Below are 72,089 nucleotides of genomic sequence, written 5' to 3'. Positions count from 1 at the left end.
TATAACACCCTTTTATACCATTTTACAACTTTTACACATTAGTCCTTTTTAGGCTTTTTCATGAAAAATCACTTAGTAAAAGTTGTTAAACACACTCCAATCTTTCATATTCTACCATTAAACATCAAAATACTAGCATGTACTGCATGGTTCAATTTTTTTAGACATAAACCCTAGCTCAAAATATAGATAGAAATGAGTAGATCATGTTACCGGGACTTCAAAAATGCATAGAACATTAAAAACAGGATTAGAATGCACTTACTATGGAGCTTGGAAGCTTGAAAACCCTAGCCACGATGTTTTACATGAGACATTCGGCCCTTAGGAAGAAGATGAATGAAATTTTGCATTAATTTTGTCTTTTTGTCCATTTAATTACCAATTTACCAAAATGCCCTTAACTTAAAAATATTTTATTTCACCCATTTCATGTATATTTTTGTCCATCACTAACTACTGGTCTAATTACCATCTAAGGACCTTTAATTTAAAAACTCATAACAATTTGACACTTCTAACATGTGGAACTCAACTTTTGCAGTTTTTACAATTTAGTCCTTTTAACTAAATTGAGTACCCAAACGTCAAAATTTTCAAACGAGATTTTCACAAAATCATTCCGTGAAATCGTAGACCATAAAAATATAATAATAAAAATAAAATTTTCCTCATCGAATTTGTGGTGCCAAAACCACTATTCTGACTAGGCTAAAAATAGGGATGTTACACACCTTGTAGCTCGGACTCGTTGATCAAGTCGGGTATTAGGGTGTTACAGTATAAATTGGTATTCCTAGTTGTTAAGTGGTATCTAATGATCATGGATAATGTTGTAAACTCACGTTGTTTATGTTTTGAATGCCATGAACTAGCCAATAACATACTAAACTAAGGTTTGCTTTTATGCTTAAATAAGAACAAGGTAAGTATAGTATTTTCCATTGAACTTACTAAGCATTCTTAATGCATATTTTATTTGTTTTCTTTCCCTTGTAGATCGTCACCTTGCTAAACTTGCGGAGCTAGATCAGTGGAGGAGCACACACTATCAACAAGATGATAGATAGAAGTTCAATTTAAGTCCAAACATTGTGGCATGTATACAAGGGCTCTTTAGTGTGCAATTTGATTTTTTGGAGTAGATAGTTAAATGGTAATTGTGGTGGTAATTGATTTTGAATGTTTGGTATGGTATATAACTTATTGATGCATATTTGATGATGTTTATACTATAAGAATGATAATCTGGCTCTTAAATGGTTTGGAATATTAAGGCTTGCAATTGGACTATTTGAAATAACCAGATTGGTTGATGAACTAAAAAGGGTAAGTTGAATGTTAAACATTGTACATAGTTTAGTGTATTTGTGGCTAGTTCAAGCCAAGTTTATTGGGTTGCTTTTCTCCTAAATTTGCAAAAGAGACATGTTTGAATAGGTAAATGATATGTTTTGGAAATGGATAGTTGATATAAAATTGCATATGCCAAAGGTTGGATAGTTGATTAGGTTGATGTAGAATGGTTGATTTTAGGGCCAAGTCAAAATTGTGATTTCGGGACCACAAATCTGACGAAGAAAAATTTATTTTTTATTATATTTATATGGTCTAATTGCTATGAGATTTTAAATTGAAGGTCATTAGATGGTAATTATACCATTGGTTAAGTTGGTGGACAAAAATGAACATTAATTAGGTGAAATTTGGGTGTTTTAAGAAAATGGCATTTTCATCATTTGGTAATTAAATGAATTAATAAGTAAAATAAAGCCAAAATCTTGTCCATCTTCTTCTCCCATGCCAGAATATCACTAAGGAAGACATAACTAGGTTTTGTTCATCTTCCAAGCTCGATTGTATGTCTACCTTTGTCTCGTTTTTAATGCTTTTTGCATTTTTTTAAGTCGTTATCACTCAATCTATCTATTTTTGCCACTAATTTGAGAAATTATTAAGGTATAAGGTTTGAACCATGTTAGACATGTGTTTATTTTGATGTTTAATGGTAGATTATGCAATTTTGATGTTAAATAAACAACTTTTGCTAAGTTATTTTTTATGAAAATATCTAAAAGGGACCTATTTGTAAAAAGTTATAAAATGAGTAGTAAAAATGTGATTAAAGGACAAATGTGTGCTTCTATGAGTGTGTATAAGGTTTGGCTAGGCTGGGTTCCCAAGAAATTGAATACATTTCATTTTTCAAACCTAATGACTAAAATGTAAAATGTTAAAAAGTTAAGGGCAAAAATGTAATTTTCCCATAATATGATTTTCAGGCTAAATTGAATAATGTGAATATTAAATGAGTTAAAATTTTCTATTATAGATCAAGAAAAAATTTTGATCGGGGAAAAACAAAGTGTTTGATGATTAGGTCATTTTTTACTATTTTTGTACCGAGGTAAGTTCGTATGTAAATAATGCAATGTTATAATTATATTTTTATATGCTTTGATATTGCATGAATTGTGTGATTGCCTCTTTGGACGTATTCGATAAAGTTTCAACAAGCGAGAAAATCTCAGTTGAACCTTAGGAATAGATTAGGATACAAGTGACATGTCACTAGAAAACCATGTGATTATGCGATTTATGTGATCCCGGGTACTGGTCCTGTACGTCCTACCGGTGGCTGGGTATACCAGCATTTTTTGTCGATACCTGACAACTTGTGTAAGCAGCACCGTGTAATTACGTCTCGACTAACAGCTTGTGTGAGCGGGTCGTGGATAGCTCCAGAGGTACCCTATATGTGTTATGAGATTTTTGGTAGCATTGGCGACATATGTGGCACTTATGTGAAATATTTCCATTTATCCAATAGTATTCCAAGTGTTCAACGGGTATGTCAAAGATGAGAAGGAATGTGATTATGTTACGAGTGGATACAAGTATGTACGTAAAACTCATGAGTAACGATCTCGGTAAAAGATAAACTCTTAGTAAGAATGTGATTGATTAAGTTGTGCTTATGAGAATTCAATGACATTTATGTTAATTTACATTGTGCTATTTGTATGAATATGTGCATGGTAAATGTTGCTTATTATTTGCATATGAACTTACTAAGCTATATAGCTTACTCCCCTTTTCTTTTCCTTTGTCTTATAGTGTCACCAAGCTAACTCAGATTTAGGGATCTTCGGAGACTCCGTCACACTATCAACTTATCATTTTGGTACCTATGAATCTAAACAATTGGGTATATGGCATGTATAGGGACTTGGTTATTTTGTTATTTGTGTCATTATTAATTTGGCCAAATGTGTTGGCTTATAATGGTTTATGATTTATTTTGTATATGGCCATGAAAGTTGGCTAATATTGGTTATAAGTATATTTAGATAATGATGCCTTTCATGAATGTGGAAACTTGCATGATTCGAATTGGTAAATTATGATGTTAAAGCATGTTAGATGTTAGCATGTGGATTTGATGTTAATGCCTTAGTTGTGATTGTTTTGGTTGATGGTATATGCTTGAATTTGTATTATATGTTGTTGTGTAAGTATGTGCATGGAAGGGTGGTAAAATGACTTGGTAAATACCCTTTTTTTGTCCACACGGGTAGACACATGGGCATGTGTCTAGGCCGTGTGTGACACACAGCTTGCCCCATGGGCGTGTGTCTCCTGCACCTTAATTGTTGCAAAACAAAATGTCCAGTAATGAGCACACGGGCAGAGACACGGGCATGTGCCTCAACCGTGTGAGGGACACGACCTGAAACATGAGCGTGTGACCCGGCCGTGTAAAGCCTGCACCTATTTTATAAAAAATCATGAAAATTATATCGACTACACGGCCTAGCACACAGGCGTATTCCAAATGGTTCAACAGGAAATTTACAGTTTACTTTGAAATGAGAGAATGTATGACCATGTTGTGAGTGGTGCAGGTACCTCTATGAGACTTATGAAATATGAGCTCAATTTATGTTGTATAATTAGTAAGGGATGAAAATCAGTAAGTTATGCTTACGACCGTTTATGCATGTTGCGTAAAGTATGATATGTTATGAGTATGCTAAGGCATGGTAAATTGTTGTAGATTATTTACATGCAACTTACTAAGCTTTGTGCTTACCCTTTTTCCTTTCCATTTTCTTATAATGCTACCTAATTAGCTCGTGGATCAACGGACGTCGAAGGCATCGATCACACTATCAATTGAAGCACTTGGTATAGTTAGTTTTTCTATTTTGAGTATGGCATGTATAGGGACTTAGTCTTTTGTGTCTCGTGTCATTGTTAATTTGGCCAATTGTGTTGGCTTGGGATGAAACCCTTCATTTTGTATAAGGCCATGGATAATGGCTAATATTCATTATTGATATAAGCAAATGTTGATATTTTTATGGATGAGTAAATTGCATGAACGAACAAGTACATAGTTGGTTTTGTTTAAGTGAAATGAGTCTTGGATTTGAATGCCATGTTATGGTTGATTTGATCTTGTATTGCTGTGTCGATTGGAAATGTATAATGTTATATAGGTTGGTGTAAGTAAGGGTGACAAAAAGGCTTGGTAGATATCCTTTCTTTGGTCCACACGGCTGGACACACAGGCGTGTGTCTAAGCCGTGTGTGACACATGGTCAGCCCCTGGGCGTGTTGTCCGGCCATGTGTCCCCTGCACCTTGAATTTTCAAGTCATTATGCATGGTATTAAACACACAAACAGAGACACGACTGTGTGTCTCAGCCGTGTGAAGAACACGGCCTGGTGGCATGGGCGTGCGCTCTGGCCATGTGAAGTCTGCACCTTAAATGCGAAATTAAATTCACCACACAGCCTAGCACACGGGCATGTGCCTTGGCCATGTGGTCCTAAATGGTTGATGACGTCAGAAACAGAATGTCAAGGTTTTAGTACACGGGTTGAGACACGGGCATGTCATGGCCGTGTGAGGGACATGGGCCATAAACACGAGCGTGTGCCAGGCCGTGTGGAAACCCCTGTAGGTTTGAATTGAAAAATAAATCAAGACGGGATAGGGACATGGGCATGTGTGACCACACGGCGTGACCACATGGACGTGTGACCCTTATAACATGAAAAATTTTCTAAGTTTTGTAGAATTTTCTAAAGTCCTTGATTTAGTCCCAAACCACTTCTAGTGCATGTTTTGGGCCTCGTAGACACGTTTTAGGGAGGTATTGATTGAATGTTGAAAAGTTTTAATTTAAAAGCAAGTTTATGATATGGTTTGAATGAATGATTGTAATGTAAGTCCGGTAATGCCTCGAACCTTGTTCCGGTGTTGAATACGGGTAAGGGGTGTTACACGGGAGTGTGGCCATTAACATGGCACATTAGAGCACTTAATCAATCACAAACAAATACATATCATGGAAACTTCATAGAAACTCATGCAACTCAAAAACTGTGCTTTAACAAGATTATGCATATCAAAATTTCATGCCATGATTAGTATTACTACATTTCTACATCTCTTAGTTATGTTAATCTACTCATATGCCAACTTAGTCACAATTCAACCATCAGACATCTAAAACATCTTTATAATACATCCACATGAACAACATGATCACATCCCATGAAGCATTTAACTTATGCATGTATACACATGCTTAGGCTTACAAGCCAATAACCAATATAAGCCACATCTCATGGCCAAATTAACAATAACATAATTAACAAAAGACTTAGCCCCTATACATGCCATAAACTTATGCACTTGAATACTTATACCCCCAAATGGTAGCTTGATGGTGTGATAGCATCTCCGGCGATCTCCAACCCAAGCTTGCCAAAACAACCTATAAGAGAAGGGAAGAGAAAAGGGGTAAGCTAATAGGCTTAGTAAGCTCGTATGACTATTAACTCATAATCAATTAACCACAATTTAAACAATTACTCAAAGTATCCTACCCATTCACATCATTTGTCATGAATCTCATTAGTCATTAAATTCCATGCTCATATGATTTGAGTACATCTAATCAACTCAATCACCTTTTCATATGCATAAACAAATAGAGATATACTACTTTCAATTCAATAACTATTACCTTTACTTAGCCAAATAATTCATAGGAAATCTCATAAATTTCCACTTACTTATCATATGAATTTCACAGATATCACTTACTTGTCGAATTTTGTACAAGTACCTGAACTGATTCACATCATCACTTATATTTCTTCGTAACCTCATCTTTACTCGTTGACTCATTTAAACATCGGTGAAAACACATTGTCTCAATTCAATATTAATAAATACAATTGATTCATAAACCTTTCTCATTTCATTCATAAACTTAACAATGAATTTCCCAAGTTCTCTGATTCAATGCTCATATAACTCATGTACATACCTGTACCGATCCTTACCATTTCATACACACACATAATGCAATTGCATTTTCAATGTCTCGCACACTAAATGCCGTACTCGATACCTCGCACACTAAGTGCCATTCTGGATGTTTTGCACACTAAGTTCCATCCTCGATACTTAGCACACTAAGTGCCATTCTGGATGTTTCGCACACTAAGTGCCATCCTCGATACTTCACACACTAAGTGCCATCCTCGATACTTCGCACACTAAGTGCCACATTTAGCCGAAGCTATTTCGAACCGCACACTAAGTACCATTTTTAGTCTAAATGTCGTCAAAGATAACAGTATTCACGTATATAAAATTTATATGATATCAAAACATTAAAAGCACAAATTTAACAATGCTTATTACATACGAACTTACCTCGATCTTTAAAATGACAGAACGAATCGACTAGTCCGATACTATGTTTTCCCCCGTTCTAGATCCAAATCTCATTTTTCTCAATCTATATAATAACAAAATTTACTTGTTTAATCATTAATTCATTCATTTTAACACAATTTACACATTTTGGAAAAATTACACTTTTTCCTTATTATTTCATATTTTTACAATTTAGTCCTTATTACATAAAATTGCAAATTCATGCAATTTGATACAATCCATGCTTAACGGAATTTCATATGGACTCCTAAAATCCCATAAATTTTATTTATTTTACATTTCAACCACACATTTTCAATATTTCTCAATTTAGCCCCTAATTTGCATTTTCACCAAAAATCTCTTAACAAAACTTGTTTAACTAACACAAATATTCATTTTCCATTATCAAGCATTCAAAATCTCAAGCACTCATCAATGACACTTCACAAAATCCTTAAAAAAATCAAAAATTAGGGCATGGGCTAGTTAGTATACGAAGCAATGATATCAAAAACGTAAAAATCATTAAAAATCGAGCTCAAAACACTAACCAATTAAGCCTTGCAAGTGCCAAACCCTAAGTGCATGAAAAATTTCTTTTTATTCTTTGAATTTTCGGTAGTAGATTAAGATAATAAGATGAATATGGCTTTGTTTTATTTTTACTAACCTTTATTTCACAAATTACAAAATTAACTTTTGTAAACATTTAAAACTACTCCAACTACCCCTCCACTGTCATCTATTATCACATAAATGGTCTAATATCATTATAAGGACTTTCACTTTAATAAACCATAGCAATTACGCACCTTTAACATATAGAATGTAACTTTTGCATTTTACGCGATTTAGTCCTTTTTACCGAATTAACCACTTAAACGATAAAATTTCTTTACAAAAATTTCACACAACTCTAATATCATACTGTAGACTTTATTAAAATAATAAAATAAATATTTTGACTTCGAATTTTGGTCTTGAAACCACTGTTTCGATTAACTCTAAAAATGGGTTGTTACATTTTTAACGTGAGTGATACTTATTTAAATGTATGAAGGGTCTAATGTTGAAAAATTGCTTGTAGTTGCTCCAACAACAAATGTTGCATCCTACAACTTGGACTGGCGATCGGGTTGGGCGAAAGGTACTACACATACACCAAAGCGGTTGGAACATGACCCATTTGTCTCTCAAATACCTCACTCTTAAATCAGTGTTATTTGTGCATGAACTTGACTATGATCTCATATCTGTTAGTAAACTAAAATACAACCTAAACTGTGAAACTAAATTCCTTTCTAGATCTTGTATTTTCTAGGACTTGAGCTCGGGGAGAACGATTGACAATGTTGATTTTTGTAGGCTTCTATTCTAGATGTCAACACTCCATCAATCCATTTTGTCAGTTATCAGTATCCATTGAGTCATAGTTGTAAGTCTGTTAGTTGTTCTAATAAGGAAAGTGAAATCATGATGTAGCACTTTCATCTTGGATATCCAAATTTTCTGTATTTAAAATTTTTTTTCAATCCTTATTCATCCATAAAAATTCCAATTTATTTCATTATGAAGTTTGTCAATTAGCAAAGAATACTCGAAACACTTATTCACCACGATCATACAAACAAAGTCACCATTTTCCTCTTATTCACGGTGACATTTGGGGGCCATTTTGTATTCCTAGTATAACTAGTGCTCAATGGTTCTTATTGTTAGTTGATAATCATACTCGATTGTGTTGGACATTTTTTATGAAAGAAGGATCTAAAACCAAATACATATTTTAACACTTTCATGTCATGGATCAAACTCAGCTCAAAGCCAATATTCAAATCCTAGAAACTAATAATTCCAAAGACTTGTTCAATTCAAACCTTGGTATTTATCTCAAATCTCACGGTGTCCTTCAACAATGTTTATGTGTTGACACAACACAACAACATGGTGTTGTTGTAACACCCATAGCCTGTCTCCATCACCGAATTAAGGTTACGGAGCATTGCTGTACAAAATAGAATATTCAGCATCAAAACAGAAATAATTATGCAATTCAAGAACTATCATTGAATAACTCAATTTAATTTAATAAATAATACACTTACGGGGCTTAAATCGATCTTACGGGGCCCTAAATACAATTTGGGAACATTCTGGAATCAATTTGAAATAAAACAAAAAATTTTGGAAATAAGGGTCACACGGCCATGTGATATAGCCCAAACCGTGTGGACATTCGTAGTCTAGACACACAGCCGTGTCCTAACCCGTGTGTCTGCCCATGTGGGTATTCGAAATAGGGCCACACAGTTAGGTTGGAGGTCGTGTGCCAAATCGTGTGTACATTTGATGTTGGGTCACACGGCCATGTGCCAGACGGTGTTACATACTGACTTGAGACACACGACCGTGTCGTAGACCGTGTCTCAAACTATGTGAAACCTACATCTAAAACAATAATGACACATGACCGCGTTAGGTGACCATCTGTGGCACATGGCCGTGTGACAGCCCGTGTCCCAGGTCGTGTGCAGCATAAGTTGCCTCTAAATCAAGCCATTTCAATCCCAATTCTTGCACATCAAAACACACTATTTCCACAAACATTCAAAATGACCAAAACACCCTTAAAACATACCAATTCCATCAACCTATAGGACTAACCAATGTACCAACAAAAGGTACCACAACCACAAATCAAATATGATCCCATTCAACATTATAAATTCATTTAATAAACTTAGATCAAACATACCAACAACCATTTCTAAAACATACCATTCAACTATGACTTATCTAGTATAAGATAGAACATGCTCAAGTGCTTACATCATCATTTGCAACACAACATCAACTAATCACTTGATCATAATAAGCTTATCACAAACTTAAAACATCAAAGGAACCAAGGTTTCATATAAGCCCTATACATGCCATTTATAACCATTAGCCGTAATAACCAAAAGCTACCATAGTGTGAGAAAGCCCTAACAAGATTCTAACTGGTCGAGCTTTCCGATGATCTACAAGATAGAGAAAAACAACTATGTAAGCAACTAATGCTTAGTAACCTCATATAATCTTAAACTTTAACTTACCAAAAAGGATGTAACTTAACCATTTTACAAGATAATTCAATATCTCGTTCTTAAGTTCATTAACTACCTATACACATCACAAATCTCACAGGGTTAGTGAGTTCATATATAATACATGTAACTTTATTGTGTTGTAAAATATATACCTAAAAACACATTTGGTACATTACTCAGCCATCACATATTCACTAAAATTTAATATCTTTATTTCAAGTATTTATTTCAATTATCCCTTTTCACATATTTATATTCCAAAACTACTTTATATAACCGTTCATATATCTAGTTCTATATATAAACATTTTGTATAGCCGTTTCATAAAACCATTTATCACATGATCATTATGTATAAATTCATTCATTAGAATATGTACATATATTACTATTCTATACAACACAAACCTCATAAGGTTAGTAAATATAACAATGAAATATACAATTACCAACATATCATAGATCTTGTAATAATAAATATGTCATGTACACATTTCATTCATCATGTAATAGATAAACATCACTTTTCTATTTAAAGTGTTCATACCATCATATTTAAAGTCACATATATAAATCATATAACCTTTATACCTAATTATAAAACATACACAGCATAAAACTAACAATTCTTGCCAATATACCATCATTTCAACTTTCTGAAACATTTAAACTTGGATAATTCACATCATTAAAATACCACATGATAAATGATCATAAACAAAGTCATTGTTATAATAACATCTCATTTTAGATAATCGAAAGGATACCACTCATTCGAGTTAACTTTAGAACTTTAACGACTCACGATGCTACTCACATAAGCTTCAGGGTATTCACAATACATCCAGAATCTCAAGCCATCATTATGGTCTATATCACCGGTATATAGTACCTGCTAAATAGCCACCGGCTCAAAGCCTGCTAAATAAACACTAGCTAAAAACCTACTAAATAAACATCGGCTCAAAGCCTGCGAAATAATCATCGGCTCATAGCTTGCTTAGTAATCACCTGCTCAAAGCTTGCTAAATAATTGTCGGCTTAAAACCTGCTAAACAATCACTGGCTCAAAGCCTGCTAAATAAATATCGGCTTAAGGCCTGCTATTCAGGTACATCACGTATTCACTATATTCATTTATTATTTATTTTCTACTCTTTCACTAGATAAATAACAACATTAAATTTAATTATAATAAAACATGTAATAAGTAAAAATCATTATAAACATAGGAATAGTAGTACAAACTTACCTCGACTACAACGGTCGTAAAAGTAAGTCAATGATTAATCCAAAACCTTAGCTTTTCCTCGATTCAAATCTGGTTGATTTGTTTCTTGATCTAGATAATAACTTTCATTCAATTAAACTACTCAAATAAATTAATATAATTAATTCAACTTATAACCCTTATTAATGGAAAAGTTACAAAATTACCCCCAATGTTTCACCTTTTCTTCAATTTAGTCCCTAAACCTGAAACTTTCAATTTAACCACTTTTAATTAAAATTCATCCTAGCCGATTTTTAATAGATTCACAAAAAGCCCATATTTTATTTCACATAATTATCATTAAATTTTACTATTTTCTTAAATAAGTCCTTAAACACCAATTCATCAAAAATCACTTAACAAAATAAGTTTATTCAACAACCAAGCTAACTATTATGTCAAACAAATTAAAAAAACAATCAGACTCATTAATGGTGAGTCCCTAAACCTTTAACAGTCTTCAAATTAATCCCCGAGTTAGCTAAAATTAAGCTAATATGAACTCGAAAATATGAAAATCATTAAAAACGGGAAAAATTTTACATATCATGCATTAAATTAAAGCTTCGCCACATGTCAGGTTTTTGTTTCCATGGTGAATCGGTTGCTAAGAAATTTTGAGGAAGATGATCATTGTTTTCATCTTTTGTTTTAATTACTAATTTACCAAATTACAAAATTAACCTTTAAAATAAATTAAAATTTCACCAAAAACCAAGCCACAACTGTCCACTATATTTTAGCTTGGAAAATTTACCATTTTAAACCCTTACTTCATGTGTTAAATCAATTTAATGCAAATAAACCTATAGAGATTAACTTTTACAGCTTTTACGATTTAGTCCTTTTTACTTAATTAACTATCTAAACATTAAATTTTCAGACCAAAATTTCAATAAACCCATATAATCATTCCGTAAATATTTAATAAAAAATTTTATGGGCTCGATTTATAGAAAAGAGGTCCCGCTACCTTATTTTTCAAAACCACTTGACTTAAGGAATTAACCACTTGAACTTGACTATACGACCAATCAACAAACTTTATTAAATAAAAATTTTAATAATATTATACTTGACTCATAAATATTAATTAATAATATTTATGAACTCTCTGGTTGGATTTGTAGTCCCGAAACCACTATTTCTGACTCCACTTAAAACGGGCTGTTACAGTGGTTCTACGTAAAAACCGTCATGTACTTGAGGTTGCCCGATCTTTACTCTTTCAAGCCAATGTTCCTAATAAATTCTGGGGTAAAGCCATTCTCAGTGCAACATATTTGATCAATCGTATGCCATTCTCAAATTTCACTCACCTTTGTAAACATTTTAAGGTCAATATCCTACCTCCATCTTGTGTAACAAATTCCTTTCAAACTTTTTGGTTACATTGCTTTTGCTCATGTCCATTCTCAATAACGTGGTAAACTTGATGCTTGTGCACTTAAGTGTATCTTTCTTGGATATTCAACCAATAAAAAGGCTACAAATGTTTCTCTCTCACTACTCGAAATTTTTATAATACCATGGATATTACTTTTTTTTTGAAGAAATTCCTTTCTACTCCAATTCTATAATTCAGGGGGAGAATAACACAAATGAATCACAGAATTGAAATTGGTCATCACTCATTGAATGAAATTCTTAGAATCCTCAGCTTTCCTCCACTTTATCCTCTCCCTCTAATACTCCAATTCTGGTTTTCACTTTAGATGTAGGTTCAAACTTGATGTAAGATATGTCTCCATCAAATTCCATGTTTAATCAATCTACCATTTTATATCCTAAACATCTTCTTCTTCCTGATAATGTTGTAAAAGTTTATGGAAGAAAGAAAAAATCATGATTTGCTCATACCAAATCAGCAAGGTCAAAAAACTCTCTTAAGCCAAGCCAAACATGAAAGAATACAAGATGAGGCAAATCCTGGTCCTTATTCAGGTTTAGGTTGTAAACTGAAGTTGGATCTTAATATTTCATAGAGAAAAGGTATTCGATCACGTACTCAACATCCTCTTCAAAGTTACATCTCTTATACAAATTTGTTTCCAAATTATTAGGCATTTGTGACATCCTTAGACAAAATCGTCGTTTCCAACTTAGTTTATGAGGCTCTAAAGGTTCCAGAATAGCACAAATCAACCTTAGAAGAGGATATTGCACTTGAAAAAAATGACATTTGGGTATTAACAAAACTACCTCTTGGAAAGAAAATTGTGGGTTGTAATGGATATTCTCATTCAAACAGAAGGAAGATAGATATGTAAATAGATGCAAAGCTCGACTAGTGGCTAAAAGGTTCACTCAATCATATAGGACTGATTATTAGGAGACTTTTTCCCTTGTAACAAAGCTTAACATGGTTCGTGTCTTATTGCCTATTTCAGTTAACCTGGATTGGCCACTATTCCAACTTGATGTCAAGAACACCTTTTTAAACGAAGAGCTAATTGAGGAAGTCTATATGGATATACCTTCTGGCTTGAGACAAGGATACAAAGGGGAAGGATTGCAAGCTAAAACTAAGGATACGCATTATATGGATTTAAATAGCCCCTAAAGCATGGTTTGACAGATTCACCAAGGTCTTTAAACAGGATGGATGCTCCCAGATATAGGCAGATCATACTCTATTTGTTAAACACTTCACGGATGTGAGAATCATGATTTTGATATTGTATGTTGATGACATAGTTCTCACAGGAAATCATGAATGAGTAATAAGGAGGCTTAATATGTTATTTTCCAAGGAATTCGAGATTAAAGACTTAGGTTTTCTGAAATATTTCTTAGGAATGGAAGTGGCACAGAGCAGTTAAGAATCTCAGCCTCTAAACACAAGTATGTTCTAAATCTCTTTCGTGAGGCCGACATGATTGGGTGTAAACTTGTTAAAACTCCTATATACCCTACTAAAAAAAACTAATTCCTCGAACTAATGAATCAACAGCCGATAAGGGGCGATATCAAATCTTGGTGGGTAAGATATCTAACTCATACATGTCCAGATATAAGTTTTGCTGTCAATATTGTTAGTCAGTTTCCCAGCAACCCATCAGTAGATCACTTGGAGGCAGTGAACTGTATCCTAAGATACTTGAAGAAGGATCCTAGGAAGGGACTTATGTTTAGAAAAACAACCAATCAAACATTAGAAGTTTATACTAATGCTAATTGGGCTAGATCTCCTTATGACCGAAAATTTACATTTGGGTATTGCTTATTTATTTGGGAAAATCTAGTGACATGGCGTTATAAAAAACAAGTAGTGGTAGCATGTAGCAGTGCCCAGGTCGACTTTCGTGCATTAGCCTTGGGTATCTGTGAAGGAATTTTTTTGCTACAACTACTAAACAAATTTTAGATAGGAACTTCAGATTCTATCTATAACATGCGTGACAACTAGTCAATATTTGTAATTGCCAAAGATCCAATCCATCATTATCGAACTAAGCATGTGGAGATTAACAGACACTTCATTAATGAGAAAATTGAAAGCAAGACAATGTCACTCATCTATGTTCCATCTAGGCAACAAGCAGAAGACATCTTAACCAAAGTTCTTTTTTAGCTCGATATCACTGAACTAAGTACTATACTTGGTGTAACACCTCTAGTTCATCCCAATTGCTGGAACTGAGCTATGACATCCTATAGTATAAAATGGAACAGTTACAGACCTTTAATGGATAATTCAAATCGAAAATCATGAAAAAGCATGTTATAAGCCATTCAAAGAGAATTTTAAACCTTTTTCGACCTTAAAACGAGCTTACGTGAGCTCTAACATTAACTCGGGATCGAATAAGGATCAAATTGTAAAGTTTGTAAAATATAGGGTTGTCTTCGTGATGAGGCACTGCACTTCCCATGTCGTGGCGTTGCCAAACAGTCTTTCATGTTAAGACGTCAGACCACTTGACGTCGAGACCTCACAAGCTATTGGCCGACGTTGCCACAAAAGAAGCTTGATGTTGGGATGAGATCTTGATTTGGCCAAAATATGTCCATTTGATGCTTGACTCAATTCAACTTACAAATATGCCTATGTATGTTTTTTAAAACATTTAAAACCTGTTCAAAACATGCCATTTCCATACCAAATTCTATCACATAATCACTAGATCAATTCATAAAACCAAAATGCCATATTTGGCACCAAATCACAATAATGATCATGATCATTACCAACTATTCCATAACTATTGAATCTCTTTCATGCTATTCTTTAATTCCATGCCACAAATACATACATGCAATACCTATTGAACATATTCATCCATAATTGCATACCAAAGCATTGAATCTAAACATTCATCACAATCAAGTTACCATACTTGTTCAAAGATTAACAATGCCACAAAACATACTTTACATTACTACTATTTGACAACCCTATGTACATGCCACATATAACCAAGCTTGAAACAATCAAAAGTCTACCAAATCGGGAGACAAAGGGTGTGACCTTCTTGTTGATCCGATTAACACATTCCAAACATTCAAAATCTATAGAAAGTAGTAACAACGGGTAGGTATTATAAATATTTAGTAAGCTCATACAATATAAACAAATGGCTTACCTTAATCATTTAACAAATACACAAATCAATTGCAAAATATTTCCCTATCATAGCATAATAAAGCAAACATCAAAATAGTGAGACTTTTGCTTTATAACCATACTTATAACCTCAAATAATACCATATCAATCTCAAGTCAATACATATCATATATCTACTTAATATCCATCAATTCCCAATCTCAATTTCATATTATCACATTTGTTATCTTTAACTTACCCGATGAGAACTTATGAAAGAGCTCAGTACACAAGTGAAAATAATACCAGTGCCTATCCGAGCTAATCGTATACATCAGTTTTAGGTTACCGGTCTGGGATAAACCTTTAACGATACACTAAATAGCCTAGTCAGGGCTTAATATACATGTAAGGTTACCCGTTTGGGCTAAACCTATAAAATGACATCAAGTTACTCGTCTGAGTTATAAACTTGTGTCACATGTATCTTTGAGTCCGAAAAAAATGCTGGAGCTCAGAATCATTAGACATCAACCTGTAACATAGTGTATGAGACTTTTACTAAGTTCATTGGGATTAATTCAACATTTCTGTTTTTGCAACATTCAATTTCAATTAATTTCAATCCTCAATTTGTGTACTACTCATAGTCAATTCAAACATTCAATAGAACATAAATACATATTTAAAAATAATACAACATCAACTTAAACTTGGTTATACTATATGAACTTAACTGGCGAACAACTACGGTTTAGATGTTAGGGAATATTCAATAATTTTCCCTTTCCCCCGTATATCCTCCAATTGTTGAAAATCTTGATCTAAATCATAATTTAAATCAATTATCCATTCCAAATATCATTTAACAACATAATACAATTATGCAATACTTCAATTTCACCTATGGAACAAATCCTCAATTTTTGCATTTATTTCAATTTAGTCCCTAAAATCGAAAATATTATAACTCTTGAATTTGATCTTTGATTTCGACATCGATCTCAACTCCATCCTTCTACAGTCTATTAAAACCTATATTTACAAAATTTTTATATTAAATTTTGACATATTTACCCTTTAGTCCCTATACTCTAAACTAACAAAAATTCACTTAACAATATAGCCCTTAAACATCTTCAAGCTTACAAATCTACCATTTTCTATCAAAAACATCCAAAATTTATCAATGGTAACTTTTACAAACTTTAACAGTTTTGAAAACAGAGGTTTTGTTTAGCTAAATAGATTTACAACAATCTCAAAAACATAAAATTACAAAAAAAATGGGCTTAAAATGGACTTACATGCAAGCATCCAAGTTTTGTCGAACCTTAGCTTCAACAATAGTGTTTGATGTTTTTATTTTCGGTGAAGAAAACCAAATGAGGATGATGATGTTAGTTTCTTAATGTTTTAACCTTTAATAATAATATTTTAACATTTTATTATTAATTATTTAATTAAAATTTATCAACTAAAATGATAAAAAGGCTCCACTAACCATCCACCATCTTTGAAAAGGGCCTATTTGCCAAATTAAGCCTTAAAAAATTACTAATTAAGCATTTTATCTAATAAAATTCAATAACGGTCAAATTTTACTATTTTTACGATTTGGTCCTGTTTCCTTAATTAACTATCTAAACACCAAAATTTTTGGACCAAACTTCAATTCACCTATATATTAGCTCTATAAATATTCAATGGAAATATTTACGAGCTTGGTTTACAAAAACGAGTTCTCGATACCTTATTTTCTAAAACCATTGACTTGAAGACCAAACCACTTGTTCTACCACTAATCGTTCTTTTAGCAACCTTTACCAAATCAAGTTTCACTATAACGCTATTTCTGACAGCACTGAAAAACTGACTATTACACTTGTTTTGGAGAACAAATATTGCCTAGCTTGAATAGAAGTGTAGAAAATCAAGCTGGGAATGTAATTAGTTCTATCACGTTGTATAACTAATTCTTAGGTGATTAGTTACCTAAAATACTGATATTCTATACTAGTTAAGATTTTGTATTATAGATCCTAATTTATAGGAGCCTATCAAGGCCATATGTATAGGCTATTATGTGTAAATATAGGCATTTAACTTGACATAAATAATTACAAGCAATTTTTTCACAATTCTCACAAAACTCAAAATATAAAAAAAATATATCTTTAGGGAAAAAAGACTAAATATTGTAAATAAGAAATGCCTTGGAAGGGGAAGTTAAGTTAATGAAATTAGAGAGCTCCAGCTTGGATGATGTCCAAGCTCAACTCACTAGGATAAGTTGTTTGCAACTCAACTTGAACCCCGTCTAATTATCGCTTGAATTTATCCTTTGAGCTTGTATAAAGCATCTTACTTCTCACCCTTGATGCATCAATGGCCCTACATATGTATGCACACACAAAAAAATGAACATTTTTTTGTATATTTAATAGTAGCAAAAAGGACAAAGACAATGGTTCGTGTAGTTTAGTTTTGTGTAATGTTTCCACCATGTAAAGAAGAAAATTTTGCTTTTCTGATAATTCTTGTCAATAATGAAATCATAATCAAAGACGACATAATGACATTCATTGGCAAGCGAGGTGTTGGTGAAATCTTGGTAAGTTTCTTGAGGACTTTCTAATTTTTCTACGACCACCTATTATGTCATTTAGTCAATCTTGTACATAATGAACTGGTGGTTTTGCTTGGCTTTTAGTTCCAAGAACTTGAGCTTGCACTGATCACTCATGGTCATTCCAGATGATAAATTTGTCTAATTTAATCATACCACCATAAATATGCACACTAATAAATGCAATATGTGAAAATCAACCTCTAATGAAACAAAATATTTTTCTTTAGTATACAAAATTACCAATAGAAAATAAAGTGCTTTGGTTTTTTAAAGAAAGTTTAGAAGTGTCTCTTGAAGTTGCTCAAAAGCACAAAGTGATTCCAACACAAGTTTCTAAGGTAAAGTACTTTGGGCAACCATAAAACCACTAGGACTAGTACATCTATTTTCGATAGGGCTTAGGCTGAATTCTTACTATTTAACTATTATGCTGCTAAACTATTCCAAAAAATATTTGAGAGGGCTTAGGTTCAATAGTTAGAAAACAAAATTTTTGAAAGTGAAATGTTTCTTTAACTATTCCTAAAAAAATAACATTCTATTTGTGTGGTGCTCAACCCTAAAAAAAAATTATCCAAATTCAATAAAATGTTAAAGCATATTTTCATATTAGTTTCCCCTTTTCTTCAGTGGTGATTAAACTCTCGCTTCTTTTCCTTTCCATTTAGAAAGAATACAGGTATACTAAGGAAAGTATCCCATTTAATAAATTTGGAGGACACCTCGATCATCGAGCTAAAAGGTGGTATATGGCTACTATAGAACTCTAACATCACCATCAACACTATTGGGAGCACTGAACAGGAAATGCGCATGACTGTGAAGGTACATGATAACTCTAGAATATAGAGTTATCTTTAGTACTTTTAGACTAATAATTCATGCAAATTTTGAGTGATTAATAACAAATTTCATAGTTTTTATTATAATTCTGTCCTGTTGGATAATGTTAAGGTAAATTTGTTATCTTGATCATTTTATATGCTAAACACATGATTTTTGCAGTTTTAAAGATAGTTGGTGCACTGGAAGGAAAGATGGACAAACTCACTTACGGATGTTCAGTGTTGCAGCATCTCTGCAATAAAAACCCTACAGGATTGGGTCGATGTGGTGCCATCTTTGGATGCCCCCAAGATGTTTAATGAACCTTAGAAATCCTCTTAGCCCAACTCTAAAGTGGGTTAACAAATATGGACAGCCCACTAAAGGAGGAAGGAGCCCAACCATCCACTTAAGGTGCTCAAACCGTCTATGGGACTTTGTATTCACTTAATTTAACCACCAAATCAGCATGAAGAGAATCAAGGATCTCCCTCATCCAAAATTCAAACAACTTTCTCCCCTTGAAATAAGCATGTCATCTACTCCTTCTCCACAAATCAAGGGTTAACCACCTAGATGGAGAAATCCAATGCATGACAATGCAAAAAATAGGAGGCTTAAACAAGTATAAATAAGGGCAAGAATTTGGGGTTATTCACTCATCAATCAATCATTCATCTATCATTCACTCACACCACATTTGAGAGAGCAATTTAAAGGTTTCTTTTAGAGTAGCCAAATTCGGCACTTTAGGGGTAGTTGTGCATAGAAACAAAGGAGAAAAAAGTTGGAAAAGCAATACAAGGAATTTCATGGAAAATCACCAAAATTGACTTCAAGTTTCTTTCCCTTTAATCTTTTATTTTGTTCAACATTGATAAACATGATTGCCATTTACTCTTTTTGTAACACCCTAAACTTGGCACGGTCGTCGAGCCCGAGAACAGGATGCTACACCACTATCTCACATCGCATACAACATAAGTCGACACATTATTAAACATACATCTTTTGTTTCCTTTATTATTATGGCATGTAATACCCCTCACCCGTATCCATTGCCAGAACAGGATACGAGGCATTACCGGACATAAATGTACATAATCATGTAAAACCAAGCTATAAAATTTCATTCAAATTAAAATTATTCAATCATATGTATAACGTCCCTTTTTCGAGCCTACAAGGCCTAAAACATACATTGGAATGATTCGAGACTGAATCGGGAACTTTTAGAAATTCATGCAATACTTAGAAAATATTATGAAGGGCCACACGCCAGTGTGATTCGGCAGTGTAGATTTCACAAGCTCGTGTGACTTAGGACACCCCAGTGTCCCTTGCCCGTGTGGATTTATTTTTCAATTCGAACCTACAGGGGTTTTCACAAGACCTAGCACACGCCCGTATGGTAGGCCTGTGACGAATTTAATTATTTCACGATTAAGGTGCAGACTTCACACGGCCTGGGCACACGCCCATGTTCCATGGCTGTGTCTCTCAGACAGCCTAGACACACAGTCGTGTCTAGCCCGTGTGGCCATTTTGAAGCTAAAATTCAAGATTCAGGGGACACACGGCCAGTCTACACGCCTATAGGGCTGTTCATGTGTCACACAAGGCCTAGACACACGTCCGTGTGTCTTGCTCGTGTGGACAAAATAAAGCCATTTTCTAGCCTTATTTCTCACCCAAACTTAACCATTTTCCTGCATGAAAACTTACAAGTATATACCAACCAATTCAACCAATTTCCAATAGACAAATTGATATGTTTCTATCTTCAATCATGCTTTTAAACTTATCTTTACACAAATTTGACAATTTATGTTTCATGGATGATTTTCCTTAGCTTGATTAACAAATACAACTCATAATACAATACCATACCATATCATCATTATAACATGCATTACTAGTCATTCCAATGGCTAGATTACAAACCAACATTATAATTCATCATTTGGCCACATTAGACTATACATGCCATTATATCAAAATAAGTCTAACATTTATACCAAGACCAAGGGGTTGATAGTGTGATGATAGCTCCGACCCAATTCCAACCTTCACAAGCTTCGAGCACTATAAAACAGGGAAAATAAACCTAGTAAGCATTAATGCTTAGTAAGTTAATATAACCAAGACTACACTTGCCAATCATGTTCAACAAGCAATTTACACATAAAGCAATTTATCCATCAACTTAGCAAACTAGCAAATATGGCCTATACACAATCATTCAACCAAAATGATTAGTACAAAAACACTAAATGTATAGATGAGTTCATCATGCCTTTTCTTCTTATATCACTTATTATGTCGTTTCCTTTGAATCATTGAATTTTCGATGGACCTTTCCTTTTCTAGTTGTACACTCGAGGTGTACATTCCCTTTTTAATGGTACACATAAAGTGTACAAGACCTTTTCAAGTGTACACACAAAGTGTACATAACCTTTTCAAGTGTACACACAAAGTGTATATAACCTTTTCAATTATACACACAAAGTGTACATAGCCATTTCAAGAGTACACACAAAGTGTACATAGCCATTTCAAGAGTACACACAAAGTGTACATAATCTTTTCAAGTATCATCCTTTCGGGTTACATTCCTTTTCATAATGAAATCAAAAGATTACCCTTTCGGGACAACCTTTACTGCAACACATGCAGGACCTCATATACCATGGTAATCACCTATCCAATCAGAAATCAATATTCGAACGGATTCGTGTAACTTTTCACCAATTACATATGAATCATGAATCAACTTTTGCATGCTACATGTATATATCCATTACAAGTCATAATTCACATAATTCAAGAATCAAATTAACACATTTATATACTTAATTAAGTTATACGAATTTACCTTGACAATTGATTGTATCTTCTAATCCGAGACTTTTTCTTTTCCTCGTTCTTTTTCTTTGTTCGACACTTCTAAATCTAAATAAATAAATTTAATCATCAAATTCATGATTTTCACATTCATTTGAGTCCATTTCATTTTTTAGGCAAAAAAACCATTTTGCCCTTAAACTTTTTATTAATTCCAATTTCATCCTTAGGCTCGGAAATTGAAATTCATGCAATTTTATCCTTATTCCAAGCCTAATCAAAATTTTAATATAACTTTTACAGCACATATATTTTATAAATTTCAAAATTTTTCCAAGAATTTCACTACTTTTCAATTTAGTCCCTACACATGTTTTCACTAAAAATCACTTTGTAAAAATGGTGTCTTTATCAATAACCTTTCATTTTCTATCATAGACTTTAAATTTACAGTATATTCATCCATGGGTAATTCTCTAAAATTTCGTTTCCTTTCAATTTAATCCCCCAAATAGAGAAATTAAGCTTTCCCGATCACAAAATTATGAAAATCATTAAAAACGGGACATGGAACTTACCACTTCAAGCTTGAAAAGTTTCTCCTAGGGTTTTCATGTATTTTATGGAGAAGATGATATAAAATAAGGCTTATTTTCTATTTAATCAATTAACATATATTAATTAATTCAATTTCTAATTTAGTCCTTATCCTTTTTCAATTTTTCCATGGATGATTTATTAAAGTATCTACATGTTTTTCATCAATGGTATAATTGCTATTTAAGGACCTCTCATTATGAATTCCATAGCTATTTGATCCTTTTAGCTACTAGAATTCAACTTTGACATTTTATTCAATTTAGTCCTTTTTGCAATTAGACACGCAATCGATAAAATTTTTCTATAAAAATTTTCATGCAATATTCCTATCATAATATTTATCATTTTATGAAATTTAAATAATTTTATTTTTCGAGCTCGGATTTGTGGTCCCGAAACCACTGTTCAATTTTCACTAAAATTGGGCTGTTACAACTTTCCCCCTTAAGGATCTTCATCCTCGAAAATCTTACCAGGAAAGAGATTCGGGTACTGCCTTTTCATAGTGTCTTCAAGCTCCCAAGTAGCTTCTTCGATTCCATGTTTTTGCCAAAGAACTTTTACCAATGCTACCTTTTTATTTCTCAACTCTTTTGTTTCTCGTGCTAAAATCTTGATTAGTTCTTCACTATATGTCATATCAGGCTGAATTTATACTTCTTTCGAAGAGATAACATGTGAAGGATTTGATCGATATTGTCGTACCATTGACACATGAAAAACATTGTGAATTTTTTCAAGTTCTAGTGGTAATGCTAACCGATAAGCAACCGGTCCAATTCTTTTAATAACTTTATATGGCCCAAAAAATCGGGGACATAATTTTCCTTTACGACCGAACCGAAGAACTTTCTTCCATGGTGACACTTTCAAGAATACCTTATCACGGATTTCGAACTCTATTTCTTTTCTTTTAAGATCAACATAAGACTTTTGTCTGTTTGAAGCTGCTTTCAAGCTGTCTTGTTTCACCTTTACCTTTTCCTCAGTTTACCGAATTAAATCAATTCCATGAATCTTCTTTTCACTAAGTTTTGTCCAGTACAATGGTGTTTTACATTTTCGTCCATACAGAGCTTCGTACGGTGCCATTTTAATACTGGATTGATAACTATTATTATAAGCAAATTCAATCAGAGGCAAGTATTTTTCCCAGTTACCTTTAAACTCAAGCACATAACACCGTAACATGTCTTCCAAAATCTATATTACCCGTTCTGATTGGCCATCAGTTTGAGGATGGAATGCAGTGCTAAAATGCAACCATGTACCCGATGCTTCTTGTAATTTATGCCAAAATCAGGATGTAAATCGAGGATCTCTATCAGAGATAATAAAAACCAATACACCATGCAATCTAAAAATTTCAGAGACATACAATTCATCTAATTTATCCAATGAAAAGTCCATACGTACCGGTATGAAATGTGCTAATTTTGTTAACCGGTCAACAACTACCCAAATGGCATCTTGATTCTTGGAGATGTATGTAATCCCATTACAAAGCCCATGGTGATTCTTTCCCATTTCCACTCCGGTATATTGATTGGCTGTAATAACCCCGAAGGCACTTGATGCTCAACTTTCACTTGTTGACATATTAAACACTTGGATACAAATTCAGAAATATCCCTTTTCATTTTCGGCCACCAATACATCTTTTTCAGATCATTATCCATTTTATTACTACCAAGATAAACCGACATTGTACCATGATAAGCTTCATATAAAATCTTTTGTATCAACTCTGAGTCCCTTGGAACACATATTCTATTTTTGATCAACAGATAACCATCAGATCCAATATGAAATTCTGAATCTAAATTTCTTTGACATTGCACCCATTTAGCTTGTAATTCCCTGTCATTCTTCTGAGTTTCGCAAATTTGTTACAAATATGTCGGTCTAGCCCTTAACTCAGCTACAACTGAACCATCATCAGACATGGATAACCGATTGTTCATTGCTCTTAAAGCAAACAAAGATTTTCTGCTTAATGCATCTGCCACTACATTGGCCTTTCCCGGGTGATAGTCAATAATCAAATCATAATCCTTTATTAGTTCGAGCCACCTGCTTTGTCTCAAGTTTAAGTCTTTCTATGTTATTAAATATTTCAAACTTTTATGATCAGTGTAAATATGACACCTTTCACCATATAAATAATGTCACCATATCTTCAGTGCAAACACTATAGCTGCCAATTAAAGATCATGTATCGGGTAATTTTTCTCATGTGGTTTAAGCTGTCTTGAAGCATAAGCGACTACTTTTCCTTCTTGCATCAAAACACAACTTAAACCATCTAAAGATGCATCACTGTAGATTACGAATTCCTTACCCAATTCAGGCAGTACTAATACAGGTGCTTTAGTCAACAAAGTCTTCAATCTATCAAAACTCTACTGACATTTATCATTCCACTCAAACTTCAAATCTTTTTGCAGCAAACGAGTTATCGGAGAAGCAATCATCGAAAATCCCTTAACAAATCTTTAATAATACCCGGCTAAGCCCAGAAAACTTCTGACCTCTGACACATTCTTTGGTGGACTCCATTTAATTATTGATAAAATTTTGCTCGGATCAACCCTGATGCCTTCAGCAAATACAATGTGTCCAAGAAAACTGACTTCTCGTAGCCAAAATTCACATTTACTAAACTTGGCATACAATTGTTTCTCCCGTAAAGTTTTCAATACAATCCTCAAATGTTCAGCATGTTCATCTTCATTTCGGGAATAAACTAAAATATCATCAATGAACACTACTACAAATCTGTCAAGGTACAGTCTGAAAATTTTGTTCATTAAATCTATAAACACTGCTGGTGCATTTGTTAATCCAAATGGCATCATCAGAAATTCATAGTGGCCATATCTAGTCCTGAAAGTTGTCTTTGGAACATCTGAATCTTTCACCCGAAGCTGATAATAACCTGAACGAAGATTGATCTTTGAAAATATGGTAGCTCTTTTCAATTCATCAAATAAATTATCAATCCATAGCAACGAGTATTTATTCTTTATAGTGACTTTGTTGAGCTGCCAGTAATCAATACACAACCTCAGAGATCCATCTTTCTTCTTTACAAATAACACCAGAGCACCCCATAGTGAGAAACTAGGCCGAGCAAAGCCTCTGTCAATTAGTTCCTGTAACTGTGCCTTCAGCTCTTTCAGTTCAGCAGGAGCCATTCGATAAGGTGCTATCGATATTGGCGTTGTTCCCAGAACTAAATCTATAAAGAACTCTACTTCTCTTACAGGTGGTAAACCTGGTAATTCCTCCGGAAACATATTTGGGAATTCACATACAACTGGCACGGATTGAATCTTTGACTCAGTTACCTTTGTATCTAACAGTAAGCAAGATAAGCATCATATCCCTTCCTAATACATTTTTTGTGCTGTTATTGCTGAAATAACATTTGGTAACCCATCTATTAGATTCAATATGTAGCAACTCACTATCATGATATTTCAACACAATATACTTCTGTTTACAATTAACCACTACATTATGTTGGGTTAACCAATCCATTCCCAATATCACATTGAATTCGTCAAAAGGCAATAGCATTAGATCAGCCAAGAAACATTTACCCTTTACCATAAGTGGACAGTTCTTACAAATTTTATCCACCATTACACACTAACCTAGGGGATTTGAAACTTTCACCACAAATTAAGTGAATTCAATAGGCAAATTTTTAGCATTTACTAATTTCATGCATATATACGAGTGTGTGGAACCAGGATCGATTAATGCAGTGATATCAGCTCGAGTAAAGAAAAAGTACCAATAATGACATCTGGTGCTAAAGCATCTTCTCGAGCACGTGTGGCATATGTTCTTGCAGGAGCTCATGTCTCAGATTTAACTGTTGAATCTTTTGTAGCACTTCGGCTACCACTAGCATTCCCAAAATGTCGGGGTGGTCTGCCCCTTGAAGCAGTATTACTTGGCTTTGAAGTCTGTTCAGCATCTCTTTCAGCTATTTCAGGATAATCATTCAAGAAGTGATCAAATGAGCCACATTTATAACATGCACCAGTTTTCATTCGGCATTCTCCACGATGAAATTTGTTGTAGTATCTACATTTTGGCTTTGTATTTCCCACGCTTCCGACAATTGTCACTGATGGTGATGAAGTTTTCAGATTAGAGCGTTGAGAACCACGCTCTTTACTGGAATACCCAGCTGAAGTAATAGATCACTCCTGGTACCTTTTTGATTTTTTCGAAGCAAATGATTGAGACCTACAAATAAGTCTTTTTCCAGAGGATTGAGCTTCTCTATTCGCTTGCTTTTCCTCTTTACTTAGCTCTTCGGCTTTCTTTGCACGGTCAGCAAGTGCTGCAAACTCTCTGATTTCCAGAATGTCAATCAATAACTTTATGTTTTCATTTAATCCTTCCTCGAAACGCTTACACATTTCTACCTCTGTTCAGACCCATTCATGAGCATATTGACTTAGCCGAACAAACTCTCTTTCATACTCTGCAATGGTCATGTTCCCCTATTTAAGTTCTAGAAATTCCTTCTTTTTTCTGATCTAAAAATCTTTGGCTGATATATTTCTTTCTAAATTCAACTTGAAAGAATTCCCAAGTAATATTTTCTTTTAGAACCACTGAACTTACGGTCTTCCACCAGTGATAGGTCGTGTCTTTTAGTAGAGATACAGCACATTTCAAGCATTCAGTTGGAGTACATGATAATTCATCCAACACTCGAGTAGTATTTTCCAACCAAAATTTAGTTTTTTCCAGATCGTTATCAATTGTAGCTCTAAATTCCTCCACCCCATATTTTCTGAGTTTATTAACTGGAGCCTTTCTGATTCTAACGGCTTCAGTACCCGATGATCTCTCAGGAACAGTCTGTGTAGCAGGTAGGGGAGGTTGTGGTTGGGTAGCAGCCAGATTTCTTCTCAAATATTCAGAAAACCACTTATCCATCATCTCAAAGAAAGCTTCTTTAGAATATTCACTTTGGCCCTCTGATTCGGACATTCTATTATTACTACCTGTAGCTCTTCTCGTGGAAGCTTAAGAAGTACTCTCAGCTTCCTTAGGATCAACACTTGCTCGGTTGGAAGACATTTACTATATGAAAAACACATTTAAAATGGTCAGGAGGTATCACACTATCATCAATTATATAATGGCATGTATAGCTAAACTCACACTTGCTACGTTAGTCCGAGAATCTACTGAACCGTAGTCTGATACCAATAAATGTAATACCCCTCACCCGTATCCGTTGCTAGAACAGGATGCATGGCATTACCGAACTTAAACGTACATAATCATGTAAAACCAAGCTATAAAATTTCATTCAAATTAAAATTATTGAATCATATGTATAACGTCCCTTTTTCGAGCTTACAAGGCCCAAAAAATACATCGGGAATGATTCAGGACTGAATCGGGAACTTTCAAAAATTCATGCTATACTTAGAAAATTTTCCATGTTATGAAGGGCCACATACTTTTGTGATTGGGCCGTGTGGATTTCACATGCTCGTATGGCTTGGGACATGCCCGTGTCCCTTGCCCGTGTGGATTTATTTTTCAATTCGAACCTACAGGAGTTTTCACACGGGCTGGCACACGCCCGTGTGGTAGGCCATGTGACTAATTTAATTTTTTTCTTGATTAAGGTGCAGACTTCACACGGCCTGGGCACACGCCCATGTTCCATGGTCGTGTCTCTCACACGGCCTAGACACACGGTCTTGTCTAGCCCGTATAGCCATTTCAAAGCTCAAATTCAAGATGCAGGGGACACACGGCAGGTCTACACGCCCATGGGGCTATCCGATGTCACACACGGCCTAGACATGCGCCTGTGTGTCTTGTCCGTGTAGACGAAATAAAGTCATTTCCTAGCCTTATTTCTCACCCAAACTTAACCATTTTCCTACATGAAAACTTACAAGTTTATACCAACCAATTCAACCAATTTCCAATATACAAATTGATATGTTTCTATCTTCAATCATGCTTTTAAACTTATCTTTACACAAATTTGAAAATTTATGTTTCATGGATGATTTTCCTTAGCTTGATTAACAAATACAACTCATAATACAATACCATATCATATCATCATTAAAACATGCATTACTAGCCATTCCAATGGCTAGGTTAGAAAACAACATTATAATTCATCATTTGGCCACATTAGACTATACATGCCATTATATCAAAATAAGTCTAACATTTATACCAATACCAAGGGGTTGATAGTGTGATGATAGCTCCGACCCAATTCCAACCTTCACGAGCTTCGAGCACTATAAAACAGGGAAAATAAACCTAGTAAGCATTAATGCTTAGTAAGTTCATGTAACCAAGACTACACTTACCAATCATGTTCAACAAGCAATTTACACATAAAGCAATTTATCCATCAACTTAGCAAACTAGCAAATATGACCTATACACAATCATTCAACCAAATTGATTAGTACAAAAACACTAATATGCATAAATGAGCTCATCGTGCCTTTTCTTCTTATACCAATTATTATGTCATTTCTGTTGAATCATTGAATTTCTGGTGGACCTTTCCTTTTCCAGTTGTACACCCGAGGTGTACATTCCCTTTTCAATGGTACACACAAAGTGTACATAACCTTTTCAATTGTACACACAAAGTGTACATAACCTTTTCAAGTGTACACACAAAGTGTACATAACCTTTTCAAGTACCACCCTTTCGGGTTACATTCCTTTTCATAATGAGATCAAAAGACTACCCTTTCAGGACAACCTTTACTGCAACACATGCAGGACCTCATATACCACAGTAATCACCTGTCTAATCAGAAATCAATATTCGAACGGATTCATTTACCTTTTCACCAATTAAATATGAATCATGAATCAACTTTTGCATGCCACATGTATATATCCATTACAAGTCATAATTCACATAATTCAACAATCAAATTAACACATTTATATACTTAATTAAGTTATACGAACTTACCTTGACAATTGATCGTATCTTCTAATCCGAGACTTTTTCTTTTCCTCGTTCTTTTTCTTTGTTTGACACTTCCAGATCTAAATAAATAAATTTAATCATCAAATTCATGATTTTCACATTCATTTGAGTCCATTTCACTTTCTAGGCAAAAATACCATTTTGCCCTTAAACTTTTTATTAATTTCAATTTCGTCCCTAGGCTCGGAAATTGAAATTCATGCAATTTACTCCTTATTCCAAGCCTAATAAAAATTTTAATATAACTTTTATAGTACACGTATTTCAAAAATTTCAAAATTTTTCCAAGAATTTCACTACTTTTCAATTTAGTCCCTACACGTGTTTTCACTAAAAATCACTTTGTAAAAACGGTTTCTTTATCAATAACCTTTCATTTTCTATCATAAAATTTCAATTTACAGCATATTCATCCATGGGTAATTCTCTAAACTTTTATTTCCTTTCAATTTAATCCCCCAAATAGAGAAATGAAGCTTTCTCGATCACAAAAATATGAAAATCATTAAAAACGGGACATGGAACTTACCACTTCAAGCTTGAAAAGTTTCCTTTCTCTCTCCTAGGGTTTCCATGTATTTTATGGAGAAGATGATATAAAATAAGGCTTATTTTCTATTTAATCAATTAACATATATTAATTAATTCAATTTCCAATTTAGTCCTTGTCATTTTTCAATTTTTCCATGGATGATTTATTAAAGTATCTACATGTTTTTCATTAATGGTCTAATTTTTATTTAAGGACCTCTCATTTTGAATTCAATAGCTATTTGATCCTTTTAGCTACTATAATTCAACTTTGACATTTTATTCAATTTAGTCCTTTTTGCAATTAGACACGTAATCGATAAAATTTTTCTATAAAAATTTCCATGCAATATTTCTATCATAATATCTATCATTTTATGAAATTTAAATAATTTTATTTTTTGAACTCGGATTTGTGGTCCCGAAACCACTGTTTTGATGTTCACTGAAATTGGGTTGTTACATGGCATTCATACGATATATAGTCATACTTACTCTAGGGTGTATGAAACATGCTAACATACATTTTACCATCATAAAATAAACACCAAACAGGCATTAGGATCACTTAGCAAAATATCCCAAAATTGTTACGTAGGTATTGTATGACACCCCAAACCCGACCGGGACGGGCTGGCCCGAATTCGAAGCGTTACATTAGCCAACTAAGTGATTCTCCGACTAACGACCACCCAAGACACACCCCAACCTTATAACACCTCAATCTTATCCAATTATTAGTTAATTATTAATACGGAAGTAAATTATGAGCTAATTCTAAACTTTTCCTAGGTAATTTAACCTAAGGGCATTTTCATCATTCTTTTAGATCTAAACGTTTACCGATCTTCTTTTAGTCAAAATTATGCAGGTCTTAAAAAATTTAGCTTAATTTGAGTTCGTTTGTTATGTCTAATTCAAGTTTTACTATTATGGACTAAATTGTAACAAATATAAACTATTAGGACCTATTACAAATTAAAAATTAAGTGCATTTCTATTAAATTTTACCCATTACGAGACCAATTCTACATTATTACCATGTTTCTTATCATCTAGGGCTCTAATTAGACTAATAAACTTTCAAGACTAAATCGTAACTTAAACAAATTAGAATACCAATTTAAAAAGGCAAAAATTCAAACCCCCATAAACCCACACAGCCGTGTCCCCCAGACTGTGTGTCATTAAATGACCATGTTCGTGTCACGAAAAACTTTTAGGCAAATTGTACACACCGGTGTGGAAATCTCACACACCTGTATGGAAATCTCACACACTCCTGTATGATAACTCCAGTTTCCACATGCCCATGTCAGCTACCCGCATGCCCGTGAGCAACCCCTCACACGCCCATGTGGACAGACACACACCCATGTGAAAACTATTACAACTATTTTTGCGAAAAACTCGTTTTAAAACTCGATTTTGCATATTTTAACGACCAATTAAACCCGATTTAACTACGATTAATTAACATATATATATACACAACTTCAATTGAATTTATTGACATCAATTAAGCCTCAACTAAATAGAATTAAGCAATTAATTTCATGCACATCAAACACTGAATAAATCAAACAAGTGGCGTACTTTAGTCACTAGTAAACCACTCCATGGAAGCTTCATTTAAACAATCGTTAGTATAAATTTCATGCTACACACACTGTGTTATCAATCATCATGTTAACAAGCAACAATACACTGTAAATCAATCAATAATTAAACTCAAACATGCCTCAAAATTAATATAAAACCATCCAAAATAAATGTCCAATCTCCAAAGTCCATTCACAACCAAAATCAAATTAATTCTTGGGAGTTCCACAATGCTAGACTATAGTCTCTAAAATGCGTAATAGAGTCTCTAACAAGCCTAAATCTCTTGGAACTCTCTTGCTCGGCTCCTCAGCTCTTCAATCCTGACGATTATCTGTGCAAATGTGAGGGTGTAAGCTTTAAAAAGCTCAGTGAATGTTAATAAAAATGACTAATAAATTGACATCCAATTTATGCTTAATTCACAATCAATTATTCACCAATTGTCAGCCAAATAATTAAACATGTCAATTTAATTTCCATAAGCATTTTCAATACCAAAAATTAATTATTCATGGCTTTCAATCATCAATTGATATAGCAACAATCACACATAAAAAAAATTGGCATACACTTTTCATGGCTTAATCGGGTGATCATACATCCGATAAACGGATCTCCGAACTCCCACAAATATCAAATACACTCTGCCGCATTGAGCGGACCAAAGTATACGCTCCCTTATAGCGCATCAAATAACCCATTGAGTGGAGACTCATGCTCAACACTCCCTTATCTACTCCAACAAATCAGTCCACCTAAAGCCATATGCTCACAATGTCACAAATAAAGGTGAGTACCCACAAATCCTATGGCATGCCAACTATATTCAATGGATCCACCAAGCATGTTCCCAATATATTCAATCAAACATAGCATATAAATCAATCATTAGTGTGCTCAATTTAATGTGACAAGATGCTTATGTGTAACATGTAACATAGCATTTAATATTCAATTAAATCAAGCATTTCATTTGCCAATTTTCCATAATCAATTACCAATTGAAACATCAACATATCATGATTAAAAATTTCAGTACACATGCTTAAAATCATCCTTAAAATTAATTTAATTAAATAGCACAACAGCACCCAAAAATTCACTTACCATTTTTTTCAATACAACTTCAATTTTTTGCACATTTAATACCAATCTTGCAAAATCAATCATTCATCCATAATTAATTAATTTTAATAATTAATTAATGTACTAATTAAACATAATTGAGGGTCAATTTATCAAATCGCCCTTAGAAACACTCACCACACAATTTTATTCTATCACAACAAGTGATTAACTAGGCAATTTTGAGCTTCGATTCCGGTTATCTCGGTCCTCTTCAAGATTTGGAGCTTCAACGGAGGTAAAGTAGACATTACTACCTTTCTAAAGCTATGTTAAACACAATTTTTAATTAACTATGCTACTCAAAATTTACTCTCAAAGATGCCTTACTGGATTTATAACATCAAGTCGAAGATTTATTTCCTCAAAAAATCGACCTCTCCATCCCTCGTAACCACTTCCAAACATAAATACTAGACCAAATACACATAAACTAAGCATCAATTTCACATTTAAATTAATTTCACAAAAATAAGAAAAATCGATTCATGAAAATGTTGAAAATCGGATAAATAAGACCAAAAACCTTTTAATAGATCCATTTTGAGTTAGAACATCCATTGATTTGTGGATTTACTCTCAAAATTCAAGATCCAGCATTAAAGCAACTTAAGCTTTTGAAGAAGATGGCATTGATAAAAAAAATCATGTAATTGACTCTCAAATCATGTAAAAATGTTTCTAACCATCATAAAAACAAGTTTAGAAATAATAATTACCTTTGGTTCGTTCTAATTCCTTTGATTGAAAATCTTGATTCAAGAATCTTGAGAAATTTCATAATATTTTTTGCTACTTTTAGAATAATTTCGGGTGAAAGAGAGAGTATTTTGAGAAGAAAAATGGTTGGATCTATTCTCTGATGATAGATCATTAAAACCATGCAAAGAAAACGAAATTTATAGCTCTCTAATATGATGTAAATGGTGTGAAAAGTAGGCTAGATGCATTATTTTTAAAGCTGAAACAACCCACCATAATTTAAAAATTGGGGAATTTGCCTAATGCCACTCCAAAATTTTTAATTTTAAGGTTTATTTACCAAATAAATACTCTAAATTTTCCCTTACTTTATAAATAAACCCAATTTAATTAAAAAATTAAATTTAGCTCAAATTAACCCCAATAAAAATTATTTTAAAATTCTTTTTAACCCAAATTAATTATTTTCACTTATAATTATTTAATTACTTTAAAATTAATTTTCCAAAAATATTTTTATTTTTTCTGATTTTTTAATCAATTTTAGATGAAATTAACCTCCTAAATTAAATTAAAATTACTAGAAACCTCATAACCTAATTTCACACTCGGAACCTAAAAAATATACACGAAACTACTAGACCCGGTTTAGGGATATTACATATTGATACTGGTAAAGTGATATCAATAATTCTCTCAAGTGGTATTGATACCCGCTTGGAAAATCGATATCAAATTAGCTTACTATTTCTCATCTTAAAAACCCAACTTTCGGAAAATATCAGTACCAGTAAAAAAGTATCGATAATTTTACCCCGAGTATTGATACTCGTGGCAAACTATCAATACAAACTAGCGAAACTGACTTCTTGCACTTCACAAAATTGCAAAGGTATCATTTTTAAAACCCGAATATCGATACCTCTATTCCTGACCTTAAAAACACAACATATGTCATCACATAAATCATTCCAAACTAGTTTAAAACATCATGCATCAAATACAACAAATTTAGCACAAAAATGTCCCAAATATCAGTCTTAACATCATATTTCAAGTCCACAATTTCCAAGTATAATAGGCATGCAAACAACTAAAAATCATAGCAAAGCCAACATAACATCGACCACATTGTCTTTAATTCCCAAAACAAAAATAATCAAATCACACCTACTAATAGCAACTAAAGTTTCCGGCTTGGATTACCCCTCGAGACCACACCGCTCACATCAGCACTACTTATCTGCAATGGTTAAAAAGGAGTGGGTAAGCTTAACGAGCTTAGTGAATGCTTAGAACAACCACTACGCAAACAAGTCATTATGCATCGACTAAGCAGACATGTCACATATTTATCTCTAATATCATATTTAACATGTTTAATCATATTCCAATTATACTATTGCTCATTTATTGCATTAATCATGTAACACCCTAAACCCGGCCTAGGAGTTTAGATCGAATTCAGGATGCTACATTGGTCACTGAAGTGATCGTGAGAAAATTCTACAAAACCAGTCGACCTTAATTCCATTTCCAAAATCATTAATATCTTTACAAACCAAAAACATTTAATCGTTTAAAATCCATTCATTAAGGTTACCGTTAAGTCTGATAAATAACCAGAATAAATGAACGAATGAAAATCTAAAGTGGAAACTGTACCACAGTCTTATAAAACCTTACAACTCAAAAATAGTATAATCATGATATAATTTAGAAAGTAAAACCGAAATAAGCTTTTGAAGCCATGACCGTCCAAGACCTCCTCATACCGAGTCCAGCGTCAGAATTCAGAAAGGTACCTGAAAAGGGAAACAGAAGAGGGGGTGAGCTTCTCAAGCTTAGTGTAAGATCAAAATCGTCTAACTACAAAATCAAATACAAAAAGCCAGAAAACAGATGAAAAGCAGAACATACTTACAGCACTATACAAATCCAGATAGTAGGCTCGAAATAGAAGTTCCGAAAGTTATTACAATTCGAGCCACAACAACTCACAAACAGTCACAAGTACTATCAATCAAACAAAACATTCAGAGTTCTCGAAGTGCACACAGATATAGGTACCTTTTCGGAGGTTTAATTTCTCTTCTAAGTCTGTTTTTTGGTAATAGAATATTGTGGTGCTTATTGTCGTAAAGAAGCAACTCTACTCTGAGTTTCTATTTTAACCTAAGAAGTATACTCTATTTTAGATCCTGGATCAATCTGAAACTCCACCTGCTTCACATGTGTGTTTGAACTTTTCTAGTCTTTATTGAAAGAGTCTTTAAGAGGTAAGTTAGGCAACATAGCAGTTTTATAAAAAATAACATCTGTACTAATTACAACTTATATCCTTTAACATCAACTTTATAACCAAGAAAAAATATTTAATAGATATAGGCTCTAATTTCCCATTATCAACATGAGCTTACGCGGGACACCCAAAAATATTCAAATTAGAATAATCACTAGGAATACCAAATCATACCTCTTTTGGAGTTTTTTTTCTCAATGGCAATGGATAGAGATCAGTTAATCAAAAAACATATTGTAGAGGTCGCTTCAGCCCAGAAAGACTTCGGTAAATGACCATTTGACAACATGTATTGAACATTTCCATGATTTTTCTATTCATTCATTCTGCAATATCGTTTTGATGTGGAGTATGACGAACTTTTAAGTGTCTCATGATTCCTTCTTAATTTGCATAATTCATTAAACTCATCAGAACATAATTCCAAACCATTATCTGTGCGAAGGTGTTTTATCTATTTTCTTGTATGCTTCTCGATCATAGTTTTCAAATTCTTAAACGTGGGCAACATATCACTTTTTTGCTTTAAGAAAAATGCCCAAACTTTTCTGGAAAAATCATCAATGATCGCCAACATATAATTAGCTTCACCCCTCGAAGACACTTTAGATGGTCCCTAAAGTTCAGAATGAATATTGTCCATCGTTCCCTTCGTGTTATAGATTCCTCTGGTGAATCGAACTCTCTTTTACTTCCCAAAAACGCAGTGCTCACAAAACTTCAATTTACTAATGCCTTATCCATCAAGAAGTCCTCTTTTGTTCAATTCTTCCATGTCGTTCTTACTCATATCCTAAACACATATGCCAAAGTCTAGTAACATCATCATTTGACAAGGAAGAGGAAACGATAGCTGGATCATCAATAAAAGTTAAACCTTGTAACACATATAACTTGGAAGTCTTTCTTTACCCTTTCATCACAACGAGGGAGCCCTTGCTAATCTTCAGAACTCTACTTTCAGCTATGTACTTGTGCCCTTTTGAATCAAGAATTCTCAACAAAATCAAATTCCTCTTCAATTCTGGTACATGTTGTACGCCAGTAAGTATTCTAATGATTCCATTGAATATATTAATTTTGATCATGCCAATACCTACGATTTTACATAAAGCATTATTTCCCATCAAAACAACACCTTCAGACACAGTTTTGTATGTTGTAAATCAATCCCAATTGGGACTTATATGGAACGTGCAACCAAAATCGAAGATCCACTTCTCGTTCACTTTAGAGTTGTCTACAGAAGCAACTAGAAGTTCACCATCACTATAGTCTTCTGCTACATCAGCTTCACTAGATTGTTCTGGTTATTTTCCTTTTTGATTCGCAGCCTCCCTTTTGATCTTGTTCTGCAACTTATAGCACTCATACTTAATGTGCCCTTTCTTCTTGCAAAAGTTACAAGTTTTACCTCTGCTTGAAGATCTCGATCTACCCTTAGATTTACTGCAAGGATTTCATTCCTATGTCCTCCCACGATTATCATCAGTATTTCATTCTTGTCTTCCATGAATAATGAGACCCCTCTCTGAGAGTTAGATCCAACCACAAGATTTTTCATCTTGTCATACAAAGTTAAGGAAACATAGACTTCATAAACTATAAGAGATTCTCGGCTACACAAAATTGTATCTCTAAAGGTTGGATAAGACGGGGGCAACAAACAAAGTAGAATTAACCCTAAATCTTCTTTATCATACTGAACCTCCATGGCCTCTAAGTCTGAGAGAATTTCTTTAAACAAGATTAAGTGTTTGTGCACAGACGCACCTTCCTCCAAACGATGAGCATAAATATGTTGCTTCATATGCAACTTGCTAGTTAGGGTTTTCGACTTACATAGTTGCCCAAGCTTCTTCCATAATGCAGTGGTGGTCTTCTCCTTCAGCACACCCTGTAAAATTTCATTAGACAGATCCAGTTATAATTGCGTTAAAGCCTTTCGATCTTTACATCTCTTCTCTTCATCTGTCAATGTTGAAATCATCTTATCTAACCCTAGTGGGGCATCCTCTAAATCCATTTGCGCAAGAATTGCCTACATCTTTGCCTGCCACAACGCAAATCTAGTGTTGCGATCCAACAGAGGAATATCATACTTCATTATCACTATTACTGTGATCGAGACAAGCAACTCGAAAAACTCTGATACCAGTTTGTAGAACTAACATCGATAATGACAATATAGAACGATCGCAAAGCAAAAAAAAAAAAAATAAGAACACATAGATTTTACGTGGAAACCCTTTCGGGAAAAAAATTACGAGCAGAGGAGAAGAAAATTCACTAATTTCGAATTCGAATGATACAAGAGGAGTTAATTTATAGGTTGAAAAAACATTATTCTAATCAATGTCAAATAGATGAAGTGTAGTAAGGTTGAAAAATCTTATTCTAATTAATGTAAAATAATAATAAAAAGTATAGTTCTATATGGATTTTACTTTTATTTTATTTTACCACTTTATTTTATTTTAACAATGATCCGAGTCACTTAGCTCTAACAAAGAGTATTTGGAATAAGGAAATCTTGATAATCTTAATGATGTAGATTCAAGTCGAAATGATAATAAAGAGCACATGTTAAATATTAAAGAGGGACTAATCCGACAAATATGTACGAGAACAGTTAGATAAAGTTATATATAATGTTTATTTTCTTGCTATTTTTTTAGTAATCGTATATCAACTACTTTTTATATTGGCATAATACATATGATGATTTGATTTTAATTTTTGTTACATGTTTAAAAATTATTTTTATCATACTAATAATTTTTATATAAATTATATAATTGTATAATTATAATTTATACTACAAATATGGCATAACAATTACGATATAATTACATTTTATCAACCAAATATATGTAAAAAAATTACAATTTTTATTATTAAACTTTCATTCAACTATTCTATACATATTTAAATATGCAAAAAAATCCTAATTAATTTTACATGAGAACAATTTTACTCATTTAAGTTGTTTTGTACATAATAAAATCAAGTTTGACTAATTTAGGAATTTTTTGGATAGAATACTAAGTTATGAATTTCAAATTTGTTTTCCTCTTTTACTGTAAATAATTGTATTTTTATTTCCCAAAACTAATTAGCTGGTGTTATTAAATGTTAGCACATTGAATAAGGAAAGCATGAATACTAGTCCTTGAACCAAAAAGTTTTGCTTTATTCTATTTTGCTTTTTAATTTCCTGTTGATCAACTAAATAAAATCTGGAAAATGAATGGAGGAGGAAAGCCCACAACAAAATTCATTTTTAAAAAATAATTATTTTTATTAATAAAAGCAATACATTAAAACCATTTATCTGGCCAATTGATAAATTATTTTAATTGATACCTAATTATACCCTAAAATTTAATAAAATAAAGAGTTAAAACTTTTCATTTCGTAAAAACATTAATGAACAATGTAACAAATTCATATATTCATTTTTTTTTTTTGAACCAATCATCTAATTTTCAGTTAAGTTGTCAAAATAATTTGAAAAACACGCTAAATTAAATTAAAGAACAGTCAACTAAAGACGACATCGACACGCAATTTGAAAAGAATTACCACACGTGTCAATAAAGTACAGCGCGTGCCATTACGAGCACATTCAAGAGTGTTGAAATTGTATTAAAAAGAAAAAAAAAACGTCAACACCCGTATCGTTGTCGTATAAGATTAGAAGTGAAAAACAAGGTCGATATTTCTTGAAAGACCCTTTTTTATACTTTTTTTCATTTTTAATCCTTCTATTGTAATTTGACCCTTTCTGATCCTATATTTTCGAAATAGGTGGTTATTTTTTTGTTAATTTTTTCAGATAATTTGGAATGGTTTAATTTTAAAAATATGATGATTTGGCATATAAATTTTGATATTTTTATATGGTAACAATTTTTTACACGTTTAAAGAAAAGAAAACTGTATAATATTTATCCAAAACTAAAAATAATTGCAAAGTATACATGCCGCAGCATCATATATTTTAAAAAATCCAAGTGAAATTATTTAATAAAATTTAAAAATACACATTTTGAAAAAGTAAAAGGTTAAAAATGACAAATTTTAGCACATAAACTAAATTTCCCAAGAATGTTACAGGGACTTTCGTGAAATTTAACCAAAAGGGAAAAAAGGAAAGTTGGAAACTGATAATTAAATTTAAACAGTGAATCCCTTCTTATTTCGTTTTGATTTTTCTTTAATTTATCTCCATCATCTTCAGAAAAAAACATTTCATTTTACTCGTTTTAGACGACTCTCTGATATTCTCTCGGTCAAACTGTATTTTATTTCTAAATTTTTAAATTAATCTCCTTCTCTCCTAAGTTTCATAGATGCTATCATATACACTCCTTTCAAGCTTCCTTTCACTTTCCTAACAGAGCTTTCAGCTTTTAAAACAGAGGTCAGTTGTTTTTAATCTCTTTAAATTCCCTTAAATTCTTTTCTTCTTGTTCGATGATTTTATTTAATTTTTATTGTGTATTCGGGGTTTTTTCTACTCTTGGTATCTGATTGTTGGGTGTTCTTTGAAACCTGAAAAAAGTAAGCTGATTCTTCCTTTTCTTTCTTCAAACTTTAAAAAAAAAAAAAATAGACGCTTTTCATAGAGGAAAGTTTTTGCTATAAGTTTCTTAAATAACAAAAAAAAAAAACCCAGTAATTGTTTCCCAGAAGGAAACATAGACTGAGCTTTGATTTTGTAAAAGGATCAAAAAGATCCTATGTGTGTGTATATATATATTCTGATGTGAAACTAAAGTATGGTATCTTTCTCTCAGAATCTTGCTTTAGTATGAGAAAAAAATTCATGGAATTATTTCCCCTTTTTAATCTCTGACTGGAATCTCAACTTTCCTTTTTCATAATTTTACATGATAAAATTACAGATTATATACTGCTTTGTTGTCAAGAATTTGGAGAATTTAAATTGAAAAAAATAGTTATTTATATATAAAAAAATTCATTGCAGTTTCATGCTAATTCTCATTATACTGGGTTCTTGTTGTATTAATTTGTTGTGTTTTGCGCTTTTTTGCATTTTCAGTGCTTATATCCTTTCGATATTGCTTGCTTATTTGTTCATGGAGGGACTGAAATTCATCTGTTTTAAATTCATACATGAATTATCATTGTTAAACTGTTAGTTTTCTTTTTATTTCAGGTATTATTTTGATCGACTTCAATTATCGATAGTCAATAAAGTGATTTCTGGTTCCGGTTTGATTGATACAAACTATGAGTAGTCTCAAGTTGGGGGTGGAGGTGGTGGGGGCGCATGACCTGTTAGCCAAAGATGGGCAGGGATCATTCTGTGCCTTTGTGGAGCTCGAGTTCGATGGCCAGAGATGCCGGACCACTACTAAAGAGAAAGATCTCAATCCGGTATGGAACGAGAGTTTCTATTTCAATGTATCGGATCCAAACAAGTTGTCAAGCCTCCCACTTGAAGCTTTTGTTTACAACCATAACAAAGCAAACAACGCGAAGACTTGTCTTGGGAAGGTTCGACTCACTGCACCATCGTTCGTGAATTACTCCGATGCGGTTGTTTTGCACTACCCTCTTGAGAAACGAAGCATTTTCTCCCGTGCGAAAGGAGAGCTTGGTTTGAAAGTGTTTGTTACTGATGATCCTTCGATAAAACCTTCGAATCCACTTCCAGCCATGGAACCGGATGTAGTCCCGAAGTCAATTTCCAAAGAGAAAAATGGCAAAAGACACACATTTTTTCATCTTCCAAATGCAAAGCAGCCACAACAGCAGCAGCAAAAAGTTACCCCAGCACCACCCCAACAACAAATGAATTATGGAGTACATGAGATGAAATCCGGACCACAGGCGTTCCCGGGTTCATCATCTCAACCATTTGATTATGCTCTTAAAGAGACAAGTCCATTTCTTGGAGGAGGACGAATTGTTGGAGGCCGAGTCATACGAGGAGACAGACCAACCAGCACCTATGACCTTGTTGAGCAGATGAGATTCCTTTTTGTACGAGTGGTGAAAGCCCGAGATCTTCCTTCAAAAGATGCGACAGGCAGCCTCAATCCGTATGTTGAAGTGAAAGTAGGAAATTACAAAGGAATCACGAAGCATTATGAAAAGAAACAAAATCCAGAATGGAATCAGGTGTTTGCCTTTTCAAGGGAAACAGTGCAGTCATCTGTGCTAGAAGTTGTTGTGAAGGATAAGGATTTAGTGAAAGATGACTCTGTTGGGTTCGTGCGCATTGATCTCCACGAGGTTCCTACAAGGGTTCCACCTGATAGTCCGTTGGCTCCAGAATGGTATCGGTTAGAAGATAAGAAAGGAGAGAAAAAGAAAGGAGAACTGATGCTTGCAGTTTGGTATGGCACACAGGCTGATGAGGCTTTTCCCGATGCTTGGCATTCGGATGCTATTGCTCCAGGTGATAGCACTTCAGTTTCCCCGACATATATCCGCTCAAAGGTTTATCACTCTCCGAGACTGTGGTATGTCCGTGTCAATGTTATTGAGGCTCAAGACCTTGTTCCAGCTGACAAGAGCAGGTTTCCTGATGCATATGTTAAGGTTCAGATTGGTAACCAGATCTTAAAGACAAAACCAGTCCAAACTCGAAATATGAATCCAATCTGGAACGAAGAGTTTATGTTTGTTGCTGCCGAACCCTTCGAAGATCATCTGACTTTTACAGTTGAAGATCATGCAGGTCCTAATAAGGATGAGACCATTGGAAGGACTGTCATAGCATTGAACTCCATTGATAGGCGTGCTGATGATCGCTTTGTCCGTACCCGGTGGTACAACCTGGAGAAATCTTTATCCGATGCCATGGACAGTGATCGTGCAAAGAAGGATAAATTTCATAGTAGGCTCCATGTTTGTGTTTGCCTTGATGGAGGATACCATGTTCTTGATGAATCAACTCAGTATAGCAGTGATCTCCGGCCAACAGCAAAGCAGCTCTGGAAATCGTCAATTGGTGTTTTAGAACTCGGAATTTTGAATGCTGACGGGCTCCAACCAATGAAAACTAGAGACGGAAAAGGTACATCTGATACATATTGTGTTGCAAAGTATGGCCATAAATGGGTTCGAACTCGAACCATAGTAAATAGCTTGAATCCAAAATATAATGAGCAGTACACCTGGGAAGTTTATGATACAGCCACGGTTCTCACGGTGGGGGTCTTTGATAACTCTCAGATTGGAGGTTCCGATAATAGCAGAGATAACAAAATCGGAAAGGTACGGATTCGTATATCTACACTGGAAACTGGTCGTGTTTACACACACTGTTACCCGCTGCTGGTTCTTCACCCTTCTGGTGTCAAGAAATTGGGTGAACTCCATTTAGCAATACGATTTTCGTCAACATCGATGGTTAATATGATGTCTCAGTACTCGCTTCCTCTTCTGCCAAAGATGCACTACAAAAGGCCGTTGAGCGTGATACAGCAAGACATTCTGCGACATCAGGCTGTGAATATCGTGGCAGCTCGGCTTGGTCGGGCAGAACCTCCTCTCAGGAGAGAAGTAGTCGAATATATGTCCGATGCAAATGCTCACCTTTGGAGCATGAGGCGCAGCAAGGCAAACTTTTTGCGACTGACATCGGTCTTCTCGGGATTATTTTCGGCTGGAAAATGGTTTGGTGAAGTTTGCACGTGGAAGAACCCTATTACAACAGTGCTGGTTCATACCCTATTCGCAATGCTCGTTTGTTTCCCAGAGCTGATTTTACCAACGGTTTTCTTATACATGTTCCTTATAGGGGTTTGGAACTATCGTTATCGACCAAGGTACCCTCCTCATATGAACACTAGTCTTTCTTGTGCCGATGCAGTTTCTCCTGATGAGCTAGATGAAGAATTCGAGACCTTTCCTGCATCGAAAAGCTCGGATATAGTTCGGATGAGGTATGATCGTTTAAGGAGTGTCGCAGGGCGAATTCAGACTGTTGTTGGTGACATAGCTACACAAGGCGAGCGGCTTCAGGCACTCCTAAGCTGGCGGGATCCTCGTGCCACGACAATATTTGTGTTATTATGTCTGGTGGCTGCCATTGTTTTGTATGTCGCACCTTTTCAGATGATTGCTCTTCTTGCTGGGTTTTATGTTATGAGGCATCCCAGGTTTCGCCACAAGACACCTTCGGCACCGATCAATTTCTTCCGTCGTCTGCCTGCAAGGACAGATAGTATGTTGTAAATAGGTTGTGGGGTTTTCTTGGAACTGTGGACTTAACTTCGTGTTGTAAAAACATCGATTACAGCTGTTGCCTGACATGTTTTGGTGAATGCAAGTACCTACTTTATCTTTATGCATCCAATGTTAGCCGATATAAAATCCCAAGTCTGGCTACTGTATGCAAGAAATTGCAACCATATTTGTTACAATGATGGCCTGTTTATGAGTTCTGCACTATCCTCTGGCATAAAATTCTGATCTTATAGAGGTCATTTTTTTTTTAATTTTCTAAAACCGGAGCATTTTCAAATATAAATATACATAAAAATCGAGTCAGTTTCAAATTTTTCGTATATATGAAATAGAAAAATATTTAACAAACTAAATGGTTTCAAAAATAGATGTTTTGCTGAGAATTCGATTTTATAGTCGACACCTCCAAATTCTAACATTCACTTTATATTTTTCCATCTTCAAAGTTGGATGCTTGAGGTTAAAAGTAATAATATCATAAAATGATCCCTGAATTTTTCAAATTTCATAGCCGACACCTCCAAATTGCATCTTATATTTAAGTTTCATCTTAAAATTGCATTTAAATCTTAAATTCTATATTTCATATTTTAAAAATAATTGCATTTCAATATTTTAATTTTAAATTCTTGAAATAATTTTTAACTTAAATGAAAAATATTAAATAGCATATTATTTTTAAACATAATTTTAAAATTAATAAATTTTAAGGACTACGTTGGAAATATTAAGATTAAACTTACAAGTTACAGTTTTAAGATGGGCTAAAGTGAAATTTTATAAATTGTTAAGAGCTTTTATGATATTATTTCTTTTTAGATTCGAGCATGAAAAATTTGAGGTCGGAATTTATTAATTATAAATTGTTGGTGACATGCTTTGCTTTGTAATGTTGCGGCATTTGTACAACTTTTTTTTTTTAATTATATATATGGTATCCTGTAGAGAACATTTCTTTTATATATTGTCTCAACGCCTCGTAGAGGCTTAAAGCCGACAAGATCGGGGTACATAAATGTCAATAATGTCGAAAAGTAAAATAAAGATAACTAAAAACCATGGCTGCCTATAAAGAGGACTGAAGCATGTCTAATTTAAAACTGGTTCAAATTGGAGAAATGAAATGGTACCGATGGGATCAGTAGAAATCGTGAGTTCTAACTGTCTATCAAAGCTACAAATATCGGACCAAACCGCCGCTCTTGTCGACGAGTAAAATCAAGTGAGATTCCGTCAAGCTGAAAATCAGGCTGCCTGTAGCAGCGAACTTTGTACATTGCTTGTGAAACTATTAGAGGAAACGAGTCAACCGCGCATTAGATCGATGTCAACATGAGTGTTACGCATATCCATTGTTCGTGAACCAGGCCATACACCTGCTGGTGAAGTTGGAATCAGATTTTGACTTGGTGAAATGCCGGACGGAGATACTAGATTGTCGACACTCTGATTGTCCGAGTCATTTAGACATTCTTGACCTTCTGGTTTCTTGTTCTTTGCCTTTGGACCACCCCATTGAAAACTTCCAACAATCACCTAGTTCATTCATAAAAGGATGATTCAAACAGAAGTTCAATAACAAGTTGAATTAATTATAGATCACTTAGAAAAGAAAATTAATTATAAACCATAGATATCACAGCAACTGAAGAGTTACCTGAACCGGGCTTGCTGCAATAAGCATCCCTCCGACACCTCCACCAATGACGCGGCCATCAGGAGTGGCAAGGGAAACACTAAGAGCACCACTTCGGCTGCAAGAGCCATTGTTGCTGATCAGCAGGTAAGACCCTGATAGACATAATATCTCGAATCGCCCCTACAGATGTCAAAACCAGACAAGAAAAAATATATATTCATTCTTTTCAAAAGAGTTTCCAAGAGGGAAAAAGATCTAAAATGTCGGAATATTGAATAGCAAATATAGGTAATTATATGCTATCCAAGTGTGTTTCATGTAGAAAAAACAAGAAATTGAGAACCGGGTTATTGAGTGCCCAAACCTCATATGTAACAGTGCCACCCGAAGATGATGGCTGAAGAAGAGTTACAGTAGAGACAGCCCCGTTGGCTGACAAAATGCATACTGCTCTAGGCCCTTGCTGCGAAAATGACATTATCTTCGTTGCAATGTCCTGCACGAAAATGTTTTAAAAAGTTTAAAGGCAAAGGAACTTTCTTCTGGTTATACGATAACCTGCCGAACGATATTGTACCACATTTAAAGAATTTATACCTCAAAAAATGCTTCAAAACACAATATCGACTTTCATTACAGAAAAAAGAAAATACCTTAATGCACTTTTATGCCACTGTTAGTTCCTTATAAATGGCAAACTTTATTTCAATTTTATGAGAAGAGGTAGTGAAACAAAGGAAACTACTGTTCATAATATATTTTCATATATTTTCTAGCTACGTCTACTAGATCTGCATCATCATCATACTTTAAAATGAACAAATCTGGGTCACTTCCAAGCAAATGCATATCACAGTACAGATTGCCCGCTGGCTGCTGCCAGAAACGGCACTGAATCCTGATTTCACATGTAGTTAACTTAGTGGCTATAAACCCGGGTACCAATTAATAAAATCAAGAAAAGAAAATAGCATACTTCTCCTACTGCAACGGTGATGACGTGTGGAGTAAAACCCATCCCAGCTGAACCGGACAGCCAGTCACCTATCAAAACAATTAGATATTTGCAACATCATTGACATAGCAAGAACAAGAAAATACCCGAATTAAGCACCAAATAGCTCAAGGTAGCCCTTAAAGAAGCTTATGAATCCATCTAGCAAGCAGTGATATGAGATTACATGTTAAAACACCAAGGAGAATGAAATTTCAGCCGATAAGCGGTTAGTTACGAAAATTCTGCATTTATGTCACTTGCACATTTTTTAATCTAAAATTTCATGGATTATAGTGAGGCCAATAAGCTCTTAATGTATTAATTAAGTTATTTCTAGCCAAAGCAGCTTCTGACCCTACTCAGCTTGCATTTTAAATCAAATCAGTAAAAAAATAGGGAGCAGATCAGTTGGCAATATTACACAATCAAATTACTAAAATATGTGGACACTACAAAATCCTTTTTAAAATATGCCAAAAAGGTTTATTCCACCAAGTTGAACTGCCACTTCAAGCTACACTCCCCCTAATCATGCTCTACACATTTATAGAAGAGATAGGCCAAATGTCTTACCAAGGGAAGCTAACTGTTGCTTCCTTCCGGTACCCGGTGGCCGCCCTCTTCCTCGTTTTTGGCCCGGCGTTGTGGTCACGGGATGAGGAGCTGATGCAGGAGTCAGCGCCAACGAAACAGTCCCATCAGGACCGTACTTTCGTGGCCTTCCTCTTTTCCGTTTCACTGTCTCACTAGATGGCTGTGCTGAAGGTGTGCCTACATTGACACTATGAGGGGCGATTCCTGATGGAGACTCCATAGCTAAGGTTGATCCCACAGTAGTGACTGGAATACTTGATTGGTATTGTACATTTGGACTAGAGAACGGATGAATGCTTGGAGATCCGTGTATCCCAGACTCAGGTTCGGACCCTGACCCGGTTATTCCTCTTTGTTGCATATAGTAAGATGCAGACCCTGATAATGCCATGGCATCCCTTCGATCCATGCATTCACCTCCAATAACCTATACACTTGAATGATGCCTTCAAAATCAACTTTCAAACAAAAAAATTAACTAAAAAGGAGCTCCAAATTGGGTGAAAATAAAACAGCTGAAAAGCATATAGATCTTAGAACATGTTTGATGGTTTTCCAAGTTAAAATGCAAAGATGCATGCAAAAGATCAGGGAATTGAGCCAGAAAACAAACCAAGGAGATGCATTTAGCGTTTACAAGCAAAGCACTTTGAATCTAGACATGAAAAAAATGAAGCGCCATAATTAGAGAAAGTAAGTAGCGAAAACAGCAATGAAGAAATTACAAAGATTAAGAGTGGAAAATTGGGAAGAGGTGAGAAGTTTAAAGGAAAAGAGACAAAAATGCAAGCTGTTTTACAGCTTACCAAACCACGGGAAACGAAGAAAAAGGCGTCATGTTAAAGATATAAAGGAGATGGGAAACTAAAAACCAGGTCCACACACTCACCAACCTTTAAGACAAAGCATCTTCCACAGCTAAAACCCAGACCTTAACACACTTCAAAAATCACAACCCAAAGAAAGCGATTTGCTCCCTAACATAATTATGTAAATAATAATAATAATAATAATGAAAGAAGCAAACAAAAGTTGAAGACAATGCCATAAAATAAAGTCAAACTAAGTTGAAAAGAAAAACTAAGAGAAACAAAGCAGAAACGGTTGAACTTTTTGCTCCTTTTTTTTTTCCCAAAAAAAAGTAACTTACATTAGTAAACTAGGGTTAAAGGTTCAGACTTTTGAAAGTAGGAAGCTGTGAAGAAGATGGGTTCTTTACCTTGTTTTCAAAAAGGAAAGATTGACGGAGGTTAAGGGAATTAAAAGCAGAGAGAGAAATGAAGAAGAGAGGCCATTTTTCGAGTGAAGAAGGTGAGAAGAAAGGCGTTTATTTATTACTTACAGTACAGAAAAGAAAAAAGAAAAAAAAAAGCTCCTTCCCTTTGCATACAGAGGTACGTATCGGGATGCATATGTATTTCTAGGGCAGAGCTTTCTCTTTCTCCTTAAATCTCTCTCTCTCTCTCTCTCTCTCTCTCTCTCTCTCTCTCTCTCTCCTCCATTATAAAAGCTGTTTCTTTCCTTTTTGTTCTTGGTTTCTCTTTCTTGCTATCAAAAAAGTTTCTTTTATCTTTGCTTTCCTCTCTACAGTGCGAGGAAGGGAGTTGCTGTAATTGGTGTTGGATGTGTGATAGGTTACATGCCACTTTTAATCATACCATTCAATTCAAATTCGAATTTTCAAAATCACTATTACAATTGTCACGACTTTCGAAATCTTTATTATTCATAAATAATTAAACAGACATAAAATACATCTTAATTTTGAGATGTTTTAAGATATAAATGACACGTCTGCGGACATTTGTCTAGGATCGTAATTCGGTTTCTTAAATTTTTTTCAAAAAAAATAAGGCCTTGCTTTTTTTTTTTCTTGCACTCGTTTAAGTATTTAAATTTTCACAATATATCAAAAATGTTAATTTTAAAAAAATAATTAATCTCTTACTTTTTTTAACTTAATTAGGTAATTAAAATTTTAAAATACATAAAAAAAAGCCCTCAAATTGTTTCAAAAACAATTAAGCTCTTGGTTTTTACACTCAATTGAGTACTTAAATCACCTCTAATTTTTTAGTTAAAGCCACCGCCACATGTCATATTGTGTTACGACACATGATAGTGCTAACTGAAAAAAACAGGTGTTGTTAACTTTAACGATCAACGGTTAAAGTTAATGGTTAAAGGTCTTTTTATGTATTTTTAATTTTTATGATTTTTATAAAATTCTACAATATTTTATAATTTTTTACAATTTTCATTCTAATTTTTAATAAAATTAAAATATTTTATATTTTTATTAAAATTTAATAATTTTTATAACTTTTATTGATTTTTATTTTTTATAATTTTTTGCCACATGTCATGCCAGGATTGTGACATGAGGTGGCTTTAACTGAAAAAAATTAGAGCAATTAACTTTAATAGTCAATTGTTAAAGTTAACGGCCAAAGAACCTTTTTGATGTATTTTACAGTTCAAATATCTAATTGAGTGAAAAAAATTCAGGGGCTTAATTATTTTTTTTCAAAAAGTTTGAAGGTCTTTCTAATACGTTTTGAAAGTTCAAATACCCAATTAAGTGCAAAAAAAAAATGGCTTAATTGTTTTTTTTTAAGTTTGAGGGCATTTTTGATGCATTTTAAAAGTTCAAATATCCAATTAAGTGCAAAAAAAAAAAAAAAAGAAGAAGAAAAAGAAGAAGAAGCAAGGGTTTAATTGCTCTTTTTGAAAAAGTTTGAGGATATATACACCCTTAAGCCAAAAATTATAATTTTTATATGTATTTGGTTGATAGATTGTAATTACATTGTAATTTCATAGATCATGTTTAGTAATAGAAGTTGTAGTTACTATAGAAATATTATTAATATGATAAAATAATTTCTAAACAAGTAAAATAAAATTAAAATAAAATCATAATATGTATTATGTTAGCCTAAAAGAGTAGTTGATAATACAACTACTATTACAAGTAACAAGAAAAATAAAAATTATATATAATTTTATCTAATTGTTTCCTAATACATATTTTTCAAATTATTCTCTTTAATATTTAACATATGCTTTTTATCATTATTTGTTGGTCATTGACCAAGTTTATCATCATTATCTAATTTTTAATATGCATCATTATGATTGTTAAGATCTCCTTCTTCCATTTAGTTTTTGAAGTATAGATCATTCCAATTCTATCTATGATTGAAGTTATAAAATATGCAACATGCTAATACGATTCAACCTTGTTTTTTTATGCTATACCAAGATGACGTTGTTAATATGATAAATATATGTTTAGAACAACAAATATTTGCTCAACCACATTTTGAAGCATCGAATGTATCAAATAAAAGAGTTTGTGAGCTGCCTGTGGTGCTTGCATCTAGCATCAAGAGTTTGTGAGCTGCCTGTGGTGCTTGTATCTAGCATCATTCTCTCAAAAGGTATCATATCCTACAATATGGTGCAAGAATATCTTTTGTTTTTACATAATTAACATCAACCTTATAATATTCGAGTTCACAGTCCAAATAATTTGTAGCTTTAATTACAAAAGAACTTATATAAACTTAATCGGGAGAACGACTTATGCTATGTTATATCATTTTTATAATACGTAAATTAAGTAAAAATAATATATTATTTATAATATATAACCTTCATAAATAAAGTTTTATAAAGTATTTAATAATTTTCATAACGGAGAAATACTTATAAATATCGATTTTTTTAAAATTACTAAATGGGCTGATTTTTTGAAAAATTACAAGATTAGGTCAAAATAACAAAAACGCTTCTAGTTGGAAGCGCTTTCCACAACGGTTACCTGTCCCAATAGCTACCCCACCCAATGGTTATTTAAATAGCCATTGAAACCCCCACTAATAGCTCTTTTTATATATATAAAAACCCCTAATTCTTTTCTTTTTTTTCGATTCAATCTCAACTATCTATGTCTCATATTCACATATCTCTCTCAAATTTCTCTCAATTCCTTCTTAATTTCCCAATAGCTACCCCACCCAATGGTTATTTAAATAGCCATTGAAACCTCCCACTAATAGCTCTTTTTTTTTTCTATATAAACCCCTAATTCTTTTCTTTTTTTTTCAATTCAATCTCAACTATCTATGTCTCAGATTCACAAATCTCTCTCAAATTTCTCTCAATTCCTTCTTAATTTCTCACTCAATTTTTATTCTCTCAACTCATTTTTTTAATTAAAAATGTATTAAGGTTTTTTTTTTTATTTTTTCTTTTACAATTTATTTTTTGTTTTTCGAAATTAGTAATGGCAAAATCTCTAATCCATTTGAATAGAAAAATCTCAAATCAAAACCACTAACTGAGTGCCGTGTCAAGGTCTAGTATTTTGTATTACCACCAAACCCCAATTCTTGGACGTTCTGTCTACCACAGTTGAAATCTAGGGTTGAAATTGATGAGTGTCTTCCTATTGATTATTTCGGGATATCATAATAGGAACTTTCTAACAAAGTAGTGACCCACCACACAAATGTGTTGATGGACTCTCGATTTCTTCTTTCATTTCGGCCTCTTAAACTAGAACGTATGTTGACCTCCAAGCGCCTTCATCTGTGTTTGCAAAATCCATATATAACTTGAGTATTGGTAATCCATTAGCAATATGTATCTGCACCATTGCCTCCAACCCCCTTGTGCCTATGATATCAAAAGCGTCATATTTGACTAGGTCGACTGAAGCACAAAATCGATATTTCAGTGACAATACTCTCATCTAGTTGGATCCGATGATTTTTTCTCCTAATTTTTCCACACAGCTCTTGCAATTGTATATTTGAGTTAAATGCCAACTGCTTTGTGTTCTTCGATAAAAAATAACCCCATTCTCAGTGTCACAGACTTCACTGTTGTAATAAAAAATAGTATTAATTCGTCCACTCATTTTCAACAAAATAACCCTACTTAAAAAATCAAAACCCTAACCCTAAGAAAATAGGACCAGAAGGAAAACACTTCTAGCTAGAAGCCTTTTTCTGCCAATCCGCTAAAAACACTTCCAGTTATTTCGACCTAGTTCTGTAAAATTTTTCAAAAATTGACCTAATTCAGTAATTTTTTTTAAAAATCAGTATTTTTGAGAAATTTCCTCTTTTATAACACTTCTTATAAATAATATAATTTTTTCATAACTTTAGAAAGTTATATTTTATAGATAAGTTATGGTAAAAAAAACTATAACATTTTCTTTTGAATAAGTATATTATTTTTATAATATATAACATGAACACATAAAATAAGTCATATCCATATTTCTTGGTCATAATTTTTATAAATAAATATATTGTAACACTTTTATAACATGTAAATTATTTTTATAATATCTTTTTAATCAAAACATTAGAAATTTTAGGATTTAAATAATATATTTTTATTACATTATAAAATTCACAAATTATTTTTATAATATAGTTTTTAAGGTTTATAATATAAGAATTTTTTTCTTAATGATTTCAAACACTCATACACGTTCATGCTTATAATATAATTTTTATAATTTGTATTAAAATAATTTTTAAAATTAGATTTGATTGTAATTACCTACGTGATTACTCTAATTCTCACTATTCTCTAAGAATTAAAAGTGTAACTGAGGTGCTCTGATTACACCTAATTCGATGGGACACACCAACTACAATGGTTAACCAAACATGCCACCGAGTGTAATTACAAGCAATTTCATCTAAGTCTAATTATTAGGTAGCTTTCCAACACTACCTTAGTTTGGTTCTCGATTTTTATATTGATTTTGGAATATAGATTTTTAGACTTATTTTAATATGACTTTTAGATATTATTTGGTAAAATTTTAAAGTCTTTTTCATAAATATTTATATAAATTAAGCTTTCAAATAAATAAAAATAAGTGTAAACTATAGAATTTGTCACCCAACTATTAGCGTCTTTCTGTTTTGGTCACTCAACAATAAAATTTTTCAATTTAGTCACTAACATTTTAGATCATTTCTATTTTGGTCACTCCCCCTTAAATGGTTAACGCGAGTGATGATGTGATGTTTTTCTTGTGACAACCCGAATTAGGGCCTAATCGGAATAGTGGTTTCGTGACCACAAATCCGAGATAGAAATAATTGTTTTATAATTATTTTGGGGTTTATGATATGATTGCATGATTGTGTGAAAATTTCGTGATGAAATTCTATGCCTAAAGTGCTTAAATTGAAAGTAGGGACTAAATCGAATAAGTTGCAAAATTTGCATCCCGAAGTTTTAGTATGAAATTGTTTTGGAATATTAATTAGGAGGTCTTAAATAGCAATTTGACCAATTTTAAGTTCATGGACAAAATTAGGACAAGGAAGGAATTTTGAAAGTTTAGTAAGGAGGGCATTTTGGTCATTTGGATATTAAATGAAATAAAATGGGAAAAATAACACAAAATTGGTCATCATCCTCCTTAGTTGCTGCCGAATTCTCCTCTCTCCATAGCTAGGGTTTCTTCAACTTTCAAGCTCCATAATCAAGAAAGACGCGAATTGATCTCGAGCAGGGAAGGAAAAAGTTTTGGACTAAATTGCAAAATTTCCACATTTTGCACCAAGGTAAGTTTGTATGTAAATATTACAATAATTTCATGTACATTCTTATATTTCAGCCTATTATATAAATATACTAGCTGATGTTAAAATATAAATCGACTATTGGAAGAATGGAAATAAATATAGAGAGATCCGGTTGAACATTTGAGAGATCGAATGAAATAGAGGGCGTAGCTAGGTCACATGTATGATGCTGAGTGCACATCATGTGTACAAGAAAGCTACGAGACACCACAGTAGTAGCTAGGTCACATGTGTGATACGAGATGTATCCCATGTAGACAAGAGAGCTACGTGAAAGATAAATGTAGCTAGGTCGCATGCGTGATTCCAAGTGAAGGACACCATGTAGACAAGAGAGCTACGTGAAAGATAAATGTAGCTAGGTCGCATGCGTGATTCCAAGTGAAGGACACCATGTAGACAAGAGAGCTACGAGACAAATCGGTTGGGTCGCATGAGTGGTACTAAGTGTTCACCATGTGTACAAGAGAGCCGAACTAAACGAAGTATGATGGTGGAGCTGTGTCTTGAAACCATTAAATATCGAGGATTGATCCGAATTGTTCAACGGGATGGTTTTGTGGTGATATTGTGGTTTGGACCTACACTTATGGTGAATGAAATGTGGTGAAAATGATTTGTGGTATATACATATATAAGATAAAATGAGGTTAGCATAAAGAATGTGTGAAAGAGTGAAATTAGCATTAAAACTGTTTTTAGATGGTAGCAGTGACGTGATTTTGAAAAATCACCAAAAATAGGAGGAATATAATTAGAGGTTGAATGAGATGTGAAATTAAAGTTTAATGAGTCTACTTTCATATAAAAGAAACAGAGCAAGCAAAGGAGTTCTATATTTTGAGATATTTATAATTGTATGTGACTTGCTCAGGATGAATACGTGATCCCTGTTCTAACTTTGAAAAATCATTAAAATTGTACAAGGAAAATTAAGAAATATAGTTTACATGCCTAAATTCCTTATTGAGACTAATTTTAAATGAAATAGACCTCAGGGTTGTTTGAATTGTGTACTGAGAGATATTCAATTCGTAGTGAACAGAGGTCAGATCAGTCGAGCTGTGTAACAGGGAAACTTTAACTAATAAACTGTACTAATCGGCTGAACCAAAAATTATAGAAAAAATTAGCAAAAAGCTTTATGAGTCTAGATTCAGGAAATTTTACGGATTTGAATTTCGAGTTTTGTAACCCGAGTTATGATTTATTTAGTGAATATGATGCAGTAGAGACAGCTAAATCAAAGTGGAATGAATAGTGAAGTTAAAGTAGATAAACTTGAATTGTTGTGTAAACATGTTAGATTCTTTAATTAGTATTTACATACTTACTTACTAAGCTATAAGCTTACTTTGTTTCTCTCTTTTGTCTTATAGTGTTCTTGACTTGCTCGGGAGTTAAGGATCGTGAAGATCTATCCGCACTATCATACTTTAGGGTATTTGAACTAAACGTTTTGAATTATGGCATGTATAGTAGGCTTAATTATTTTGTTACGTGTCATATTTGTCTAGGTTAAAATATTAGTTACAGATATTTCGACCAGATACTTTGTACAAGCCATTAAAGTGGGCTAATATTGTTCAAGACATATGTTATACGATGCACTATCAAATTGGATGACATATTTACATCTCGATTATGTTTAATGGTATGTGTTATGTTCTGGTAATACCTTATATCCTGTTCCGGCGACGGTAACGGGTAAGGGGTGTTACATTTCTAACTAGTATAATAACACATTTAATCCTCAATATTACACATTCTATCAATTTGATCCTAATTCTAAATAATTCAATAAATTTAACCCTTCACATTTATAGATTCTATTAATTTGATCCTTAGGCACATATAATTAAAAATACTTATAACTATATTTAAACACCTAATTAAATCTTGATAAACTTTTATGTAAATTTATGATTTTGATAAACCCAAAAAATGCAGAACCCCCAAAACTCATAAATTTGTTATTTTTATAAATTTCATTTATGATCTTGCTAATAGCATTCTCAATCGAGGAACATAAATTTTCTTGTGAAACCTAACAAAAATTAACAAATAAAAAGAAAAACGAAAAAGCTTTTATTGTAAAATTTATATTCATCTAATTTGTTTGCACTTTATTTAGAAAAAGATGTAAAATTTTCAAGTTTTTGATTTTTCTAACTTGAATTTTAGATTTTTTTTTATTTTTTTATAACTCTATTTTTATATAATTTTTATATTTTTTAAAAATTATATAATTTTTATATATTTTCTTTTAAAATTTTAAATATTTTTATAAAAATAGATTATGACATCATTAGTGCCACATCACAACCTAAGAGTGTCATTTGTCATATATTTAACATTGTTACAAAAAAGTACCAAAAAACCCTTGACAGAATGAAAATTTGAGTACAACTTAGGACAAAAAAATCATAACTACCAACTTGAGAAAAGGTGTCAAGTTCAGGGGTTAAATGCATATTTGAGCTTTATAGTTATAGTTAAATATGAACACATATAATATTATTTGTATAAATATATAAATGATATTATAATGTGTACTTTTCATAATATATAATTTATATTTAATTAGATGTGTTTGAGGATCAAATTGATATAATGTGTAAATATAGAGGACTAAATGTGTTATTATGCCAGTTAAAAGTCTGTTATGAAGAGTGACCAAAATAGAAATGATCTAAAATAGTAGGGATTAAATTGAAAATTTTCATAATTGGGTGACCAAAACAGTAACACGCTAATAGTTGAGTGACTAGTTCTATAGTTTACCCTAAAAATAATCAATACATCTTAATAGATTTTTTATTAATAATTTTTATACCGGCACCTTTGAAAAACCAATTGATAATTGGTTTTGGGTGTAATTGTTTGTAATTACACACTTGTGGCATGTTTGGGTAACTACTGTTGTAACGACTCGATTTTAAGTGGTGTCAAAAACTGTAGTTTCAGAAGATCAATTTCATAAACTGAGTCCATAATGATGAAATATAAAGATTAATGAAGTTAGTGTGAAAATATATTGAAGATCGATTATGTAATAGCCCATTTTTCAGTGAAATCAGAACAGTGGTTTAGGGACCACAAATCCGATCCGAAAATAAAATTTATTTTTATTTTATTACATGGTTCTTATTATGTTAGAAATGTCATGTGAAAATCCCGATAAGAAAATTTTATTGATTATGTGCTTAATTACGAGAAGGACTAAATCGTATAAAATGTAAAAGTTAAATTCTAGTAGTTATAAGGATTAACTAGCTATGGAATTCAAAATTGGATGTCCTTATATGGAATTAGACCATTAAAGAAAAGTATTTAGATATTTTGGTGACTCATCCATGGAAATTTAGAATAAGGGCAAGGACTAAATTGGAAATTGAAAAATATTTAATTAATTAAAAGATGATAAAATATATCATCTTATTTTTTTATGTCATATTCAACCTAAAATACATGGAAACCCTGGAGAGAGAGAAGAAACTTTCATGGCTTAATTGGGTAAGTTTCCTTGTCCTGTTTTGAGTAATTTTGATATTTTTTTAACCGAAATAGCTTAATTTATCTATTTGTGGGATCAATTTGAAAAGTTATCAAAGTATAAAAATTGGGTCATGGATGAATATGCTGAAAATTTTAAATTTATGGTAGAAAATGAAAGGTTGTTAATAGATAAACAACTTTTACAAAGTGATTTTTGATGAAAACATGATTTAGGGACTAAAATGTAAAGTGGTGAAATTTGATGAAAAATTCTAATATGAATACATGTGCTGTAAATTTTGTGATGGGATTTTGATTAGGCTTGGAATAGGGGGTAAATTGCACAAATTTCATTTTCCGAGCCTAGGGATGAAATTAGAATTTATGGAAAAGTTAGGGGCAAAATGGTAATTTTTCCTAGGACATAAATTGACTCCAAATGAATATGAAATGTGTGAAATTGATGGTTAAATTCATTTATATAGATCCGGACAACACAAATTCGAGGTTAGACAGAGGAAAAGAAAAGGTTTCGGATTAGTAGATTATATACACGAACAAGTGTTGAGGTAAGTTCGTGTAACATAATCGAGTATGTAAATATGTTAAATTGAATGTTGTATTTGTATGGAATGTGATTTATATTGATGTGAATTGTTTGATTACAATGATGAAGAATTGAATACATGTTTGAAACGGTAAAAAGGGGGTTAAACTCCGTTTGAATATTGAATTCCGATGAATATATGTGTTTTCCCGAAATGAATGAGGTGATGCATTTGTTGCTGATGGGATTTAACTCGGACGAGTAATCCTATTAATCTCATTATAGAAGGGATTTAGCCCAGACAGGTAATCTTGATATAATCCCTCTCAAACATATGTTACAATCAGGGTTTAGCCTGGACTGGTAATCCTAATTGAGCTCTTTTGAGCGTACATTACATAAAGGATTTAGCCTGGACTGGTAATCCTATAATACGATATGTGGCTCGAGAGTGTATTCTTTGATTAAGTGCCCTAATGGGTACCTCCGAATAAGAATTGACGGGTTATTGAATTATACACCTTGAGTGTACTACTCGAGTATCCATCGAAATTTCAACAATTCAACAGAAAAAAATCTTGGCATGATAAGAGAATTATGGGACAAAATGAATAATGTCTTGAAGGAAAATTGTATGATGAGCTCATCTATGTTTACTTGGTGTATATGAAAGTTTTGTGACTAACATGTTTAATTGAATGCATGTGTTTAGGCAATTTTGCCAAGTTGATGGAAAACATGACTTTGTATGCTTAGATTTAATAAATGAGATTGGTAAGTTTAGTTTCCATTATACGAACTTACTAAGCATGTAATGCTTACTATGTTTTATTTTTTCCTGTTTTATAGTGCTCGGAAGCTCGCGAAGGTTAGAGATCATTGGAGCATCATCACATTGGAGCATCATCACACTATCCATTAGCTTATTTTGGGTATATATAATAAAATCATTTTGGTATGATGGCATGTATAGGCTAACTTGACCATAGATGGCTTAAGTATGTGATTTGTGATTTAGCCATTGGAATGACTAGTAATGGTTGTTTTTGATATACTTGTAATTTCATACTATGGTAGTTATATAAATGTTAAATTGTTGTCAAATTATGCCTATCATATGGAATATACCAAGATAAGAGTATAAATATGTATGTATGTAATGATATGCCATGTTGAATGATAGAGTTACTTAATTTGAATGCTTAAATTGGTTGGAATTTGGATGTGAGTTTAAGTGTAGGTCATTGGTGTGGTTTTGGGTGAGAAATGAAGCTAAGAATGACTTTATTTTGTCCACACGGGCGTGTGTCTAGACCATCTGTGACACACGGCCTGATACATGGGCGTGTGGTTAGGCCGTGTAAACCTGCACCTTAAATTTGAGAAACAGAATGCTCAGAATTGAGCACACGGGTAGAAACAAGGGCGTGTGTTTCAGCCATGTATGCTACACGGCTTAGAACACGGGCATGTGTCTTGACCATGTGAAACCTGCACCTAAATGTGGCATGGCCGTGTGCACAAGTCAGAGAGTTACATGGGGTCGAACACGGCTTGCAGCATGGGAGTGTCCCTTGGACCACACGGGCGTGTGTGCTCTGTAACTTAGAAAATTTTTGAAATGTCGCGAAAAATTCTTAGAGTTTCCGATTAAGTCCCAATTTGATTCTAATGCTCATTTTGGGCCTCGAGGGTCCATTTAAGGGACGTTTTGAATAATCTCAGAAAATGAACAGTGATTGACATGATTTATCTGTAAATGTTTTGAAAGTTCCGGTAATGCTTCATAACTTTGTTCCGGTGACGGATTCGGGTTAGGGTGTTACATTTAATGGTATCAGAGCTATAGTTTAGCCGATTCTTGGATTTAACGTAGCGAACATAAGTTTAGCTATACATGCCATTATATAATTCGTGACAGTGTGATGTCTCCTGATAATTTTAAATGTGTTTTTCATATAGTAAAGTCATCCAACCAAGCTAGAGCTGAATCCGAGGAAGCTGGGAGCAATACTTCAACTTCAGTTCAAAGAGTTGCATCTGCACCTGGTAGTGAAAGACCTGTATTTGAGGGCTGAAGTGAGGAGACAAAATAGGCCTTCTTTCTATAACACCCCTTACTCGTATCCGACACCGAGACAGGGTTTGAGGCTTTACCAGACTCAAACATTAACAAACATGCAAAATTGGGCCACAAAATTTCGTCCAAATTAAAAATTTTCAAACACATGGATATCGTCCCTTATACAGGCCTTTGAGGCCTATAACATACATCAGAGTGGTTTGGGACTAAACCAAGAGCTTTCGATAAACTCTGGGCAACTTAACAAATTTTCTTACTTTAAAGAGTCACTCGCCTGTGTGGCTTGGGACACGTCCCTGTCCTCTTCCCGTGTAACTCTCTGTTTGTGATGTCAGCAAAACAATTTGAACCACACAGCTAGGCCACACACCCGTGTGCTAGGCCATGTCCTTCACACGACTGAGACACATAGCCGTGTCTCTGCCCGTGTGACTAACACTTAGGCTATTTTTCAAGCCTTTTTGTTGGTTTAATCCTTCACATGCTTAAACACTTCATAGACACATACTATAACTGTAACGCCCCGTACCCGAGACCCTCGCCGGAGTCGAACACGAGGTGTTAACAGACTTAATTCATTACTTAAATAGCTCAAACAATTTATTTTTAAAATTTTCAGTCAAGCTAACAATCTGCGTCATAGTCGCCTAAAAATTCGAATCTCGAGTTACGAAACTCGAAATCCAATTCCATTAATTTTCCCTGCAACTAGACTCATATATATATTTAATAATTTTTTTATATAATTTTTGGTCGAGCCAATTAGTACAGTTTATTAGTTAAAGTCTCCCCTGTTTCAGGGTTCGACTGCTCTGACCTCTGTGTATTACGAATCAGATATCTCCCTGTACAGAGTTTCAATGACTATGCCGTTTGTTTCTAATAAAACTAGACTGAATAAGGAATCTGTACATATAAATAATGACTTCTAATTATCTTTTAACAATTTATGGTGAATTTCCAAAGTTAGAACAGGGGATCCAGAAATTGCTCTGGCCCTGTTTCACAAAAATTTAAACATCTCATAAAATATAACTCATATACCTGTTTTGTTCCATCCATATGAAAATAGACTCATAATTCTTCAATTCCATATTTTATTCACCATCTAATTGTATCTCTACTATTTTTAATGATTTTTTCAAACTCACGTCACTGCTGCTGTCTGAATCTATTTTATGGTAAATTTTACCTATTTCATTTTTTCCATGGATTAGCTAGTAATTTAGCATACATAACACCAAATATGATCATGATTAGCCATTCCAATGGCTAATCATTACCAAGAATTTCCATACCACTCAATAACCATATCATAAGACCATATATACAAAATGATTATAATGCTATACATGCCATACTCAAAATATGCAAGCCATTATGCCAAGATGGTCTACGAATATAGTGTGAGCATGCCTCCGACCGTTCCCGATTTCCGAGCTAGCTTGTCAACACTACAAGGAACGAAAAGGAGGAAGTAAGCATAAATTCTTAGTAAGCTCATATGCAAATAGCAAGTAACACAACTATATAAGCAAACATAAAACATCATTTGCATAATCATCACCGAGACATTCATATCACATTTTCATTTATCATCTTACCATATTGTTGTTATATCGAGTTTTCAACCCGAGGGTTAAGTACATACCTGTTCAAAGTATTCATTTCACAACACTTACCAATACGTCCCTTTCATCTCGAGTATTCCTCCATTTGAGTAGAATTTTACCCGTTGAACATATCGGAATATAATTCGGATACATGGAAAGTTTGTACATAAGTGCCACATATGTAGCCAAGCTACCATGTAACCCGCCCATAAGTGAACTTGGACTCAACTCAACGAGCTTAGGCGTTCGCATCCATAAGTGAACTCGGACTCAACTCAACGATCTCGGATGCCTAGTTACATCTCTCGAACTCGGACTCAACTCAACGAGTTCGGACATTCGAATCCATAAGTGAACTCGGACTCAACTCAACGAGTTCGGATGCCCAAACATCCTAGTGACATGTCACTTGTATCCTAATCTATTCCTAAGGTTCAAACGGGCTTTTTTTCCTCGATCTCACATTGCCGTCTTCCATGGAATATCGGAACCGATACTCGGTAGCAATTCATATTTATCAAGTAGTAAACATAATTTGCATATTACTCAACAATAACCACAAAGCATAATATTTCATGATAATAATCAGCATCATATCATATAAACAACATTAAATTGCTTAAAATGACAATTATGTTACTACATTTATACATGAACTTACCTCGTATGCGAAAATGGCTACTTTTACCATTTCGTCCACAACTTGGTATTTTTCCCATTTTAGCCTGAATTTTAGTTTTCCTTGCTCTATCATTTAAAATATAGTCTAATTAGGACTCAAATTATTCAAATTTACCCAAAATCATATTTTGGCAAAATTACAGTTTTGCTCCTAAACTTTTGCATATTTACACTTTTTCCCCAAAGCTCGTAAATTAAACTTCAGCCTATTTTCTTATGTTTTATGACACGCTGATCATTTTTCCCTTCTATGGAAACATCAAATTCTCACTCTAACATGTACTTATGACTATTAGGTATTTTTACCGATTAAGCCCTTTTGCTAGTTTTCGCTTAAAACCGAGTAGCACAAGTTGTCTAACATAAATTAAAACCTCATATTCTATCATAAAACACCAAAATACACAAATTTCACCTACGGATATTTTTCCAAATATAAACCCTAGGTTAAATTATTGCTAGCATAAGCTAAATCGAGCTAGGGACTCCAAAAACATAAAAATCATTAAAAACGAGGCTAGAAACGGACTTACAATCGAGCTTGGAAGCTTGAAAACCCTAGCCATGGTTTCTCCTTGCTATATTCGGCCATGGGGTTGAAGATGAGCAAAATTGGCTTTTAATTTTGTATTTTAATTCATTTTTACCCCTAAATGACCAAAATGCCCTTACTACTAAACTTTCCAAAAATTCCATCCATGTCCAATTTTTGTCCATAGACTTAGAAATTGGTAAAATTTCTATTTAAGACCTCCTAATTAATATTTCAAAACAATTTCATACTAGAAACTTCTAGAATGCAAATTTTACAAATTATTCGATTTAGTCCCTAATTTCAATTTAAGCACTTTATGCATAAAATTTCTTCATGAAATTTTCACACAATCATGCAATCATATCATAGACCTAAAAATAATCATAAAATAATTATTTCTATCTCGAATTTTGTGGTCACGAAACCACTATTCTGACTAGGCCCAAAATCAGGATATTACAACTCTCCCCCCCTTTAGGGATTTTTGTCCCCGAAAATCTTACCAGAAAAGTGGTCTTCACTTTTAATCTCATATTCGGTGCCGAAGAACTTTCACTTAGGTTGTACCTCCAATACATCTCTTTAATTTCTCATATGATCCGAAAGCTTACGGTCTCAACTCTCAACCTGTTCTTAAATTTTCAACCCTTCTCGGCTTCCCATGATATCATGACATAAAACCCAGATCTCAACTTGATTTAATGGAGACTGGAATTCCAAGAAATCCAACAATCAAAGAGACCTGAAATTCCATGAATCTGATGAGTAGGAATTCATTCGATACATATATGATTTATAGATCTCGCCAAACATTTAACAATAGGATACATGACATTTTCCTCTTTCCGCCATGGAAATATTTCTGATATGGCCTCAAGAATAATTCTTCTCATTTCCATCCCAATATCAACACTGACAAGGATAATTTTGATAAATCCCAATGTTCGGCTTTAATCCCTTTAACAACTCTGATTTTATGTAACATCGGATGCTCTAAACTATCACATTACCTCACTGTCTTGAAACACATCACAATTCATACAACAGTACATTACTGAAAGTCAGGAAGTCTTTACTAAATGTAGACTAGTCTAGTTCAGACGCTTCGGTTACCAATATTCTCATCTATATAAACTTTGTCAACATGTAATAAACTTTTCAGCTTTCACAAGACAAAAACCTTATCATTCGTAGTGATTTTAACTAATATCCAACTCTTTTTAATAAATATACACTTCTCGTTCAGACTATTTACTCTTTTATCCGTACAAAAATGAAATTATATTGTCAGACTTGAAAAAATAATCCTGACATAATTGTCACATGAAATCTTTCAAATAAATAATTCACCATACCGACTGAAACTCGCGCTTTTATCACCTATGCCTTGTAACACCCCGTACCCGAGACAGTCGCCGGAGTCGGACACGAGGGGTTAACGGGCTTAATCCATTTACTTACACAGTCCACTTTTTAAAAATTTCCAGGCAGTTGGCTAACTGCGTCACTGTCACCTTAAAAATCATATCTTGAGTTCCACAACTTGAAAATCAGTTTCGTGATTTTTCCCTGAAACTAGACTCATATATGCATCTACAAATTTTTTTCTAGAATTTTCGGTCGGGCCAATTAGTACAGTTTATTAGTTAAAGTCTCCCTTGTTACAGGGTTCGACTACACTGACCTTCCTGCAATGCGACTTAGATGAATCCTTGTACAGGGCTTCAATGCTTATGCCGCTTGCTTCTAAGGAAACTAGACTCAAAAAGGATTCTGTACATATATGGCATGACTTCTAATTATCTCTGGTTAATTTATAATGAATTTCCAAATTCGGAACAGGGAATCCAGAAACCGTTCTGGCCCTGTCTCACAAAAACTTAAATATCTCTTAACATACTGTTCATATGATCTTTTCGTTACTTTCCTATGAAAATAGATTCATCAAGGTTCGGTTACATAATTTATTCGCTATTTAATTCCATTCCTACTATTTTTAGAGATTTTTCACATCCACATCACTGCTGCTGCCAGATTCTATTTTAAGGTAAACTTTACCTATTTCATGATCCTCCATGGATCAACTAGAGTTTGTCATACATATACCAAAGGTGATCATGAATAACCATTCCCATGACTAACCGTTACCAACATTTCCATACCTCTTGATGGACGACATACAAAACGATTATAATGCTATGATCAAGTATACTTAAGCCATTTTTGCATGGCTATCCAAATTTACACAAAACCGAAAGGTACATGACCTACAACAAAAGGGTAGTCCTATACATTAACCAAAATATCCTCTCACTACTAGTCTATTCTATACATGCCATAAGATATTCCAAAACGTAGCAATACCAAACAGTGGATAGTGATAGTGTGACTAGTTGCTGACGATCCCCGAGCCTGTAGCTTCCAAATGAGATCTATAAAACAGAGGAAACAAAGTAAACGGAGTAAGCATTACAATGCTTAGTAAGTTTTAAGCAATGTCAACAGATAACAACCAAATTATAACATAGTTGTTCGTATTTTTATTTCACTCTTCCTTCGGGCATACCATCCCCTTTTCCGAATATGCACGTCTCATCATATGTAATAGGCAGATAAATTCTCACTTGATGGTGACCTCTTATGATCATAAGTACATTACATATTTTACCGACTTCCCACATTGACCAAATGCACAATAATCATAGAACAGTCTTATTGCTTTACTCACATGTGCATCACATAACGACCTTGTGATTTAGTCTAAATCAAACTTAAATATAATCTCAAATACATACCGACCAACTTAACGCATTGAACGATTTATTACTAATTGTCACCGTGAAGTCGCATAATCTTACGCTTTACTTGAATCTTCAGCAAAACCTTTAGTTCGGGCTTACCGGACAAAATCTCCACACGTAGTCATCGGGTCATTAGAGCTCGGATATAGTACGAGCACGAAGCCTCTGATCATTAATCGGTGATAATATTCTCGCATAAAGCTGCGGGGTTTTAACCCGGATATAATCTTGACACAAATGCCCTTCGAGACTTATCACATTTATACACTTTCACATCCATCACGTTGGCCACTCCCTATCACATATATACACTTTCACATTCATCACATTGGCCATTAGGCCTTATCACATATATACACTTTCACATTCATCACATCACCATTAGGCCTTATCACATATGTATACGCTTTCACATTCATCACATCGGCCATTAGGCCTTATCACATATGTATACGCTTTCACATTCATCACATCGACCATTAGGCCTTATCACATATGTATACGCTTTCACATTCATCACATCGGCCATTAGGCCTTATCACATATGTATACGCTTTCACATTCATCACATCGGCCATTAGGCCTTATCTCATATTTATACACATTCACATTCATCGCGTAGAATCTTAAATCAAAATATAAATTTTCATGTATTCACATCACAATTATTCAAATATACTTCACATACCACATATACTATCATGTACAGACTTGGTCTTGGCCGAATCTACATCAATCATTTTCCAATGAATAATTCAATTTCACGCCATACTATCATTTCATATTCAATACTCATAAACTTACAATTTCACAAATTTTAATATCAAAGATCCATCCAACACTCATATATCATTTTACAATATCACGAATTAGAATTCAAGTATGGGTTTAATCAATAGCTTATGAGCAGCTAAAACAAGTTTTATCCATGTTTACAACAAAATCACATATTCGCTACGAGCTGTTTTCCTGAGCAATGGTCACTAAATTATTTATAACCGAGCTACAAGGCTCCAAATCACTTGTCGTTAATTTTCCTGAATATAGACTCGTATATCTTCCATCCATAAATTTTTCAGAATTTTAGGTTTGGCCAATCAATACCAGATTTTTCTTAAAGTTTCCCTGTTTCACTGTTTGACTAACCTGACCAGTCTTCACTATGAATCAAAATTCTCATTGTACAGAATTCGAAGTATGTTCTATTTGATTTCATTTGAAACTAGACTCATTAAGGAGTCTAAGCATATAAATTTTATCTTGTAACCATTTTTGTACAAATTATAGTGATTTTCTTAAAACGGAACAGGGGATTTCGGAGTCATTCTGACCCTGTCCCACACAACTTTAAATATCTCTTTATAGAAAATTTCTTTGCTTCCACGGTCTCTTTTATAGGAAACTAGACCAACTAAGCTTTGATTACATATTTTATTCAGCCTATAATTCCACACCAACAATTTATAGTGATTTTCTAAAATCACATTACTGCTGCTGTCTAAGCAAATTATTACAATTTGCTCTTAAATTTCCAAGTCCAAACACATATGAACTTACCATTTGAGTTTAAGACATATCATGGCCACATCATATCTTATTAAATCAACTCATTATGTCCTATTATGATTGAATTTACTCAACGTTTAATCACTTAAAACTTACCTCGGATGTGGTCGAACGATCTCGGCGGCTATTCGATCACTTTTTCCCTTTCCTTATCCAACTTTGGTCCTCTAAGCTCTTGAGCTAATTCAAACAAATTTAACTTATTAAAGTCTCATTATGCTAGCTTATGGCCGAATATGACAAGGAGTTTGATAGGTCATATGGCCACCTTTAGCTCAAACACAAAATGGTCATACGCATTTTTAATCACATTGAGCAATTTAATACAATTAATCTAACATTTCCTCATGTGCACCTTATTTAAGCATGTATATCCACAATCAATTCATCATATAAATATCTATGATTTCACTCAAAAAATCTCATTACAACACATGGTGCTCCAACCATTATTTAAATTCAAAGCTCGGCTAGTACACATATATACACTAGCAATCAAATACTAACATTTGCACTTCATCTTAATAGCTAGCTTAGCAAACCTTAATTTAACACATAATTCATACATATCACATTCCAAGCATTCACTCCATTCTACCACTTAAAACACACACATTACTCAATAACTTCATAGTTCAAATTCGGCAACTACACCACTAACATTCAAAATCATATTCGGCCTTAGTACTCCCTTGTTAGCCGATTTTTTCTTCATTTAGCAACTAGTGCACATATGTGTTCATTTGCTAGACTCTACTTCACCCAACTACCCTTTCTCATCCAATTAACATGAATAGCATTTTCTCATGACATCAAGCATTCTTTAATTTGGCTATTACTAGTATGAGCTTTAACCATTCATATTTTTAGAAAGACCAAGTTCTTTCCTCAATACATTCATCATCAAGATTCAAGTAAAGCAATCAAAATTTCTTCCTTATAACCTTAGTCAAGGCTCTATTCACCATCTTTAGTGGAAATTTTTGCATGGGCTAAGCAAGAACCATGATAATTTACCTAAAACAAGTAATTATTTCACAATTTCAACACAATGTACTAACCTTCCTAAGGATTCAAGTGACCGAAATTTCTTCCCCTCCTTTGCTTCTTCTATTCGGCCAAGTTGATCAACAAAGAAAGAACTTTGTTTTTCTCCTCTTTCACTAGTCACGGCAATGGGGAGTAAGGGGGAGACAACTTTGGTTTCTCCTCCCACTCACCTCATGTTTTTTCATTCTTAATTCATTCTTTTATTTTCTAAACTCATAGTGCTAATAAAAGAAATCATATTATCATCAATGACCCATCCATGGCCGCCACTACTCATTAATAATGGATATTTGACATGCAAACCCTTTATTCATATGACATACATTAATTGATCCTTATAGATTAACTATCACATTTTAAAAGTGTCATACATAAGTCCTATTAACTAAATTCACATGTAATTAACTAAATCGAAGCTTAAAACTTTCACACATTCATATTCACATATTTTAGACAATAAATATCATATTCAAATAATTTGGTGACTCGGTTTAGCGGTCCCGAAACCGCTTTCCGACTAGGGTCAATTTAGGGGTGTCACATGCCTTTACTGATGTCAAATCCTTATATAGAAATTAGAAAAAATCCCAATACTAAAATCACCACATTACCAAGATCAAATTAGAAGTATAGTCATATTTGACATGATTATCACGAGCTAAAGAACGCACTTCGAACATGAGTCTTAATTGACAAATTATGGAACAAAGATAACAAGAAAACCGAATAAAGAAATCCAAGATAGAGAAACCCAGAATAAAGAAATCCAGAATAAAGAGATCCAGGATAAAGAAACCTAAGATATGATACTATGCCGAGAATCAAAACCAAACTCATAGAGAAAATACAGAATACCCGATAATTCTTCAAAGAAAGAAAGTCCAAAGAAAACATCATTTAATCCCACCGAATCAAATATAACAAGAACAATATATCTTCCCATACATATATATATCGATGAAGCATCAAGTAGAAGAAACAGAAACATAATATCTTACGTATTCTCTCATCAATTCTCATCAGGTGAAATGAAATAGAATACCCGATGAAATAGAGCAATATAAATTATAAACCAGTCAGACTACCAATACTTTCATCCAACACCAGAATTAGAAGACATTCCCATATAACAAGAATTTTTTCAGAAGATCAATAGCCATAGAAATATTTTTGAGAATGGGTAAACACATAGAAATCTCAAAAGAGATCGCTAAATCATCCAAATCATAACTGTCACACTCAGATAGTTCACATTTCAAATATCATTTCCCCAACTAGTTCTCGCCATCACAAATTTCATATTAAACCATTCACTAAAGAAGGTCGGTTCGAATAAATTTTTATTTACACTTTTCTCGACCTTGCACCGAGTAATTCGATTTACCAAAGAGAATTTCCTTCTCTAACGGGACAAGGCATAATTCCAATAATCTTTATATCAATCCGATACTTTATCGACTCGACTTTACTTATCAGCTCATTTTCAATCTCGATCATACTTATAATTATTCTATCACTAAACTCTTTGGGTTCTCAACCGGAAACTTATTCAATACAAATCTCATGAAATTCCATTATAAGTACCACTTCGGTAAGGGGGAGGGGTTGTAGGACCTCTGACTCGACTTTCTTATACATACAAATATGACACAACTTCCATCATCATAGCAACATCATCAAAATCATGTCATTCATTCAGGCAATGCAACATTCATGTTGGCTTACACCAATTTTCCTATTGTCCCATTTAGACAATATATTTATGCATACATTCTATGTTTTCTAGATAGCTTTACTTATCCATTCATTTAATTAAATTAATTCATGCTCATGACATCATATAAGGCCAAACAAACATAGATATTTGCATCACAATCACAACTTTCATTTCGTGCATCATCATGTACATATCATTACAATCATATAATTCATCCAACAATTTAACATAGATAAGTTCATTTCATTATAATCATTTATCTCATAAAATTGTATATCATTAACATTCATCAACATTCAACGTCCAATCAAGACAAGGACATTTTCATTCGTATCATGATATTATGACCTTTATTCATACCTCTACTACTTTCTATTTATTCCGTTCATCTTATCAAGTAAGCCACATACACTACATCGTATGAGCATTAAGCAAATATGGATATTTATCACATATGTATCATAAACTTTTATTCATACTTTTTTGAACCGAGACTTATCATAATCATAATTTTACTCAAATACCTTCACATAACATTGAACATGGTCGGTGCAGCTCGATTGGAGAGTACCCTGTCTAAATAAGACGGTACTCATACGCGTCGGAAGACATCACACTATCACAGATCAGTGGCATGTATAGCTAAACTTTTACACATGCTAGGTTAGTCCGAGAACCGACTAAACTTGCTTTGATACCACCAAATGTAACGCCCCGTACCCGAGACCCTCGCCGGAGTCGAACGCGAGGTGTTAACAGACTTAATTCATTACTTAAACAACTCAAACAATTTATTTTTAAAATTTTCAGTCAAGCTAACAATCTACGTCATAGTCGCTTAAAAATTCATATTTCGAGTTACGAAACTCGAAATCCAATTCCGTAAATTTTCCCTGAAACTAGACTCATATTCTATTTAATAATTTTTTTCTATAATTTTTGGTAGAGCCAATTAGTACAGTTTATTAGTTAAAGTCTCCCTGTTTGAGGTTCATCGCTCGACCTTTGTGTATTACGAATCAGATATCTCCTGTCTGAGTTTCAATGACTATGCCGTTTGTTTCTAATAAGACTAGACTGAATAAGGAATCTGTACATATTAATCATGACTTCTAATTATCTTTTAACAATTTATGGTGAATTTCCAAAGTCGAATAGGGATCCGAAATCGCTCTGCCCTGTTTCACAAAAATTTAAACATCTCATAAAATATAACTCATATACTGTTTTGTTCCATCCATATGAAAATAGACTCATAATTCTTCAATTCCATATTTTATTCACCATCTAATTGTATCTCTACTATTTTTAATGATTTTTCAAACTCACATCATTTCTTTGTCTCGAATCTATTTTATGGTAAATTTTACCTATTTCATGTTTTCCATGGATTAGCTAGTAATTTAGCATACATAACACCAAATATGATCATAACACCAAATATGATCATGATTAGCCATTCCAATGGCTAATCATTACCAAACATTTCCATACCACTCAATAACCATATCATAAGACCATATATACAAAATGATTATAATGTTATACATGCCATACTCAAAATATGCAAGCCATTATGCCAAGATGGTATACGGATATAATGTAGCATGCCTCCGACCATTCCCGATTTCCAAGCTGGCTTGTCAACACTACAAGGAATGAAAAGGAGGAAGTAAGCATAAATTCTTAGTAAGCTCACATGCAAATAGCAAGTAACACAACTATATAAGCAAACATAAAACATCATTTGCATAATCATCACTGAGACATTCATATCAAATTTTCATTTATCATCTTACCATATTGTTGTTATATCGAGTTTTCAACCCGAGGGTTAAGTACATATCTGTTCAAAGTATTCATTTCACAACACTTACCAATACGTCCCTTTCATCTCGAGTATTCCTCCATTTGAGTAGAATTTTACCCGTTGAACACATCGGAATATAATTCGGATACATGGAAAGTTTGTACATAAGTGCCACATATGCAGCCAAGCTACCATGTAACAAGCCCATAAGTGAGCTCGGACTCAACTCAACGAGCTCGGGCGTTCGCATCCATA

General features: G+C 33.5%; 3 protein-coding genes and 1 pseudogene across 22 annotated transcripts; 1 reads left to right on the top strand and 3 right to left on the bottom strand.

The window, feature by feature from the left end:
• Positions 1-17,901: 17,901 nt before the first annotated feature.
• On the bottom strand, positions 17,902-23,740 carry LOC128279454 (actin-depolymerizing factor 7-like; annotated as a pseudogene).
• Positions 23,741-25,479: 1,739 nt separating this feature from the next.
• On the bottom strand, positions 25,480-26,210 carry LOC128296593 (uncharacterized). Its single transcript, XM_053032026.1, has 3 exons — positions 26,033-26,210; positions 25,664-25,920; positions 25,480-25,500 (listed from the first exon to the last, which is right to left on the bottom strand). The coding sequence occupies exons 1-3, from the start codon at positions 26,208-26,210 to the stop codon at positions 25,480-25,482; spliced, it is 456 nt and encodes a 151-aa protein (XP_052887986.1).
• Positions 26,211-40,048: 13,838 nt separating this feature from the next.
• On the top strand, positions 40,049-44,203 carry LOC108469863 (FT-interacting protein 3-like). Of its 2 annotated transcripts, none has more exons than XM_017770936.2 (2): positions 40,049-40,274; positions 41,034-44,203. In XM_017770936.2, exon 2 carries the CDS (start codon positions 41,108-41,110, stop codon positions 44,063-44,065), a length of 2,958 nt encoding a protein of 985 aa, XP_017626425.1. In that variant the 5' UTR covers positions 40,049-40,274; positions 41,034-41,107; the 3' UTR covers positions 44,066-44,203. The 2 variants fall into 2 exon arrangements, with proteins under 2 accessions (XP_017626425.1, XP_017626427.1); XM_017770938.2 differs by having other exon boundaries at positions 40,060-40,414.
• On the bottom strand, positions 43,754-48,977 carry LOC108469985 (AT-hook motif nuclear-localized protein 9-like). Of its 19 annotated transcripts, none has more exons than XM_017771144.2 (7): positions 48,201-48,977; positions 47,921-47,962; positions 47,287-47,734; positions 46,693-46,760; positions 46,081-46,212; positions 45,735-45,896; positions 43,754-45,613 (listed from the first exon to the last, which is right to left on the bottom strand). In XM_017771144.2, exons 3-7 carry the CDS (start codon positions 47,714-47,716, stop codon positions 45,383-45,385), a joined length of 1,023 nt encoding a protein of 340 aa, XP_017626633.1. In that variant the 5' UTR covers positions 47,717-47,734; positions 47,921-47,962; positions 48,201-48,977; the 3' UTR covers positions 43,754-45,382. The 19 variants fall into 19 exon arrangements, with proteins under 19 accessions (XP_017626633.1, XP_052874008.1, XP_017626634.1 ...); XM_053018048.1 differs by having other exon boundaries at positions 47,287-47,753; positions 48,527-48,977; XM_017771145.2 differs by having other exon boundaries at positions 47,287-47,741; positions 48,527-48,977.
• Positions 48,978-72,089: the final 23,112 nt, after the last annotated feature.

Source organism: Gossypium arboreum, chromosome 8 (assembly GCF_025698485.1).
Source record: "Gossypium arboreum isolate Shixiya-1 chromosome 8, ASM2569848v2, whole genome shotgun sequence".
NCBI lineage: Eukaryota > Viridiplantae > Streptophyta > Magnoliopsida > Malvales > Malvaceae > Gossypium > Gossypium arboreum.
Note: the sequence above shows the minus strand (reverse complement) of the source record. Positions and strands in the feature narration are given on the sequence as shown.

Coding starts and splice junctions, on each gene's coding strand:
- LOC128296593 (XM_053032026.1), bottom strand. CDS start 26,210: ATGGTGGATAAAATTTGTAAGAACTGTCCACTTATGGTAAAGGGTAAA. Junction 25,921..26,032: donor TGTGTTGAAATATCATGATA/GTGAGTTGCTAC, acceptor GCTTACTGTTAG/ATACAAAGGTAACTGAGTCA. Junction 25,501..25,663: donor TCTCACTATGGGGTGCTCTG/GTGTTATTTGTA, acceptor ATCTTCGTTCAG/GTTATTATCAGCTTCGGGTG.
- LOC108469863 (XM_017770936.2), top strand. CDS start 41,108: ATGAGTAGTCTCAAGTTGGGGGTGGAGGTGGTGGGGGCGCATGACCTG.
- LOC108469985 (XM_017771144.2), bottom strand. CDS start 47,716: ATGGATCGAAGGGATGCCATGGCATTATCAGGGTCTGCATCTTACTAT. Junction 46,213..46,692: donor TCACCGTTGCAGTAGGAGAA/GTATGCTATTTT, acceptor ATTTTCGTGCAG/GACATTGCAACGAAGATAAT. Junction 45,614..45,734: donor TTGCAGCAAGCCCGGTTCAG/GTAACTCTTCAG, acceptor TGAATGAACTAG/GTGATTGTTGGAAGTTTTCA.